Below are 72,089 nucleotides of genomic sequence, written 5' to 3' on the forward strand. Positions count from 1 at the left end.
GGAATCAGAGGTAGAACTTGATTCCCTTGGTTCATTTTTCATGCACCTTATTGACAATGATCATTATCAGGATGATGCAGAAGCCAGCCGCACTGATCATGTAGAGGTAATTCCCCTTTCTTCCAATTTAGATCATGTTCCAGTACAAAAACTCTGTCGCACAGTCCGAAAAGTAAAACATTCACATCCTCTCGCTTATTTGGATTCGCACTTTTCTTTGAAGACACGGCAACCTGAAGCTCGTTGCACAACCCGGCATAGCGGCCAACAAGTTACCTCCTTCGGTTTACCGGACACACCAGTTCGAAAACGCCATCCAGAGGTCTCTTGTACTTCTAATAAATCTTATCCCAAGGCGGGTTACTTCTGATACCGTCTTAATCCGTCTGATTCCAATTATCAGGGTACTTCCAACTCATCCTCTGTCGAATCATCAGCCACACAGATGCCTCCCCTCAAGACTGTTCCTGGGTAAACATGTTTATACTTTAACTTTTATGCCTTGCACCGGTTTACTATACTGACTTCTGCATCTACTTTCTTCAGTGCCAAAGCCAGACTTAGCAAGAAAGCTAAGTTGAGTAAACCAACTGACGATAATCCGGCCACTGAACCAGAGAGGGCCTCAGAGACTGCTGATCAAACTGCTGATATTGATCTGGATGACCCAGCACCTTAGGACCAGGACACCTTTGCTGATCCACCAGAGGCAAATCCTCCAAGCCCACGCGCTAATCTGCCAAGCCCTGTCGCTGATCCGCCAAGCCCAGCAAAGGCCTCCGATAAACCGCCGAGCCCAAATAAGACAGCTGAAGGCACAACAGATGATGTTGTGATTACTGGTGTTGGTCACACCACTCCAGGCAACCCTATCGCTTTATCAAAGCACAGTGCCAAAGAAGAATTTGCTATTGTGGAGAAAGGCAAGTGGAAGACTGATTTGTCAAGCTATGCTCATCTCAATGCTCAGGACATCCATTCTGGATATTTGAACCGGCTGTATACAAGTCGTGATTATGAGGTCGGTTTGATAAACCTGATGAAAGAGCGATATGAGGTAAACACTTGTTCCTTTGAATAACTTCCTTGTTTCCTTATATCCTGCTTCAATGATCAAGTCTAGTAGCCCCCAAGGGCCGGTTCAGCAATATGAATGTGAACCGGGACTTATAGTAGGAGAATATTTGAACATTGCTTGCTTAGCCCTTGTAGACCGGTTTATACCTTTAGGATGAACCGGTATATATTTTGTAATGTAGCTTCCAAAATTCATTCCGGTTATTAATATAATCCGGTTTATTGTTAAAACCTGGATGACCTTGAATTGAACTGATATGCATTAGCCCCCAAGTGCCAAGTATATAACTTGTTGTACACTTGGGACTTAAAATACCAGTTGATAAAAGCAATCCGCATTACCCCCAAGTGCCAAGTGTATAACTTGTTATGTGCTTGGGACTTTGAGAGAGTATTAACAACTTTATTATCTATCTTTTGCAGCCTGACTTGAATAGCAAGGATTCCCAAATCGCTGATCTTCAAGAAAATATCAAGTCCCAGCAAGCAGAAACTTCCAAAGCCAAAGATGAGTTGAAGGGCGCTTTAACCGCCATGGAGCAGTTGAAGGATGGCTTCAAAGGCGAGCGGGCAGATTGGGAGACTGAGAAGGACACTCTATTAAAATGGGCGGAGAATGCTAAAGCGGCCCTTAAACCGGTGGCAGAAGAGCTAACTAGTTTAAAGCGACAAATCAATGCCATGACTTCGGCTATCTTTGGTAAGTAGCTTTGTAATGAACCGTACTTCATCAGCCTTGAAGCTGCCAGTTTAACAATATCATTGTAACCATTGCAGGCAACCACGTCCCCCATCTTGGCTTAGATATGCGCAAAAAACTGAAGGCTGCTTATACCTTAATTGAGCAGCTATATACCGGCGCTCAATGAGTTACCTACACTACTTCATACAACAAACAGGCGCCAACATTAATCAAAGACACATTGGCCAAGCTCTCCATGACACCGGCCCAACTAGAAGAAATGAAGAGATCTACTGCAAGGGCTGGCGCTTTATCTGCACTGACTCGGGCTAAAGCTTGGATAGCTAACCTTGATCCGGAGGATATTGGAAATGGCTATCCGAGTCAAAAAGAAGATGGGTCTGATTTTGACGAGGATGCCCTTAAAGCTTTGACAAAGGAAATGCGCCCACTAGCTAGCAAACTGGCCGAAGAAACTGATCTGTCTTACCACCGGTTCGTCTACGATTCAGACAACAGACGGATTGCTACGTCGGTTTATGAATCCCAAAATCTAATCCCGCCAACTCGTAAGCACACTTATGCTCCTGACCTTGAACCGTCAGATCTTATAAGTGATGAAGCTGTCTTCCGAGCTTTGTGTGGAATTGACTGGGCCACCATTGACTTCCAGCTAGTGGATGGGGAGGCGGAGGCTGAACCGGCGCAAGGTGATCCACAAAATTCTCATCAAGCCAAAGAGGAATCATAATTCGAAAGCCGGTTTACCATTTGTTCACCATCCTCTATAGAAAACAATTATCTTTTTGGGCGGTTAAAGCAGCTTGTAATAGGCTAGCTTAAAACACTTGGTCTGCTATGCCATCGTGCATAGCTTGAAAGACTTGGTCTGTTATGCCGTCGCGCATAATCACTTTCCTAAGACTGCCACTTTGTCATAAGATGCAATGTCTGCTTATGAATTTTATCAGTTTTATGCAATCATGTTCTCTGTATGTCATAAACTGAAAACTTATCCTGGCGGTTTACCGTCGGACGGGTTATGATGCCCAATATGAAGCTAGAGTTTATAACCAAGGCTGTAAAGATAATGAAATATGAAAATACCTCATACCTGTGATTTAAATCACATCATTGGTTTACCAATCGTTTTTGTAGTAAGGGTGATAACCCAAATCCTGAGTGTTGATAACTCTCACCATGTTGTGCTGGTATATAATAAACCACGTCGGGTTATGATAAACACCGGATGATCATCCTGGCGACTTATAGTCAATGCCATACTGGGCTAAGAAACACCGGTTTATAATTGATTTTGTACTAACAACTGATAGTTGAAAGCTGCACCAGGTTAAGAAACACCAGGCTGATGAAATGACTTATAGTCAGGCCGGGTCAATAGACGCCGGTTTACCTTAAAAACCATATCAAAGGAAAGAAAAACTTGCAAAAAACAAAATCAAATAAAAACTTGTAGTCGAGGCTTTTCAAGGGCTACCCGGCCCAAATTCGAGGCTTTTCATGGGCTGCCAGGCCGCTGAGTTAAACCATTTGACAAAGCCTTTTAATATGGGCCTCCAATTAACCAATCGTCGTTTTAACTTTGACAAGTTCAGGGTCTGTATAAGATTGACTTGTCAAACATTCGGCGGGTCATACCAGGATTACATGGATGGAGTGGCTTACTTGATGAAGGAAGGTTAACCCGGGGTTTTAGGTGAATACACCTGGCTTCCAAGCCTAGCTTGATAGCCTATTACAAGGGTCCTTTCAAACTCTTTGTTGCTGTGCACAAAGAGCCCCCAAGTAACATTGTGAGCTGTGCTCAATGGGTACCTATGTTTGAGCTGTGCGTGGCAACAGGCTCTCTTTGGTCCCTTGGGTGTGAAGCTCCCAAGCTATGTTGTGGCTTTATAAGCCGGTTTACTGGAAAACTCTGCTTTGAAAGCATGAGCCCCCATGCAACCAAGGAGACATATAAGACGAAAATGGCAGAGGCCCCGCTTTAGCAAGGATGCCGGTTTATTTATTGATCATAATATGTACATTGTCAAAAATATATACATAGTAGGAGCCTATGGCTCAGGTGTAGTAAGGCCGAAGATGAGCGATATTCCAAGGCCGGCGAGTCTCCTCCTCTGATTTGCATGAGTCTTTGTGCTCTCGAACATCGATGAGGTAGTATGACCCGTTGTTCAAATTCTTGCTGACCACAAAGTGTCCTTCCCAAGGTGGAGAAAACTTATGCATGTCAGTCTGATCTTGGATGATCCGGAGCACCAAGTCGCCTTCTTGGAAAGTCCTGGTTTTAACCCGGCGGCTGTGATAACGCCACAGGTCTTGCTGATAAATCGTTGAGCAAGCTGTCACAATATCCCGTTATTCATCTAACAGGTCCAATGCATCCTGGCGTGCTCTCTCATTATCCACTTCAACGTAGGCTGCCACTCGGGGCGATTCATGACGCATATCATTTGGGAGAACTGCTTCTGCTCCATAAACCATTAAGAAGGGTGTGTAACCCGTAGATCTATTGGGGGTGGTATTAATACTCCATAGAACGGAAGGCAACTCCACCACCCAAAAACCCGGCGTCCGCTTCAAAGGGACCATTAATCGCGGCCTGATACCCTTTAGGATTTCCTGATTAGCTCTCTCCGCTTGATCATTAGATTGGGGGTGAGCTACCGATGACACATCAAGCCGAATGTGCTCCCGTTGACAGAACTCTTCCATAGCTCCCTTGGAGAGATTTGTGCCTTTATCTGTTATAATGTTGTGTGGAAAGCCAAACCAGAAGATCACCTTTTTCATGAACTGAACCGCCGTGGCCGCATCACACTTGCTCACTGGCTCTGCCTCCACCCACTTGGTGAATTTATCAACCGCCACCAGGAGGTGTGTCTTCTTATCCTGACCTCTTAAAAGGCCCAACCATATCCAGCCCCCAAGTTGTGAACGGCCAGGTAATTGGAATCATCCTCAACTCTTGAGCCGAAACATGAGCTCGACGTGCAAACTTCTGACAGTCGTCACACCTTCGGACCAGATCTTCCGCATCAGCATGAACTGTTAACCAGTAAAAACCGTGCCCGAAAGCCTTAGCCACCAAAGATTTTGAACCGGCATGATGACCACAATCTCCTTCGTGAATTTCACGCAAGATCTCACAGCCTTCTTCAGAAGAAACACAACGCTAAAATGCCCCTGAGACACTGCAGTGGTGTAACTCGCCATTGAGAATAGTCATGGACTTAGACCGCCGGATTATCTGTTTGGCAAAAATCTCGTCCTGTGGTAACTCGCCCCGGTTCATATACGCCAGGTACGGCAATGTCCAATCAGGGATAGCATGAAGAACCTCCACCAATTGAGCTTCCGGGTCAGGAATCACCAGATCCTCCTCCGTCGGTACCTTAACCGATGGATTATGCAGAACATCCAGAAAAACATTAGGCAGTACCGGTTTACGCTGGGATCCGGGCCGGCTTAAAGTGCTGCCTCTTCATTTTTACGCCGATCAATGTGCTCGACCTGATAACCCTTGAAATATCCAGCAATGACGTCCACCTCCCGTCGATAAGCCGCCATGAGTGGGTCCTTGGAATCCCATGTACCGGATACTTGCTGAGCCACTAAATCGGAGTCACCAAAGCAACGTACCCGGATTAAGTTCATCTCCTTAGCCATCCGTAGACCATGGAGTAAGGCCTCATACTCAGCTGCATTGTTAGTACAAGGAAACATTAAGCGGAGAACATAACAAATTTTGTCACCTCGAGGGGAAGTAAGAACAACTCCAGCCCCCGAGCCCTCCAATTGTCTGGATCCATCAAAGTGAATAGTCCAGTATGTGTTATCCGGTTTATCCTCCGGTGCCTGCAACTCTATCCAGTCGTTGATGAAGTCTACGAGCGCTTGGGACTTGATAGCAGTGCGAGGCATGTATTTCAACCCGTGAGGCCCAAGCTCAATAGCCCACTTAGCAACCCGGCCCGTTGCCTCCTTGTTTTGAATGATGTCTCCCAATGGAGCAGAATTGACCATAGTGATGGGATGGCCATGAAAGTATTGCTTAAGCTTCCGGCTTGCCATAAACACTCCATACACTAGCTTCTGCCAATGGGGATATCTCTGTTTGGACTCGATAAGCACCTCACTGATATAATAAACCAGCCGTTGAACCGGATATTCCTTACCAGCCTCCTTGCGCTCCACCACAATAGCCACGCTGACAGCCCGGGCATTAGCAGCCACGTATAACAGTAGTGGTTCATTATCAATGGGGGCAGCAAGTACGAGCGGTTCGGCCAACTGCTTCTTCAGATCCTCAAACGCTGCATCAGCAGCATCACTCCAAACAAAGTTATCTGTTTTCTTCATCATCTGGTAAAGCGGGATCGCCTTCTCCCCCAACCGGCTGATAAACTGGCTCAGTGCTGCAATCCAACCTGCCAGTCTTTGAACGGTACATGCCGGTTTAGCCAGGGATGTGATAGCCTTGATCTTTTCCGGATTAGCCTCAATGCCCCTGTTGGACACCAGAAAACCCAAGAGCTTGCCAGCCGGTACACCAAAAACACACTTAGCCGAATTAAGCATCATCTTATAAACCCTCAGATTATCAAAAGTTTCCTGCAAGTCAGTTATGAGCGTCTATGCTTTCCTGGATTTCACCATGATATCATCCACATAAGCATGAACATTGCGCCCAACCTGATTATGAAGGCAATTCCGCACACACCGCTGATTAGTCGTCTGAGCACTCTTGAGCCCAAAAGGCATAGATACATAACAGAAGGCTCCAAAAGGAGTTATAAAAGATGTCTTCTCCTGGTCCTTAACTGCCATTTTGATCTGATGGTAACCCGAATAAGCATCCAGAAAACTCAAACGCTTACAACCCGCCATAGCATCAATGATTTGATCAATACGAGGGAGGGAAAAGGGATCAGCTGGGCAAGCTTTGTTCAAATCTGTGTAATCCACGCACATACGCCAAGTGTCGTTCTTCTTAAGTACCAACACCGGGTTAGCCAACCACTCAGGGTGAAACACCTCCACAATAAACCCTGCCGCTAATAGCCGGGCTACCTCTTCACTAATGGCCTTGCGCCTCTCTTCATTAAAGCGGCGAAGAAATTGTTTGACTTGTTTAAACTTCGGATCAATATTAAGAGTGTGCTCAGCGAGTTCCCTCGGTACACCTGGCATGTCAGAAGGTTTCCATGCAAAGATGTCCCGGTTCTCACGGATGAACTCAGTGAGCATGCTTTCCTATTTCGGATCCAAGTTAACATTGACGCTGAACTGCTTGGATGAATCGCCAGGAACAAAATCAACCAACTTAGTCTCATCAGCTGATTTAAACTTCAAAGCCGGATCATGCTTTGTAGTGGGCTTCTTCAGAGATGTCATATCTGCCGGATCAACATTGTCCTTATAGAACTTCAACTCTTCCATCACGCAAAATGACTCAGCATAAGCCGCATCACCTTCCTCGCACTCCAGAGCAATCTTGCGGCTATCATGAACCGTGATGGTCCCCTTATGACCCGGCATCTTGAGCTGCAGATAAACATAACACGGCCTTGCCATGAATTTAGCATAAACCGGCCGTTCAAACAGGGCATGGTACGGACTTCTGATTTTAACCACTTCAAAGGTCAATGTCTCGGACCTTGAATCATGATCATCTCCAAAAACCACCTCCAGAGCTATCTTACCGACCGGGTAAACCGATTTCCCAGGTACCACACCGTGAAAAATGGTGTTTGACTGTTGAAGATTCTTATCTGTTAACCCCATACGCCGGAAGGTTTCATAATACAAGATGTTGATACTGCTCCCTCCATCCATGAGCACCTTTGTGGACTTATAACCTCCAACTTGCGGTGCAACCACCAATGTTAGATGACCAGGATTATCAACCCGGGGCGGATGATCCTCCCGACTCCACACAATAGGCTGTTTAAACCAGTGCAGATAACAGGGCACTGTCGGTTCAATGGAGTTTAGTGCCCTTTTATGGAGCTTCTGATCGTGCTTGCACAGACTAGTCATGAAGACATGATATTGTCCACCATTAAACTGTTTCGGGTTGCTTTGATAACCCGACCGCTGCTGTTGCTGATTCCCTTGCTGATTATAACCACCTTGGTTGCCATGATTGCCTTGATTGACCTGTCCACCTTGGTTACCCTGAAAACCTGAACCGGAATTACCTCCACCATAACCCGGTCCGTGAAACCCGGGTCCTGAACCACCGGACGGTCCATGATCATACCGGAAGAGATCTGAATTTTTGAACTCTCGCATAATGAAGCAATCCTTCCATAAATGAGTAGCCGGTTTGTCTTGCGTCCCGTGCTTTAGGCAAGGCTGGTTCAACAGACGCTCCAGATTCATCCCCGATCCTCCACCCCGCGGGGGCGGTTTACCCTTACGGCACTGATTATCACCATGAACATCGATGTTAGCCACAAAATCAGAATTATTGTCTTCCTTGCGCTTACCGTTATTCCCATGGCCAGCCTGGTTATGCTGTCCTTTTGTGCCGGCATTCTTCTTTCCCTTCTCTGGCTTCTCTTCGTCAGACTCGGGATCCTTAGTATTATCAGAATTGGCATACTTAACCAAAGCTGCCATGAGCGTTCCCATGTCATTGCAGTGATGCTTGAGCCGTCCCAATTTCATCTTCAGTGACTTAAACCGGCAATTGCCCTCCAATGTTATAATTGCTGAATCAGCATTGATGCGGTCTGACGAATGCAGGATTTCTGAAACCTGGCGCACCCAATGAGTCGTTGATTCTTTTTCTCCTTGGACACAAGCAGCCAGATCCACGATCGACATGGGTTGTTTGCACATATCCTTGAAGTTTGCTATAAATTGGGCCTTCAACTCGTCCCATGAACTGATCGAGTTAACGGGCAGAATTTTTAACCAGGTGCAAGCCGTTTCGTCTAACATCATGGTGAAATATTTTGCACACGCCGCTTCATCCACATCCAGCATCTCCATTGCCATCTCATAACTCTCAACCCATGACTCGGGGGGTAAATCGGTGGTGTAATTAGGCACTTTACGCAGACCCTTGAAATTCTTGAGTAGCTGCACATTACGCAGAGCTGGGGTGAGGCACGGTACTCCCCAAGAGCTAAAATTCAATCCATGTTCAACTGATGCCGCCGGTTGAACCGGAGCGGGTTGATGATTCGGGTACTGCGCTCCCAACAGCACCGCTAACTCTGCCTCTCGTCGTGCTCTGCCATTGTTTACCACATTCTGAGCATTCATACCACCGCGCACCGGATTAGGCCCTCGAGGGGCGTCACGGTGCCGCGCACTGCTTGACACAGCCGGTTCGTCAATGTGCCTGTTGTAACTCTTGCTCGGACGAGGGGTTGAATGTATTCTGTCTCGACTATATGGATAAGCCTGTTGTTGCACCATGGCGGTTTGAAGAAGATCCCTGGCCCGTCGTGTTTCAACCACCGCTGGTGATTCGCCCTCCATCGGAATAGCTGCCAAACGAGACGCTGCAGCAATCATGTTATCCAAAGGGCTAGAGAAATGACCCGGTGGCGTTGGTATGTATTGCGGCGGGTTATCCGTCCGTCGAGGCGGGGTCCATCACCCATGGCTGACCCCGAGTTCCGGTCCCCGGTGCCTCGGTCCGGTTCACTGCTGCCGGATCACTTGGCCCGGCCCCCAGCGTATTGAAGAGATTCATTCCGTCATAAACCGGCGGCAGGCGAGATTGGTGTCTCTTGCTCAGCACTTCGTTTGATGCGTTCTGATCCAACATAAGCCGGTAATTCTGCTCCTAGATATGCTGTGACTGGGCATCTAAAGCGGCCCGTTCTTCAGTCATCCTGGCTTCCTCAGTTGCCAAGTCCTCCTTGGCCTGAGTTATCTGATCCCTTAGCTTTGTAACCTCCGTGTTATGATGATCCTGAGTCTTTGGGGTAACTGTCGTGGTCAACAATGACGTACAAGCATCCAACAAATCGGAAAGAACTTGAGTCGGCCGGCGCGTAGGGCCTCCTGCCCTGGCTGCCGATCCAGAAATCATTGCTGCTGCAGTTGACGATTGCAATGTGGGCTGCATACCGGCCATGAAAACTGCAACCCGGTTCACCGGTTCAAGGGGGTCCGGAATACTGTTGCCATCAGAACAGCCCCTAAACCAGCCATCTTGCATCTGGTACAGCGACTCGGTCTCACCGGTGGATGACTCGACATCAAAATAAACGACCGTCTCACCATTGGACACCGGTTCAGATCCTGCACCATGAATGAACCCTACGAACGCACGCTTCATGGCAGGCTTAACCCAGGCAGGACTCGCACGCTGAGCCGTCTCGACGAGGTCGGTGCAGTTGTCCGGCTCAGGGCCCGATTCACCGATCTAGCCAATGAAAACGTGAATTCCGCCGAAGGGGACCCGGTACCCGTACTCAATTGAGCCGGCCTCGGGGCCCCAGCCTGCGTCGTCGATGTAGAGCTTGCCGCGACGACTCTTGGTCATCCGGCCAACCGCGTATCCCTTGAGTCCTACAAAATTGCCCTTTAAGAACTCGAAACCATCGTGTGATAGCCCCAAAATGGGCGCTAAATGTCATGGAATTAACACGCCAGATGTCCTAGTGAGAGGACTTAGTCGTGGAGCCATCGCAATGAGATTAGCAAAAAGGGGTTAAACCGGACAAAGGACACGGGGAGTTTATACTGGTTCGGCCCCTTGCGGTGAAGGTAAAACCCTGCGATCCAGTTGTGGTGGAATTGATGGGTCTCGATGAGCAGGGAGTGAATCCGCTTTACCTATCTCTCGAGTTGTTGTTTCTTGTCCCTGAACCGCCGTCGGGTCGTCCCTTTATATACACAGGTTGACACCCGGCGGTTTATAGAACACCAAGGTCGGCTCATACACGTGTCGGGCTTGGTTTCTACCTTTCCTAACTTACAATACAAGTTTACACATCTCATGCCGATTTACGTTTATGGGCTCTAAATCTCCTTTGGGCTCTGGGCCTCTAAGCTTCAATGATAGAACGCCATACTCCTTGTCTTCATGGGCTTGAATACGAATGAGCATAAACCGGCCCCTCGTGGGCAGTTTATACTCAGTAGTTATATCCCCAACAAAGCCTATTGAATAAAATACTTGAGTTGTAGAGTAATTTTGTGATGCCATGTTGTCTTTGCACATATCAAGCATATTGTGTGTATGTTATTGAAATTCTTGGTACGTGTGGGATCTGACTATCTAGTTGTTTATCCTTGGTAGCCTCTCTTACTGGGAAATGTCTCCTAGTGCTTCCACTGAGCCTTGGTAGTTGCTACCACTCCGAAACACTTAGGCTGGCCGGCATGTGTCCTTCTTCGATCATGTGTCTGTCCCTTCAGGGAAATGTCACACGGTGTCTACCGAAGTCCTATTAGCCTACTACAGCCCGGATTCTCCGGAGTCCTGCTAGCCCAGCTACTACAGCCCGGATTCACTCACTGATGACCGACACGTTCGTTGTTGGGTCATGTATGCTTGTCCTTGTAAGTTAGTGCCACTTTGGGTTCACGACTAGCCATGTCAGCCCGGGCTCCTTGTCATACGGATGCTAGCGACACTATCATATATGTGTGCCAAAAGGCGCAAACAGTCCCGGGCCTGGTAAGGCGACACCCGTGGGAATACCATGCGTGAGGCCGCAAAGTGATATGAGGTGTTACATGCTAGATCGGTGTGGCATTGAGTCGGGGTCCTGACATGTTCCTTCTTGACGATAAATCGCATGTCCAAAAGATTTTCAAGAACTTCGCCAGGAAGGCCCAAAACCAATTTGAAGTGAAGATCAATAAGGTTCAAAGCGACAACGGAACGGAGTTCAAGAACACCAATGTGGATACCTTTCTTGAAGAAGAAGGGATTTCACATGAGTTCTCGACTACGTACGCACCTCAACAAAATGGAGTTGTTGAGAGGAAGAACCGGACACTTATTGAGATGGCAAGAACGATGCTTGATGAATACAAGACACCAAGACACTTTTGGGCGGAAACGGTTGAGACAGCTTGTCATGCTACGAATCGACTATATCTTCACAAGCTTCTCAGCAAGATGGCATACGAGATTCTCACCGATGACAAACCCCAAGTTGAATACTTTCGAGTTTTTGTCTCAAAGTGTTACATTCTTGTTAAGCATCGTCGCTCGAAATTTTCCCCTAAATCTCATGAAGGTTTCCTACTCGGTTATGGCTCAAACTCTCACACTTACCATGTCTACAACAATTTCACCCGAAAGGTTGAAGAGACGGTAGATGTGAAGTTTGATGAATCTAACGGCTCGCAAGTAGAGCAATTGCCAAATGATTTAGGAGATAAAGATCCTTTAGAAGCAATTCAAAAATTGTCATTGGCAAGATTCACCCAACGGAGATGAAGGAGAGTACTTTGTCCATTCAAGTGGAAGCCTCAACTTCACGACAAGGTGAACCACAAGTTGACTTGGAGGCATCCACAAGTTCAACACGTCAAACGAGGAAGTACAACACAATGAACCTCATCGATCTCCTTCTCCACATCCACAAGAGAACGACAACACCAACAACAATGAAGAAGAAGAAGAAGATGTTCCACCCCGACCCAAACAAAACCTCTCACGAGTTAGAGCAAGAGTCACAAGAGCCCATCCTATTGAACAAATCTTTGATGACATTCAAACCAGGAGAATTACTCGCTCTAAAACTCGTTTGGCTAACTTTTGTGAACATTACTCATTCATTTCTAGTATTGAATGTATGAAGGTTGAAGAATCTCTTGAGGATCTAGATTGGGTGAATGCCATGCATGAAGAGCTACACAACTTCGAGAGGAATCAAGTGTGGACTTTGGTTGAAAAGTCGGACGACAACCACAATGTCATTGGAACCAAGTGGGTGTCTCGGAATATGCAAGATGAGGATGGACTGTATGAAACAAGGCATGTCTCGTCGCTCAAGGCTACACCCAAGTCGAAGGTATGGACTATGGTGAGCCATATGCCCCCGTTTCTAGACTTGAGTCCATATGCATCTTACTTGCTTATGCCAATCACCATGATAGCACCTTATACCAAATGGACATTAAAAATGCTTTTCTAAATGGTGAAATTGAGGAGAAAGTTTATGTTAAACAACCATGTCTACAAACTTCACTAAGCTCTTTATGGTCTTAAACAAGCTCCTACAGTATGGTATAAATGCTTGACCAAGTTTCTTATTGAAAAAGGCTTTGAAATTGGGAAGATTGATTCTACACTTTTTACTAAAAGGGTTAATGGTAAACTATTTGTGTGCCAAATTTATGTGGATGATATCATATTTGGTTCGACTAACCCTCATTTTAGTGAAAAGTTTGGAAGGCTAATGTCAGAGAAGTTTGAGATGTTTATGATGAGTGAACTCAAATTCTTTATTGGTTTGCAAATCAAGCAAACTAAGAAAGGTACCTTTGTTTCTCAAACGAAGTATACCAAGGACCTTTTCAAGAAGTTCAACATGCAAGAAAGCAAAGGTATGAAAACACCTATGCCTACTAGTGGACATCTTGACTTGACTAAGGATGGCAAACTGGTTGACCAAAAGGTTTACCGCTCTATGATTGGTTCATTGTTACATCTATGCGCCTCCCGTCTTGATATTATGCTAAGTGTGTGCATGTGTGCATGATATCAAGCAGCCCCCAAACAATGTCATCTTAAGGCTGTGAAAAGGATAGTGATATACTTAATTCATACACCAAACTTTGGCATTTGGTATCCTAAGAGGTCTTCTTTTGATCTTGTTGGCTACTCTGATTCGGACTACGCCAGTGAAAAGGTTGATAGGAAGTCCACTTTGGGAACTTGTCGATTTCTTGGTAGATCCCTTGTGTCTTGGTCTTCCAAGAAACAAAACTCGGTATCCTTATCCACCGCCGAAGCTGAATACATTGTCTACGGTTCATGTTGTGCTCAATTACTTTGGATGACCCAAACCCTTAAGGATTATGGGATACATGTGAAACATGTTCCATTGCTTTGTGATAATGATAGTGCTATTAAGATTGCTCACAATCCCGTGCAACATTCTAGAACTAAGCATATCGAAGTTCGCCACCATTTCATTCGAGATCATGTTGCTAAAGGAGACATCAATCTTAAGCATGTTCGTACCAATAAGCAATTGGTGGATATATTCACCAAACCGCTTGCTGAGAAAGTATTTTTCCATTTGAGAGGTGAATTGAACATCATTGATGCCTCAAACTTGGAGTAGAAATTCCATTTGGATACATGCAAGGCATGAGCCTTTTATGCCTAATCCTTGATATCTCTCTTATGATGATGACCATATGTCTTGGATATATACTTGTACCCTTGCATGTTATCTAACCCTTATAGGTACTTGGATGAGCCCAAATCTATGAGATTTCAAGTCACTCACATTTTGAGCAATCTCTACATCACCAAGTTCCGACCATATGGTTGTTGAATACAACGAAGCATGAACTTACTCAACATATCCTTTGACAATTTCTATATATCAAATTGCATTTGTTACAAAGTCTCATGATTGTAATTTTGGATACACAAGTGCTTTTCCTTGCAAGACTAACCCATGTAGAAAGATGAACTAAAATTACTAGTGGTGCTCCCAACTCATGATGGACAACATCAACCTTGAGCATCCTACACAAGTTCGACTACATGATCAAGATCAACACCACAACCCAAGGTATGTCATTCCATCTTAGAGAAGCTTTGACCCAAGTCATGAGTCAAAGCAACTAAATGAGATGTGAACACAACAAATTGCTTTAGCGAAAAATGGTAACCCCATTTTGAGCTTCAAACGATGAGTATGACCTATGATCAAGTGATCTCACTTGACTCCTAAGTCAATATACTCTAACATAGATGACTTGTCGTCGACCATATCTAGATGAAGTTCTCTAGTGTTCTTGTGCCCTCTCTATTTTCTTTGCATGATTTCTTGGTAGAGTATTACCCTTCTTATTCAAAAAAGACTTCATCTAGTTCTCCTTTATATGTTTCTATTGCTAATTCATTGCAAATCCTTCAGTTAATTCCTTGCAAATCTTTGAGAGATTTAATTTGCCAAGTGAGCTGAGTTGACAAAATTTCTCCTCTGCATTGAACTCTGACTCACCGATCCAAGTCTATCGGCTAGACCAAACTACAAGGATATCTTGTAGATAGTTCATCGGTACAACTGACATGGACTAACCCGGCCTATCCAATATGCATCATCCATGACACAACCAACTCGGCGTCACCGATAGAAATAGATCGGCATTACCGATTTCACTGCCGAGAAAACTTTTTTCCATCGCATTCTACACATTTTCTTTCAGCTCCACTCAATGATTCTTATCCTCTACTCGCATCTTAAGCTACATGCTGCTTTGTAGTGTATCTCAAGGACCAAACCTATTTGACTCATGCTCTAGAAGTGCCCTTCTTAGGAATTGATGTCAAAGGGGGGAGGGAGCACATCAAAGCTTATCATATGAGCACAGCTAAGTTCTTCCAGATGCTAGTAAAACAGAGAGAAGAGAAGTCAGATGTCTTTTGGAGGGGAAAGACATGTCAATATGTTTGATCTTAGTTATCTCTCTTGCACATTATTGTTGCTCTGACTATGGTTATTACCCGTTCTTGCTCTGATTTTGTATCACCCCATCTTCTCCCATTATCCAATATCAGATTCAGGGGGAGAAAGATTTCATATCTTGGGGAAGAAATTTTTTGGAATTCATTGCATATCTTTAAAATCTTTGGGGAGATGTCAGTATCTAAATGGAGTGCCTAGTACTCACTCATTACATGCCATCCCAGTCTTGGTACAATTGTGGTCTCCTAAAATTGCTTTACCTAGAGTGTTCATGTGTTATCTAACCGTGTTTTCTCAAGTCTACTCCTTCTAAAGCCAGCCCAAGACCACAAGGTAAGTATATGCATCACCCTCATGTACATGATCATCTCTTGTTGATGTACATATTGTTGCAAGAAGGATTCATGAACATGGAGGTACATTTCCTATACACATCATTTACTCTGATGCATATAGCCAAGATGCATGTAACTCATTTCTTGCTCTGTCATGCTTATGCATTCACATGTTCTCATATTCCAACCTCACGTGATTCCATACATGTAGGGGGAGCCTATGCATGTTACATGTCTCTCCAAAGCTTTACGTATTACCATGTATATCTATAATCTAAAGCTGTGATGTATGTTGCCATCAATTACCAAAAAGGGGAAGATTGAAAGCACAAGTGCTCCCTGGGTGATTTTGGTAATTAATGACAACATATCTCTTGTTCGACTAATAATTTTATCTAGTATATTTCAGATCAGTTCAACAATGGCGTGGCAAGGACAAGAGGATGTGGAACCCCTTCAAGGTGTCAAGAAACATGTTGGCAAAAGCTCAAGACTCTTCATTTACATTTTAGTGATCCAAGATCACATTGAGTCCATAGGAAAGCCAATACTATTAAAAGTGGATGGGGTGTTGCTTAATGGTCTACTTGCTCAAAGTGCTTCATGATATTTCTCCAAAGCCCTCAACCACTTTCTCATTTCCAAATATGTCCAAAACTCAAAGTCAAAGTCGTCATAAACAAAATGATCCATCCGGTGCCACCGAGTTCACTTGACATAGCCACTGCCAGAAACCCTAACACTTCGGTCACACTGATACGGATCTCGGTCGCACTGAGACGGCCTTGCAACTCTCTGTTTCCCTTTCTAACATTTCGGTCTCATCAAAATGAGGAATCGGTCCCACCGAGTTCGCTTGACCAACTCTCTGTTTGCTCTTTGCTGAAATTGGTCTCACGGAGTTCAAGCAATCGGCTTCCCCGAGATGAGGTTTTGCCCTAGCCCTAGCACATAGGTCCCACCAAGTAGTTCCAGTCGGTCCCAGCGAGATTCCTAACTTTCACATTTTGAACTAAATCGGTCTCACCAAGTTCTTCTATTCGGTCTGACCGAGTTGGGTCAAATGTGTGTAACGGTTGGATTTTGTGTGGAGGCTATATATACCCCTCCACCCCCTTCTCCATATGTGAGAGAGCCATCCGAACGTGCCTACACTTCCACTACTCATTTTCTGAGAGAGAACCACCTACTCATGTGGTGAGGCCAAGATATGCCAATCCTGCCACAAGAATCTTGATCTCTAGCCTTCCCCAAGTTGCTTTCCACTCAAATCATCTTTCGACCATAGCCAAATCTGTGAGAGAGAGTTGAGTGTTGGCGAGACTATCACTTGAAGCACAAGAGCAAGGATTTCATCATCAACACACCATCTATTACATTTTGGAGAGTGGTGTCTCCTAGATTGGTTAGGTGTCGCTTGGGATCCTCTGGCAATATTGTGGAGTTGAACCAAGAAGTTTGTACAGGCAAGGAGATCGCCTACTTCATGAAGATCTACCCAAGTGATGCAAGTCCTTCGTGGGCGATGGCCATGGTGGGATAGACAAGGTTGCTTCTTCGTGGACCCTTCGTAGGTGGAGCCCTCCATGGACTCACGCAACCATTACCCTTCGTGGGTTGAAGTCTCCATCAACGTGGATGTACGATAGCACCACCTATCGGAACCACGCCAAAAATCTCCATGTATTCATTGCGTTTGCACACTCCAATCCAATCCCTTTACTTTCTTGCAATTAGTATGCTTTAGTCTTTCCGCTGCCCATGCTCTTTCCATGCTTGCTTGAAATGAATTGTGAATGCTTAAACTTGTCTTAAAACTCCTCCTCAACTTGAAGAACTTAAAAATTGCCAGATTTGCTTGTCAAGGGTCTAATCACCTCCCCCCTCTAGACCGCTCTTCTCGATCCTTTCAGGTGGGCCCCGCATGGGTTATTGCCACTAACGCCTCACCAAACCTTCAGTGACGCATGGGTGCCATTGTTTTTAATTAGGTTAGTTTATAACTAAACATGTTAATTAATCTGACGCTCACAGAGCGGGCCCACAACCTAGTTAAATTAGTTAGACTAACCTAAGCGTTGTTAAACTAACCTGAGGCTGACAGCTGTGTCCCCTTGGGCCCAGTTGACCTTATCAACCTGCTAACTGGGCCAGTCCAGTCACTCGCAGGTGGGCCCAGTGGGCCCTTTTGACCAATCAGTGTGGTTAAAGTTGACTACTGAGTCAGCTTTGACCCGGCCCCACCTGTCATCCAATGTGGCTAGCTCACAGTGGGTGTAAATAGTTATTTACTATTTATTTTCAAAATTAAAAATAATTCCAGTAATTAAAGAAAATGTTTAAAACTTTGAAAAACATATAAAATAATCTATAACTCGGATGAAAATACTTTATATATGAAAATTGCTCAGAAAAATAAGATGAAACCGAATATTCTATCCACATACATGTCACATGCCTCCAACACTACAAACATAGAACCTTCCCCTCTGGTTCATGTGTTCGAAAACTGCTAAAGCCGAGAAAACATCCCCAGATGTTTTCCCGTTTCTTCTGCAACATGTAGCACTGCAATAGGTCACCCCTAGCACAGCATATTGCCATGTCATGCATCATGATGCATTTGTTTGCTTTGTATTTACTGTTTCTTCCCCCTCGTCTCTCCGGTAGACCCCGAGACCGACGCTGCTCCCAAGTTCGACTACACTCCTGATGACCAGCCCCTTTCAGCAGAGCTTCCAAGCAAGAAAAAACCCCTTGATCATTCCTATATTGCCCATTCTTTCTCTCTCATGCTTGCATTAGATTTTGTTGTTGTTCTTTGATAGCTATTATTCTGATGCATAGCCTGCTTTTGTAACCTGATGTTGTAACCTTACCTGTTATCCTATATGCTTAGTATAGGTTGGTTAGTGATCCATCAGTGACCCCTCATCCTTGTCCTTGTTGCCCCGCTTTGCTACTCGTGACTCGATCAATGTGATCTATGTGTATACACCGACACATCACCGCACACCCTCCTTAGTTGTACGACTATGGAGAACTACTATTGAGTGTCGAGGGTGGTAACTCCTACCTCACTCATGTAGCATAGCTAGTCGGTTGTGGGTTACCGAGGGTGATTCCTCTTTCACCATATCCAATGATGCCTCTATCGTGCAGCCCCTCAAGTGTGAACCTATCGAGGGTGATTCCTCTAAGTCCACCTTGATGGTTACATCGAGTGGGAATCCATCGAGGGTGTTTCCTCGGATTTCCCCCTTGATGTTATGGACACACGGATACCTAGAATTTACCTCGGTTCCTTGTTGAAGTCAGGTCGGCCCCGTGGGGTACCCGTGAGAGTTACCGAAGTCGGGTTGACCAGGAGGGTACCTGCGAGTTAATTGCGAGGCACGGCGGGGCACGTAGACCCGCCCTAGAGAGAGATAGGTCTGACCCTTACTGTAAGTCCTCGAGACGGGGCGACAGGATCACTGATCGTCTCCGTGTGCTCCCAAGACACTAACAGGTTTGGATATGTGATCTGAGTAGGCCTCTGGCCTGTTTACACTAACCACCATGCGGGAATAAGTATGGGCACTCGGCATCGTATGATTCTTCCAAAATCTCATTGACGTCAGCAGTTTAGCAGACCGCGCCAGGGTGGCCCGCATAAGCACGTGCTTTGTATAAAGAGGTAGTCAGGACTGATCCCGGCCATCATTGTAATGCGCAAAATTGCAAAGGACGATTGGCCCATGACCCCTTTGCATTTAGGATGTAGACCGGTGTGCTGGCCTCTCTGTTGAGCCTAGGTAGGCTTACAGTGTGTCGATCAGCTGAGGCCGGGCATGACCCAGAAAAGTCTGTCCGTACAGAGTTAATCGAGTGTGTTGGGTAAGTTGGTGCACCCCTGCACAGAACTATATCTATTTGAATAGTCGTGTCCAAAGTAACGGACGCTCGAAGTTGTATCCCGATCTATTACAACTAGAACTGGATACTTGAGACATTAAATGGATATGATGGTTCCGGGATCACTTTCTCGCAGGGAGCCGAGGAAGGATCTCTGGGCATTACTACAACATATTTTACTTATGTTATGCTAATCTGCACTCTTCTAATGCTGCAAGGCACTGCAAGATGCTAGTCTTCCATAGGCTAGGCCTTCCCCTCTATTCTGGCATTTCTGCAGTCTAGTCCAAAGATATAGCCCCATTCCTTTGATACCGATGCATAGTTAGTTTAGATCCAATGTAAGTCTTGCGAGTACTTTGGATGAGTACTCGCGGTTGCTTTGGTACCTCTTTCCCCATCTACCTGATTGTTCTGATCAGATGACAGAGCCTAGGAGCCAGCTGATCCCGGTGATGACTACTACTACCCCGACAGAGCCTACTACTACAAGGAGACCGCCGACGACCAGGAGTAGTTAGGAGGCTCCCAGGCAGGAGACCTGAGCATTTTCGATCCAGTTATCATTTTTAGGCTATCCTTCTTAAGGCAGACTTGTTTATCTTATGTTTGTACTCAGATGTTTTTGCTTCACTGACTTATGTATTCGAGCCTTCGTGGCCCAGGCTTGTAATATAAAGTTGTATGACTTGAAATTGTGTCTAGATTTGTGTTGTGATATCTTCCCGTTAGTCTCTAATCTTGATCGTGTGCATTTGTGATGTCTACTACACAACCTTCTTCTTGTAGACGTTCTTGGGCCTGCAAATGCACAGGTTTGTAGGACAGTAGCAAATTTCCCTCAAGTGGATGACCTAAGGTTTATCAATCTGTGCGAGGCGTAGGATGAAGATGGTCTCTCTCAAGCAACCCTGCAACCAAATAACAAAGAGTCTCTTGTGTCCCCAACACACCCAATACAATGGTAAATAGTATAGGTGCACTAGTTCGGCGAAGATATGGTGATACAAGTGCAATATGGATGGTAGATATAGGTTTTTGTAATATGAAAATATAAAAACAGCAAGGTAACAAGTAGTAAAAGTGAGCGTAAATGGTATTGCAATGATAGGAAACAAGGCCTAGGGTTCATACTTTCACTAGTGAAAGTTCTCTCAACAATAATAACATAGATAGATCATATAACAATCCCTCAACATGCAACAAAGAGTCACTCCAAAGCCACCAATAGCGGAGAACAAATGTAGAGATTATGATAGGGTACGAAACCACCTCAAAGTTATTATTTCGGATCAATCTATTCAAGAGTTCGTACTAGAATAACACCTTAAGACACAAATCAACCAAAACTAATGTCACCTAGATACTCCATTGTCACCTCAAGTATCCGTGGGCATGATTATACGATATGCAGCACACAAGCTCAGATTCATCCAACCAACACAAAGTACTTCAAAGAGAGCCCCAAAGTTTCTACCGGAGAGTCAATAAAACGTGTGCCAACCCCTATGCATAGGTTCATGGGCGGAACCCGCAAGTTGGTCACCAAAACATACATCAAGTGGCACGTGATATCCCATTATCACCATAGATAAACACGGCAAGACATACATCAAGTGTTCTCAACTCAAAGACTCAATCCGATAAGATAACTTCAAGAGGGAAACTCAATTCATCACAAGAGAGTAGAGGGGGAGAAACATCATAAGATCCAACTATAATAACAAAGCTCGCGATACATCAAGATCATGCCATTGAGAGAACACGAGAGAGAGAGAGAGAGATCAAACACATAGCTACTGGTACATACCCTCAGCACCGAGGGTGAACTACTCCCTCCTCGTCATGAAGAGCGCCGGGATGATGAAGATGGCCACCGGTGATGGATTCCCCCTCCGGCAGGGTGCCTGAACAGGCTCCCGAGAGGTTTTTGGTGGCTACAAAGGCATGCGGCGGTGGAACTCCCGATCTATCTTCTCCGTGAATGTTTTTAGGGTACGTGGGACTATATAGGCAAAAGAAGTCGGTCGGGAGGTGCTCGAGGGGGCCACGAGACAGGGGGGCACGCCCAGTAGGGGAGGGTGCTGCCCCTATCTCCTGGCCTCCTCGAGGATCTTCTGACGTGAACTCCAAGTCTCCAGGATGATATTCTTCCAAAAAAATCACGCTGCCAGAGGTTTCATTCCGTTTGGACTCCGTTTGATATTCCTTTTCTTCGAAATACTGAAACGGCAATAAAACAGCAATATGGGCTGGGCCTCCGGTTAATAGGTTAGTCCCGAAAGTAATATAGAAGTGTATAATAAAGCTCGTAATCATTCAGAACAGATAATAAAATAGCATGAATGCTTCATAAATTATAGATACGTTGGAGACGCATCAGCATCCCCAAGCTTAATTCCTACTCGTCCTCGAGTAGGTAAATGATAAAAGAAAGAATATATGAAGTGTGAATGCTAGAGGGTGCACAAGTTTGATCAATGATAATTTCAATCACCTTTTCTAGCATGATAATATGTCATAACAGTAGTTCATCCCATAAAACTTCTCACGATAAAGTAACAAGCAATTCACATGTCAAAGCATAGACCATAAACTTTCTTGAAAACCAGCAAACTTAATTCTCAGTCATCAAACAATTGCAATTCATCTTATTTTCAGGAATAACAAACTCCACATACTCAACTATCATATAGTCTTCTACAATTGCTAACACTCACGCAATACTAATGGTTATGGAGTTTTAATCGGACATTGAGAAAGATAGGGGCTTATAGTGTTGCCTCACAACGTATTCACCTTTGGGTGATGTCAACAATAATAGTTCATGCTAACTTACATCCAACTGGATATATATATCAGGATCTTCCCAACACGAGGTGCTTGCCAAAGGATAAAATGAAAAAGGGAAAGGTGAAGATCACCTTGACTCTTGCATAAAGTAAAAGACATAAAGTAAAAGATAGGCCCTTCGCAGAGGGAAGCAGAGGTTGTCATGCGCTTTTAGGGTTGGATGCACAAAATCTTAATGCGAATGAACATAACTTTATATTGCCACTTGTATATGGACCTTTATTATGCAGTCCGTCTCTTCTATTGCTTCCATAACAAGATTGTATAAAGCTATTTTCTTCACACCAAAAGATCATACATATTTAGAGAGCAATTTTTATTGCTTGCACCAATGACATCTTACTTGAAAGATCTTACTCAATCCATAGGTAGGTATGGTGGACTCTCATGGCAAAACTGGGTTTAAGTATATTTGGAAGCACAAGTAGTATCTCTACTTAGTGCAAGGAATTTTGGCTAGCATGAGGGGGAAAGGCAAGCTCAACATGTTTGAATGATCCATGACAATATACTTTAACTAAGATGTCAAAAAACATAACCCATTATGTTGTCTTCCTTGTCCAACATCAACTCTTTAGCATGTCATACTTGATGAGTGCTCCGAATTATAAAAGATGTCTACGATAGTATATTTATATGTGAAATCTCTTTTCCTTCAATATTCTTTCATGAATTGTTCAGATGACCAATACAACGCTTGCTAACCTTCAATAAATTTACAGCCTCTACTTCTTAGATGTGAAGTCATTACTCCCCATGGAATAAGCAAATGAGACATATATAATTTCAGCTTTATGACAATCAACTCATTCAACCATTTACTCATAGGATATAAGTGAAGCACATGAGTAAATGACAAACTACTCCAAAAAGATATAAGTGAAGATCAATGAGTAGCTAAATAATTATATAACAACGTGAAGACTCTCTCTCATCTAAGAATTTCAGATCTTGGTATTGTATTCAAACAGCAAGCAAAACAAAATAAAATGCCTTTTCAAGGATAGTACAACTCATGTGAAGAAGCAAAAACTTAGGCTCAACCGATACAAATCGATAATTGTTGAAGAAGAAAGGTGGGATGCCTACTGGGGCATCCCCAAGCTTAGATGCTTGAGACTTCTTGAAATATTATCTTGGGGTTCCTTGGGCATCCCCAATCTTGAACTTTTGTGTCTCCTTAATTCCTCTCATATCATGGTTTCTCTTTTTAACAAAAGCTTCATCCACACCAAACTCAACAAGAACTCGTGAGATAGGTTAGTATAAACCAATGCAAAACCTTATCATTTTCTACTGTAACAAATCACTAAAATTATTATTCCACATTGCATACTAAATGCCTCTGAATATTTAATACTCCTATCCTCAAATATAATAATTAAACAAGCAAACATATGCAAACAATGGAAACATAACAGCAATCTGTCAAAACAGTACAGTCTGTAAAGAATGCAAGATTCATCATACTTCCAAAACTCCAAAAATTATGAAATAAAATTCCCACTGTAGCAAATTTATCAGATCTCATTATTCAAAAAGTTTCAACATTATACCATTCTCTGACTTTTCTAGGGAATTTTTTCAACAGCAGTAAACTTTCTGTTTTCAAACAGCAACATGTATACTAGCAAAATAAGCATGGCAAGGGCTATCCTTGACATTTTTATTGAAAATAAATATGCAAAACATTATTATAAATAGCATCAAGCAAATAATAACAAAATAAAATGACGCCCAAGCAAAACACATATCATGTGGTGAATATAAATGTAGCTCCAAGTAAAGTTACCGATGAACGAAGACGAAAGAGGGGATGCCTTCCGGCGCATCCCCAAGCTTAGGCTCTTGGTTGTCCTTGAATATTACCTTGGGGTGCCTTGGGCATCCCCAAGCTTAGGCTCTTGCCACTCCTTATTCCATAGTACATCGAATCGTTACCCAAAACTTGAAAACTTCACAACACAAAACTCAATAGAAAACTCGTAGGCTCCGTTAGTATAAGAAAATAAAACCGCCACTTAGGTACTGTAATGAACTCATTCTAAATTAATATTGGTGTAATATCTACTGTATTCTAACTTCTCTATGGTTCATACATTCCGATACTACTCATAGATTCATCAAAATAAGTAAACAACATATAGAAAACAGAATCTGTCAAAAACAGAACAGTCTATAATAATCTGTATCAAACGTATACTTCTGGAACTCCAAAACTCCTACCAAATTAGGAAGTCCTAAGCAATTTGTGTACCAATCCAGCGCAAAAAGAATCAGATCAGAAGAACGTCTCTGTGAATTAAACAAACTAATTTACTGGGTGCAAAAGTTTCTGATTCTCAGCAGGATCAACACAACTATCACCGTAAGCTATCCTAAAGGTCTTACTTGGCACTTTATTGAAAGAAAAGCTATAAAACATGATTACTACAGTAGCATAATCGTGTTGAAACACAAAAACAGTAAGGGTAAATATTGGGTTGTCTCCCAACAAGCGCTTTTTTAATGCCTTTCTAGCTAGGCATGAAGATGACAATGATGCTCACATAAAAGATAAGAATTGAAACATAACGGGAGCATCATGAAGCATATGAGTAGCACATTTAAGTCTAACCCACTTTCTATGCATAGGGATTTTGTGAGAAAACAACTTATGGGAACAATAATCAACTAGCATAGGAAGGCAAAACAAGCATAGCTTCAAGACTTTAAGCACATAGAGCGGAAACTTGACATTATTGCAATTCCTACAAGCATATATTCCTCCCTCATAATAATTTTCAGTAGCATCATGAATGAAGTCAACAATATAACCAGCACCTAAAGCATTCTTTTCATGATCTACAAGCATAGAAAATTTACTACTCTCCACATAAGCAAAATTCTTCTCATTCGAAATAGTGGGAGTATCATAAGAGACTTGAACACTAAAAATTGTTTCCACATTAAAAGAGTAATGTTCAAAAAAAGGGTAATAATAATCATGACAAGATTTATAAATATAATCATCACTACTTTTTATAGCATAAGTTTCATCACAATAATCATCATAAGTAGCAACTTCGTTATCATCATAATCGATTGACACCTCTCCCGAGATAGTGGAATCACTAAATAAAGTTGACACTCTTCCAAATCCACTTTCGTATTCATCACAATAAAATTCAACATCCTCCAAAATAGTGGGATCACTACTTCCTAAAGTTGACACTCTTCCAAACCCACTTTCATCAATATAATCATCATAAGTAGGAGGCATGCTATCATCATAACAACTTTGCATATCAAAACTTGGGATGCTAAAAATATCATCTTCATCAAACATAGCATCCCCAAGCTTGGGACAAACATTAATTTCAGCAAATATATTCTCAAATATTTCATTTTCAGCAAACATAGCTTCCCCAAGCTTGGGCCTTTTCATATCATAAGCATAATCACTCTCATCATTAATAGTATGGATAGCACCAATAGTATAGCAATTATCATCATCACAATGAGTAGTAGGAGCAACATCATTTGGGAGGGATACCTTTTACCTTTGTTGCCCCTTCTTTTCCTTTTCTTCTTCACATTATGTGTGGGTTTAACCTTCCTCTTTGAGCTCCTTATTGACGAGATTGGTTGAATAGAAAGCTCCTCCCCGTTACCTGATTCATCATAAGAAATAATAGGAGGACATTGGGAAGTCTCTTCCCTTTCATTAGTATTCTCATCCTCTTCTATTTGCTTTCTTTTCTTTAGGTAATTGGCAATATAAGGATTTTCAATGCAATTCACCGCACAAAACATATAAATCTTTTCTAGATCAATATCAAGGAAATGCTCAAGATTAAATTCAGGAATATGCTTAGTTAAACGTTTCAACTCTTCATGACCCAAAAGCAATCTAAGTTCATTATAGTGTGCAAGGGAAATCAAATCATCACAATTTTTGGACACAATTCGATCATGAAACAGTTTGCATTGGAGATGTAAATGACCACGTTCATTGCAAAGTTCACAAGTACGGCAAAGGAAATTTAAATTTTCAGCACTCACATTTAGCCTTTCTTGCAACCATTTAGTTTCTAAATGCTTATGCCTCTTGCAATATATATCTTCTCTATTTGGTGTGTTCATGCAAACAAGAACTCCACAAAAGTTGACATGCTTATAAGAGATATTTTCATCATGACTAGAGCAATCATCATTAGTAATATGGATATTCAAGGAGTTTATACTAACAACATTGCAATCATGCTCATCATTCAAAGATTCAGTACCAAGCATTTTAATGCATTCTTCTTCTAGCACTTGAGCACAATTTTCCTTCCCATCATACTCACGAAAGATATTAAAAAGATAAAGAGTATGAGACAAACTTAACTCCATTTTCTTGTAATTTTTCTTTTATAAACTAAACTAGTGAAAAGAAACAAAAAGATTCGATTGCAATATATAAAGATATACCTTCAAGCACTCACCTCCCCGCGACGGCGCCAGAAAAGAGCTTGATGTCTACTACACAACCTTCTTCTTGTAGACGTTGTTGGGCCTGAAGTGCATAGGTTTGTAGGACAGTAGCAAATTTCCCTCAAGTGGATGACCTAAGGTTTATCAATCTGTGGGAGGCATAGGATGAAGATGGTCTCTCTCAAGCAACCCTGCAACCAAATAACAAAGAGTCTCTTGTGTCCCCAACACACCTAATACAATGGTAAATTGTACAGGTGCACTAGTTCGCCGAAGAGATGGTGATACAAGTGCAATATGGATGGTAGATATAGGTTTTTGTAATATGAAAATATAAAAACAGCAAGGTAAAAAGTAGTAAAAGTGAGCGTAAACGTTATTGCAATGATAGGAAACAAGGCCTAGGGTTCATATTTTCACTAGTGTAAGTTCTCTCAACAATAATAACATAGTAGATCATATAACAATCCCTCAACATGCAACAAAGAGTCACTCCAAAGCCACTAATAGCCGAGAACAAACGTAGAGATTATGGTAGGGTACGAAACCACCTCAAAGTTATTCTTTCGGATCAATCTATTCAAGAGTTCGTACTAGAATAACACCTTAAGACACAAATCAACCAAAACCCTAATGTCACCTAGATACTCCATTGTCACCTCAAGTATCCATGGGCATGATTATACGATATGCATCACACAATCTCAGATTCATCCAACCAACACAAAGCACTTCAAATAGTGCCCCAAAGTTTCTACCAGAGAGTCAAGAAAACGTGTGCCAACCCCTATGCATAGGTTCATGGGCGGAACCCACAAGTTGGTCACCAAAACATACATCAAGTGGCACGTGATATCCCATTGTCACCACAGATAAACATGGCAAGACATACATCAAGAGTTCTCAAATCAAAGACTCAATCCGATAAGATAACTTCAAGAGGGAAACTCAATTCATCACAAGAGAGTAGAGGAGGAGATACATCATAAGATCAAACTATAATAACAAAGCTCGTGATACATCAAGATCGTGCCATAGAGAGAACACGAGAGAGAGAGAGAGAGAGATCAAACACATAGCTACTGGTACATACCCTCAGCCCCGAGGGTGAACTACTCCCTCCTCGTCATGGCGAGCGCTGGGATGATGAAGATGGCCACCGGTGATGGATTCCCCCTCCGGCAGGGTGCCGGAACGGGCTCCCGAGAGTTTTTTGTTGGTTACAGAGGATTGCAGCAGCGGTACTCCCGGTCTATCTTCTCCGTGAATGTTTGTAGGGTACGTGGGACTATATAGGCGAAAGAAGTCGGTCGGGAGGTGCTCGAGGGGCCCACGAGACAGGGGGGAGCGCCCAGTAGGGGGGCGCGCCCCCCTATCTCCTGGCCTCCTCGAGGATCTTCTGACGTGAACTCCATGTCTCCAGGATGATATTCTTCCAAAAAATCACGTTGCCGAAGGTTTCATTCCGTTTGGACTCCGTTTGATATTCCTTTTCTTCGAAATACTGAAACAGGCAATAAAACAGCAATATGGGCTGGGCCTCCAGTTAATAGGTTAGTCCCAAAAGTAATATAAAAGTGTATAATAAAGCCCGTAATCATTCAAAACAGATAATAAAATAGCATGAATGCTTCATAAATTATAGATACGTTGGAGACGTATCAATTTGCGCGTATGATTAGTGCACGATTAAGTCAGGGGCATCAGACCCTGGCCCACCAAAAAACCCTCTCCCTCCCGCGCGCGCTCTCGCTCGGCGCCAGCTGCCCTCATTCATGCCACTGTAGAGTGCACCGCTCCGCATTGAAGATAGCTCAGGGCAGACGCGACCTATCACTACCTCCACCATTGAAGCAGCGTGTCGGGCACTGCCCGCTACACGCCTGGTTGAACACGCCTCCTCGCCACATTTATATGCCTCCATTAAACCCGCATGGAATCCGAGAAACCTACTCCGTCCACACGTCAGCTCATGAGCGGGCCGGCATTAAATGGAACGTCGGCCGAGCTCCTCCCGTCCACCGTCTGTTTATACAAGGCCGGATGCCAGGCAAGAGTCGCACCCCTCCGCCACTCCCATCTCCTCCTTCACCATTTTCTCCACTTTTGCAATGGCTTCCAAAGAGCAGTTCTCCATGATATAAGCCGGCTAGGTGGCCCGCCAAGCCCGCGGGATACGAGCGGAGTAGCTCGCTACTCCATCTCCCGTGCCTGACCCGATGGAGCAAGTTGTCACCCCAAGCCACCGTGTGGTTCAGCAACTCATTGCTCTAGGACAACTCGATGAGGAGTGGTGAGTTGCTCCACACCGGAACGATGGGGAGCACGGCGGCATGAGCATCCCTACATCCAGTGTCTGCGATCGCGCCGTCCGCCCTCGACGCGCGTGTAGATGCGCCACGCAGATAAAGAAGTCGGTTGCGCGAACGTGGGCGAGGTGGCGGCCTGCATGTCTGCACTCGCTGCCATCATCGAAGAGAAGTAGAACACGGGAGGCCGTCATCCCTTGGGTCCTAGGAAGGCCACCGTCGGACACCCGGTTTGTTCTCCTTTATCTCAGGCCATCTTCGGCACCCGCCTGAGCTTCACGGAAGCATCCTTCCCTTCGGATGAAGAACCCTCTTTGTCGTTCCGATGAGCGGCATAGCCCGACGTAGGGAAGATACGGGGGAAGAACAAGCCTCCGGGGCTCCCGTCAGTCCGGTTATTCCGGGCTACCAGACAAGGGGAAGACAAGCCGCTGCCGGCCATAGACTACTATAGTGTATCAGCGTCATAGGAATGGAGCTCCGTGCGACCGTGCGTGCACATAGTTTCACCTTTTTAGTTGAAAATATGTCAAAAATGTAACCGTTCTTGTCTGGTTTGTATGAAATTCGGCCATGATTGTACGAAATCCGGTCGTGTTTGCATGAATTCACTACAAAAAAGACACATCCGTGACATTTTGGGCCAAACAAAAAAAATCCTGTCATACTTATGACACTTCTATGACGATAATTGTGACAAACCGCGGTATCATCATAGACGTGGTGGGCTCCTACTTCTATGACAAAAAATCATGACAGAAAATGGGCTTTTCATCCTGGGCGGGCCGGAGACGCAGCTGCATGACATTCTTTGGGTCGTCCATGACGGAAAAAACCGTGGTAGAAGCGAGGGTGAGGAAAATTTCGGAGAGTTCCTGGTTATGGTGGGTAGTCGGGGGCCGAGCGATGCATGTTTCTCTCGTACATGTACGCGCGTGTGTGTGAGGCATTGGGCTCTAACTGAACCCGAGCGAGGCGTTGGGCTCTAACTGGCCCAAGCGATTGCACTAGCTACGTTACTGAACCCGAGTGATTCCTTTGCTACTACTGCTAACTGAAGCCGATCGAACCCTGCTGCCTCCTTCCCTTGATGAACAGTGAGCATTGTTGGGGGGTGGATGAACAGTTCCCGGTGGGGGTGGATGAACAGGACCCCATGGTGTTGCCTCTGGATGAACAGGACCCCGATCGAGACGGTTGGGGTTGGATGAACGGGACCCCGATCGAGCCGGTTGGGGCTGGATGAACAGGACCCCGTGGAGGACTGGATGAACAGGACGACCCCGTGGAGGGCTTGTTGAATAGTAGCCGGTGAAGGGCTAGATGAACAGTAGCCCATGGAGGGGTGGTTGAACAGTAGCCCGTGGAGAGGGCTGGTTGAATAGTAGCTGGTGGAGTAGCGCACGGTGGAGGCTGGATGAACAGGAGCCCGTGGATGAACAGTCGCAGGTGGAGGCTGGAGGAGATCGACGGTGGATGAACAGTAGCCCGTGGAGGCTGGAGGAGGTCGACGGTGGAGATGAACTGTATCCCGTGGAGTCCCGTTTTGTAGTACGCCACACCCCTCCCGATGAACAGGACCCCCGTTTCGACCGTAGCGCTCCAACACAAGTCAGTTTCCTCCCTTTAGTGATACGCCACACCCCTCCTGATCAACAGGACCTCGTTTCAACCATAGGAGGTCCAACAGAAGTCCGTTTCCTCCGTTTTGCGGTACACCAGACCCCTCCCATTGAACAGGATCCTGTTTCAAACGTGGCCGGTCAAACACAAGGCCGTTTCCTTCGTTCTACGGTACACCCGGTCTCGTTTCCATGGCTGTTCCGTCCAAGCCGGTTGGCTCCCACACGTTCCGTTGCCTCCTAATGAACACGACACATTTCGTTGCCTCCCCATGAACACGACGACGACACAGTTTCTCGGTTCCGACCCCGCCCGTACGTATGCGCGAGTAGGCATTCGAGACCCCGCCCGTATGTACATACGTGGTCGTATATACTTTCTTGCACCCTGGCCGCTGTACGTATGTGTACATGCTATGTGTGTGCCTCTACTACGACACATGCGCGTCTACATCGACCAGTATGTACGTACACATTCACGACCAGAATAAAAACGCTATGTACGCTTCGACCAGGTTGGTCCTGACTGTAAGGCACTTCCTTGCGTGCGAAGATGTAGCTGGTGGGTCCCAGCAGTCAGGGTGGCGAACAATTTTTTTTGCCCGTAATATGGACGCACTTCCTTGCGTGCGAAGATGTAGCTGGTGGGTCCCAGCAGTCAGGGGGAACTTTTTTGCAAAATACGGTGGCTCGTCCGGTGGGTCCCTGCTGTCAGGTGGAGGAATAATTATTTTGCACGTAATAAGGAGGCACTTCCTTGCGGCCGCCGTGGACCCATCTGCCAGCCTGTCCACATACGGTACTCTTCCGATGGAAGTCGTTCCTTGACCACGTTGACCACGCCGCGCCGAGAGCACCAGGGCGGTGGACAATGGCGAGGCCTAGGAAGGGGACGACACGAAGCCGAGGAAGATGCGGCAGTGGAAGCCCGCGCGGAGAGGAGTACGAGGGTTCACTGGTTCGGCTGCGGTGTGAGGCTGCCGTCGCCGCAGGGCCTGGCCAGCAGTGGGAATAGTAGGGGCAGTGAGGCCTCCGCGGCAGCACAGCCGGCCATGGGAGGCAGGAGCATGCGGCAGGACCAGCGCTGCTTTGGGCGGCTGCAGCAAGAAGACCAGAGGTTGAAGAAACACTACGGCCGTTGGATGGACATCATATAGTCACTGGAGCTAGAATCGTTCATATTGACTAAGTTGACAAAGCCCTCCATCCCCGTCAACTTAGTAGGCCCACAAGTCAGCCTCCCACCAAGGTGGGTCCCAACTAGCAGGGGAGTATTCATTTTTTTGCGCGTAATAAGGAGGAACTTCCTTACGTGCAAAGATATAGCTAGTGTGTCCGAGCTGACAGCGGGGGAACATTTTTTTCACGAAATACAGAGGCCCTTTCGGTGGGTCCCAGCTGTCAGGTGGAGGAATCATTATTTTGCACCCTCCGTCCGAAAATTCTTGTCTTAGATTTGTCTAGATATGGATGTATCTAATACTAAAACGTGACTTGATACATCCGTATTTAGAGGAATCTAAGACAAGAATTTTAGGACGGAGGGAGTAATAAGGAGGCATTTTCTTGTGTAGGCCCCTACTGTCAACCTCTTCCGATGGTTGTTGTTTGTTGACAATGTTGACCTCGCCGCACCGAGAGCACAGACACGATGGAGGGTGAGGCCCAGGAAGGGAACGACCCAGAGCCGATGAAGCAACCGCAGCGGATGCCCACGCTAGGGGGAGTGCGAGCGCTGCCTGCTCAACTGCGGGGTGAGGCTGGCGTCGCTGGAAAATAACAGGATGTGTGGGTGGGTAGAGGAATGTCCTAGCGGTAGCACAACCAGCCACGGGAGGAGGGAGCAGGCAGTCCCACTAGCACTGGTTTGGGTGGGTGGAGTAGGAAGATCAGAGATTGAAGAAGCACGACGGCCGTTGGATGGACATCCAACAGTCACTGCTCTGTGTTGACTAAGTTGACAAAGCCTTGCGTACGCGTCAAAAACAAATTTAGGACAGCGTCATCGTGAACCTAGTAGGCCCAGAAGTCAGCCTCCAAATTTGTGGAAAACAGCATACAGCCCATTAGCCATTATTTTCAATAATTTACAGCCCATTTGCTAATTCTTAAGGATATTTGAAGCCCATATTCTTTTTATTAGCATTACAGACCATATATTCAGGGCACTGCTAAAAAATTCAATGAAATTTTGCATATTTCGGTGGGGTCTGAACTCTTTTAATCACAAAATTTCGATTCACATTAAAAATAGTTTTTAAAAAATTATATCAAAAAACAATTCTCTGCAAAAAATGAATGAAATTTAGAATCTTAACTAGCAAGATGCCCGTTCGTTGCACGGAACATGAAGATGCATTTGTATGAGTAGTTTATCTTGTGGGCGAAAAGATGATATTTTAATGTAATTTCCAGTTGGCTTTGGTTTTTATCAGAGTAGAAAGTAGACAAATCCTGAAAAAATGATATTTTAATGCAATTGCCGGTTGGCTTAGGTTTAAAAATTTACAACCCATTTCTTACAACTTATAGCCCATTTTCTGGGGAAGCCCATTTCTTACTACTTACATCCCTCCTCGTCTTGAAAGATTTGCAGCCCAGCAGGGCTGAGAAAAGCAAGTAGGCCTTGGTTTTGGTATTCTTCAAAAAAAGAACTGGGCTAGCCATTTTCAGAAAGAAAAAATATATCAACTGGGCTCATCATGTGCTTAAATAAAAGCGTAAATGTGGGCTAGACGGGCCACAGCCCCGCATAGCGCGCAGCTGAGTTCCGTCTCTTAAACTAAAAAACAACTGGGTGAGCTACTGGGTCCTCGTGTTATCCACTCGTTGTGTAATTTTCTCATTTATTGACTACATTGACAATGATGTGGGACCTAGTTGTCAAACAATTAGGACGAAGTATTTTTTTAGCTTGTAATAATGAGGCACCTGCTTGCGAAATGCAATGACCCTAGTGGGTCCCTACTGTCAACCTCTCCACGTACAGTCATCTCCTAATTCCTCTTGGTTGTTGACCATGTTCACAATGCCAGACGGCGGTGGGCACAGCAAGCGAACCAAGGCATAGCGAGGCCTAGGACGGGAACAAACAGCAGCCGTGGAAGATGCGGCAGTGTAGTGGCAGGTGGAGGGGAGTACGAGGGCTTCTCCTCGCAAGAAACAAAAACAAATGGGCTTTAAGATGGACATGTCGGTTGCCCATGTTTCATACTGGAGGGCCTTGTGCTAGAGGCAGCCCTAGACACTCTCCAGCTTATTGCCCATTCAAAAAAAAAAAGACGCCTCCAGCTTATGGCTACTCATCGGTAACCTTTTTCAACTTGGCATCCACCAAATTAGAGGATGCGGTACTAGATGCAGACACTCACATTAAACTAAGCTTCAGAAGATACGGTATGCATACTAACATTTAGAAGAACAAAAGTTCAGCATGTTTATGCATCTCAATGATTCACCATACTATAACCAATACAAAGCTGTGAGAAGGAGTGGAAATAAAGAAAATCAGTCGATGCTTCTCTGAGCAAAGGGCCTCCCTGCGCATGCATTAATTTCCTAGGCATGCTTGTTTCTTATCAATGTTGCGAGCACTTTGAGCATGTTGGCAACTCCACAGCTAGCTAGCTGCCTCATCTTGCAATTGATGCTGACACATTTGCAGCAAACACATGAGGCAATAGGGATGACTCAACATGAGTCCATATTGTGCAGTTCCCCTGAAATTGTCTTCATTGTCCTGAATCTGGAAAGATAGGAAAACAATAGCTATACTTAAACAGTGTTGCAAAATAGTAGCACGTATCAATAGCTCGGCATGACAAAACACGATCATCTGGATGAAGGGGATACTGACCTGCCTGAGGAAGATTATAATTTGATAAGTCCTTGGTTGATTTCCACCTTCGGCTGCACTGCTTGTTTGCTCCTCCACACATGACAGGATCGTTCCGCACTGCCATCAGCAAGTCAATGTATGAATAAGCTTATTTCATCTTGCGGTGGTCAGTGTACCTAGTTACGAAAGTAGGAATACCTGGAGCACCATGAGGTTAGCTGACAGCAGGTAGATGCAGCCATATAAATTTTGTGTGGTGCTACCAAAATTGAGGTTTGTATCCCTTCCCGTTATGAGAATTCTTCTTGAAGTTGGTAGAATGTGGCGGCTTGTTCTTTGCATCAAACTTTCCTTTCCCCTGAGATTTGTTCTTATTGTTTTGGGGCTGGTTGGGCTGGAAGTGCTTCTCGTGTACCATGTGGGCAATAGAAGCTCCCTCAGTGACCCGAGCACGTGTGTCTTTTGCTCTCGCCTTCTCTTCACAATCAAGAGTGCTAATGAGATCCAAAACAGAAAACTCATGTCTTTTTCAGAGAAGTAGCAAAATCGTTCCACGAAGGAGGAAGCTTGGCAATGATGGTCCCAGCAAAAAATTTGTCCGGCAACACACACTTAAAGTACTCAAGTTCCATAGAGAGTGATTGTATCTCATGAGTCTGCTGAACAACAGAGCGCTCATCAGTCATCTTGTAGTCAAAGAATTGCTCCATGATGTACAACTCGTTGCCAATGCCCGAGGCCCCAAACGTGGCTTAGAGCGCAGCCCACATGTCTTTGCCGCTGTCAAACGACATATATGAATCCACAATGGAATCGTCAAGTACACTCAGCAGGGCGTCTTTGAAGAGGGTATCCATGTTCTCGAAAGCTTCCTGTTGTATAGGATTAAGATTGCCGTCAGGCTTACCCTTAGTGGCGTCATAGCAGTACATGATCTGAAACCAATATACTGCTCTTGTGCGCCGCCTTTTATATTATACCCCCTTAAAAGTAGGCGGCTTCAAAAGCGCAGCAAAACCACTCGGAGTAACTTGCCTATAATCAAGTTTTTGAATTGGATTGTTGAATATATGAGCAATTTACTATGAGATTTAATCTGAATCAATAGTAAATAGATCATGACAACAATTGCAAAGATCAAAGTAATGATGCAGACTAAACCAGGAGGACAGAATCACATATTGTACAGCGGGAGCAGAACCGCTGTGGTTGATGTTGTCACTCATGTCGTTGATGAAGAGGTTACCGAGGTCGGGGAAGAAGGCTGTCGTTGAGGAAGTCATCACTGGCAGCTGCCACAAGAGTGTGCTCCCCAAAAACCTGATCGCCCCTCTCCCGTACAAGATCACGAAAGGCACGGTTCGGAGGACTACTGTCCCTTCTCGCGGGGCTCGCCGGAAGGAGGGCTGGAGAAGAATTGTGTGGCGGCGCTAAGATCTGGAACGGTGTGAAACCATATGATACAGCGGCGGCTAGGTTAGAGCATGTCAGGTCGGTCGTGCGAGTAAGACCAAGTATAATAGTAGGCCTTTGGCCCCCAAACCCCATGTCCAAGTCAATAATAGCCCCACCAAGGTTTGTCTAAAAAAACTAAGCAATTAAGGCGTCCGTTAATTATTAATTAATGACTTAAAATAAATTTTCCGACCAACAAAAATATGGACCACATGGATAGCTTTTGTCCTTAGATAGGCTCATTCCCGAAGAGCGCGCGTGTAGGTTTCCTATTATCATGCTCATGCAAATGCTAGAATAGATCACATTATAAAGTGGTGCAACTCACACCCACCTAGCAGTATGGGACTAAACTTTAGTCCCACTCACACCACACTTAGAGCATGGTTAATAGTATAGTCAGCATCCAGCTATATGAAGTTGACACATCATCCAGAACCAACCTAATAGCCTGCTAGTACAATAGTTAGTCCCTTTAGTATAATACTATATCATTAATAATGGCCCCACCTTTTGTCTCACAAAGTATGTTGGGGCTCCTGCTACAACCGGCTACAAGTTTACAACCCGCTTCTCCTCTCTCTCCTCTTCTCTCTCCTTCAACTAAGCACAAATACTTTATTTAAATCCTTATAGCCTGCTTATGTCATCTATTTGTAGTACTTGCTCTAAAGTTACTCTCCACATTGTAGTCTGAAATGTCGGGCGTGCAGCGGGCAGTGCCCTCGGTCGGCACCGCTTCAACGGCGGAAGCAGTGAGACGTCGCGTCGCCCTGACTTGCCATCAATGTGGAGCGGCGAGCTCAGCTGGCACCAGGTGGGAAGCGCGCGCGGGAGGGGGAGGGGTTTTTGTTGGGCCAAGAAGGTGAGAAGCCAACTTGGGATCGGTCTGGATGGAGAAATATCATGTGCTCCCATACTCACTAGTAGTTTCATGCATATGACACTAGTCTATGTTACTACTCCCTCCTTTCCGGTTTATAGAGATGTTTAGAGTAACATAGTAATATGTTATAGTATAAGTTACTCCCCACTATGACCAGACTTGGCCTCTCCCAGTGCTCCACCATGTATAGCTGCTAAGCCTGCCATGTAGGCATAAAATATGATGTGGAAAGTTAATTAATAAGAGAGAGACTAGTTTGGTGACCGCAGGAAGAAATGATGGAAAGACAGTTTTGAGTCTATAGCTAATTAAATGAAGCAAGCTTAGCAACAACAAACTAAGCACCTATGCATTGGAGACTTGAGTTGCTAAGCCATTTAATGCACTTAGCACCTCATCTAAGCACATCTAAGCACTTAGTAGCACTTAGCACCCCCTTGACCGTGGACCTTGACGGTGTACGTCACCTTGTGTCCAGATCTGAGATGCCACATGGACCAGATGAATGACTCCAAGCCCGACCACCATGATGCAAGAGGTGCGAGCTGAGGAACACTATTGGAGACACCCCCTCAGACTAGCCACAATGGGTAGTAACATAGACTAGTAACATGCTCATGTTACTAGTCTATGTCACTACTAGTCTATGTTACTACCTCTATAGTAACATATATGTGGTAACATGCAACACTTCATTTATTAGGCTATAGACACGTCTTGCCTTTATATGTGTGATGTTTCTACTTTCCTCTCTTTCTTCATTTATTGCTTGCCACATCATCTACTTTATCTAGACATGTGTGATGTTACTACCTATGTTACTCCCACCGTCGGTACTCTCATAATTTTCCTCATCATCATCTGAGTCCTAGAAGATCTCACCCACATCATCATTAGGCATGCAGCCGCCTTGATAGACAATGTGCGCAGAAGGAGTAGAGGCGACTAGGGATGCATCACGTCGTGGGCACTCTATACGTGCTTGTGTGCGTGCAGCGTGTGTGTTTTTCCATCGGTGCTAGATCTAAGGCCGAGGTTGCGGTCGTCTTTGTCTCCGACTAGTCGTTGAGCAACGACGGCAAAGAGGTGTTGCAAGAGATGCGTAGGCGCCGTTGTGTGTGAGCTTCGTCGTAGCACGATGAACCGAACGTCATCGCAGAAGACGCATGCCTCCATGCAGTCGAGTGTGTGCGCATGCATGTGTTATTCACGTGCATTCTACGGCTGAGTGTGTGTCCATGCACGTGTTGTGTACGTGCGTTGTGTGCTCCATGTTGTGTGCGTACGTGCATGAGTTGGATCGGATGGAGTTAGTGCGTTGGCGTGTGTACATGCGTGGCTGCATGCGTCCTGTACATGCGTGGCTTGTTGCATGGTTATCAATATAAACTATAAAACATCTTCAACTTAGCATCCTGATGAATCATCTCTAGTGGTTAGCGAAGAGTTCATGTTCTTTTATTTGTTTATAGGTGGGTAGGTGGCAAAAAATAGGGGAAAATGCACCAGGTTCCTTGCAGACACTCCACCGCGAGGTTCCTTGCTCCTTCTCGGTCGTCAGGAATCTATGCTCTTCAACTCTCTTTTTTTACGTGGGCTTTTGTTCATCCTTTTGCCAACACGCGAGACATCTAGTATCAAGGTGCACGTGTCATGCAAGAAAATGGAGATGATCAGATAAGCAGTGCGTAAGTGAGTCATGCATCGATGGCACGTACTACGCAATCTTTTTTTCTCCTCGATGGCATGTGAATAGTGCACATACTCAACGACGGAGCACGGGATGGTAGCCATGACATGGTCAGCCCTTTTTGGAGAGAATACGTACTAAAAAACTTTGATGTGTCCTGTCAACTTGCAGAACAACGAGAAGCTTGCTTACTACACCTTCTGCCTTGCCAATGCATGTGCGGTGGTGGGAAGGGGTTGATGCCTTCCCACCCACCCAGGTTCAAGGCATGGTACTTGCAATTTGGGTTTGTTGCACCAATTATACTGTAGGGGGTTCCCTTACACTCTTTCTGTCAGAAAAAAAATGCATGCGCGGTGGCTCGCAGCACGAGGAGAAACTTTTGCTTACAAGAGGTGGACGTGCAGCAGTTCATTTGGTGTCAGATTGCCAAAAGTACTACTGTAGAACCATCGACTTCCGGAAGAGGTGAAGAGCCAAGCACAAGGTCACCTACTAACCTTAGGCTAGGCGTAGTGGGAGTAACATAAGTAGGGGTACCTCCCTTTTTTATTCTAGAAACAACGACACGCAAATATTGAACGGTAGCAGCACAACAATTGAATCAAAAATCGAAACCTACCAATGAACTACTACTACTACTAGTGAGTGTTTGCTTGTACGTATCATGTACTCCATCTGTCCACGTATATAGGGCTTAATGTGTTTTCTGAGACTAACTTTGGCCATGTTTGGATCCATGGGTTAGAGTTAGTTTGAGCTAGTTGGGGCTCAAATAGCCCTAAAGTATCCAAGCATGAGGGTTAAATTGGAGCAAGTTGCACCGAACCCACCAAAAAAACTATCCCACCCAAGAGGTGCTAATTGGAGATAGTTCTCATTGGGCCCACTAAAAAATCACGTTTCTCTCTCCATCAAGTGCATTTATTGTCAATCTAACCCAGTCACCCAAACACCTCTTTGGCTACAGTTAGTTTACGATTAGTCATGAGTTAGTCTAACCTCTAGCTAAGTTAGAGTATCCAAACAGGAGCACTATAGGACATGCAAGTTGCTCAAGGCGTACAGTAAAATTCATACGTGAAAGGATCTTTTTTTCTTGAAAATGGAACGTGAAAGGATCTTTGAATGATATAATTTTCAAATTATATAAAATCTTATCAATAGTCAATGTCATCCTCGAAGAATACATTAGGCCCTATATAAAATCTTATCAATAGTCAAAACCAAGTGTTCTAAATGAGTTCAAAACGAGAAACTGGACCCACTCACGACACGGCACGCCTGTCTCATTTGGTCCGTTGGTCAAAGCGCTTCCTCTTCTTGGCATAACAATAGAGTATAGTACTATATTTTTTAGAATGCTCTTGGCATGTCTCTAACATGTGATGAGTTAACCGACCTCAATAGATGGCAAAAACGCCAGCTTGCCGCACTTTTAGAGAGGCGAGGAGCGAGAAGCGATACGGGCTGCTGGATTACTAGAGCTAGGTGTCTCATGGAAGCCAAGAAATATGGTGATAGCGTGGGTTAGCCATGTACTAGTATGATGTAACTACACTGGGCTGCCGTGTTTCATACTCTTCCAGTCCACTTTGGAGATGATTGGTTGATTTTATATCGCTGAATAATATAAAATATTATCAGTGCAGATGCTCCACCACGAGGTTCCTTGCTCCTTCTCGGTCGTCGGGAATCTATGTTCTTCCACTCTTTTTTTACGTGAACTTTGTTCATCCTTTTTCCAACACGCGAGAGATCTAGCATCAAGGTGCACATGTAATGCAAGAAAATGGAGATAATCAGATAAGCCGTGCATAAGTGAGTCGTGTACTTTGATGGCACCTAGTACTACGCAATATTTTTTCTCCTCGATGGCATGTGAATAGTGCACGTACTCAACGACGGAGCACGGGATGGTAGCCATGACATGGTCAGCCCTTTTTTGGAGAGAGTACGTACTAAATAACTTTGATGTGTCCGATCAACTCACAGAACAACAAGAAGTTTGCTTACTATGCCTTCTCACTCGCCAACGCGTGCGCGATGGCTCGCAGCACGAGGAGAAACTTTTGCTTACAAGCCGCGTGCCCACCTATAGAACCGCCTTGCGCTGGCCAATTCCTCTCCAAACACCTAGGGAGGCGGTTGAATGGAACAAGTCTAACTTGCTCCAATTTAACCCTCAGGTTTGGATACTTTAGGGCTATTTGAGCCGCAACTAGCTCAAACTAACTCTAACCCATGGATCTGAACAGGGCCAAAGTTAGTCTCGGAAAATGCATTAAGCCCTATATACATGGACAGACGGAGTACAGGATACGTACTAGCAAACGCTCACCATTGGTAGTAGTTCATTGGTTGGTTTCGATTTTTGATTCAGTTGATGTGCTGCTACCACCAATATTCGCGTGTGGTTGTTTCTAGAGTACTCCCTCCATCCAAATTACTCGTCACTTAAATGAATGTATCTAGAACTAAATACATCTAGATACATCCATACGTGCGACAAGTAATTCAGAACAGAGGGAGTAAAAAAAGGAGGTACTAGTACTTACTATGGGAAAGGTGAACTGATGGTTACTTTGCCCGAGCAACTTATTACTCTGGGAATATGGGAGTACCAGCGGATTCAAGGAACAGAGAAATGATGGTTGCTTCGTCCGAGCAACTTACTGTGGCGAAGGTGGGGCTCTGTGATTTGACTACTCACTAGTCATTACTACTGCGGCGCAACGACCGAGGTGAATCTTTCCCTGCAGTTGTGCACTCAATATTGCTGCATGGCAGGTGGAGCCGGATGAAGGATGTCCCACATGTCGGCGAAACAAAGTTGAATTGTTTCTGGCATTGCTATGAATCCTTCAGGATTTATTTATATGTATGCATAATTTTAATGAAATTGTACTGTGATGCTATGAAGGTTTCAACTTTGGTTCCTGCAGGAAAAAAAGGTTTCAACTTAGGATTCATGTGTCTTGCCTCAAGATTATCTCGTTACAACATTCCATCAAATACAAAAGAAACTACCATGGCTGCTAATGCATCTCAATGGTTCGCAGATCATCGCCAATATTCACATCACAACTGAAGACAAAGTTGTGAGAAGGTGTACAAATAAAGAAAAATATATAATTGATCGATGTTGTTCGTAGGCATGGCTCCATTTCCTTGGCACAGTGTTCATTGCTGGGCAGCTAGTTTTTCCCAGCTCTGTAGCGAAAAAGGGGTGTATGGAGGACACCACAATCTGATCATTTTGTGCAGCTCCACTAAAATCGAGCGGACCATCCATGTTTGCAAAGATATCCAGTCAGTGTGATTACAATAATAGTGGAACTAGATGATGAAATATAGCACACACAAATAGAAGCCGACCACCTCTATGATCTCTCTTTAGGACTAACTACTTGTTGGAGAAGATTAGGCATGGAGTTGGATGAGGAGGATAGCAAAACCAATCTCCCTTTCTGTAGTCCCACAGAAATGTAAAAACATTGCCCGTGTGACATTTTGGCGGAACTGCACAAAACACTCTTAAGAAAAAAAAGTGATTTGTGCAGTTCACCAAAAGGTTGCGATAGCAACAAGGTGAAAATGGATAGCCCTGTTTGGAAAAGGAGGTAGAAAGGAAACAATTACTGCCCAATAACACGAGTTGAAGGCACATACGCCAACAAAAAAGAAGCATATTCCATGTAATAAGGGAAAGATAGAACATGGTGGTTTATCAAAAATGGTTTGACGACAAGATTGCAAGATGGAAAGTACGTCAGCCAAGATACGTTTTAAGCAAACAACTAAAGAAGATCCACATGCAGCAACGTGGGAAGATGGGCAATGGAGAAAGGCCAGAGGAAGCTGTATCTGAGGGTCGTCGGGGTGTTACTAGGAGGGCGCCGACGGCCGGATCTGCCCATATTGCGACAGCGAGCAAGTGGCGAAGGCCCTACCGCCCCGGAGCTTGGTTAGAGAGAACGCGGGTATCGCAGATCGGGACATGCTACCTCAACACCGTCGAACGAAGAGACGATGCACATCCTCCCATTCCGCCGGTGGACGGGATGCGGACGGATCACTGACCAACACTGAGACAGAGAGGCAATTGCCGCCTTGTGTGAGATGGTGTGACGAGAGACAAACCCATTTTTCCATTTTCCCCACGGCAATCATTTTATATTCTGTACGTGCCATTGAGGAATATATATAACTTTATTTAATACTAACGCATCAAGTCGAACTTTGTTCCCTCTAGGCATGGTACCCGACCCTCCTTCGAGTAAACAACCACTACACGCATCAAATTATCACGTGGGCTGCCTTTTCGTACAGAAACAAACTCCACGGTGTACCCGCGCGGGTATGGCCGGGAACGAGACGTGAGTACGTGCGTCCTGCGTGCACCTCTTCCTTAGGTGCAGGTACGTACGTAGGTGGGTGTGAGAGAGATGGTTTGTGCGAAATAGAGGCAATATGTCGATGATATCTCAATCAAAAAAATGTAACATATGCAATGTGTGTGAAACAGAGTCATTGACGTGAGATATCGATAGAATTGAAAACATGGATGAAGTGTGTGGATGCGCGATCGATAAAGAGTGCCATCAAATTTGTGTGTGCCCACGTCAAAGATACAGGGCGGCTGGCCTACTGGAATTTGAGAGGGCAAAGGTGCAGTTTTTCTCTGTGGCATGGATACCTACCTACAACGTTCGACTATCGGTGTGGGGGGGGCAGAGGCCGATAGACTAGTATATGTGTGGGGAAGGAGAGATGCCTAGCTATGTATTGAGGGAGATCGACCGGCATCCATGGATATGTGTAGCAAAGGAATAAGGTTGGGAGAAAGACAATGGTAGAGTGTCGGAGGGTTGGTGGTGGAGTGGCGTCTCACAAATGGTGGGAGAGGCCTGCTAGACAAACGGAGGGTAAGAGTGCAATATCAATAAGAGAGGGCGGGGGATGTCTGTCTGTCTATGCACGTGCTTGTGAGAGACGAGTCGGGAGGTATGCAAGGATGATGAGGGGAGACGATATAGTTGTGGTAAGCGTACATAACTACATAGGAAGATCAACCATCGTGTGTCCGAGAAAGGGAGAGACATAACTAGCGAGGTAAGTGTATCGGTGCATGGGGAAAATGAATTATAGTCAACCTAGCTATATGTAGGGAGATCGGTACGTATACATGCATCCATGTGTTAGAAGCAAATAAGGTCCGGAGAGACAGACAGGGGTAGAGGGGTGCGACTAGGAGGTGGTGCGAGAGGCCTACCATGTCGAGGGGGGAGGAGTGTGCGAGTATGAGATCAATGAAAAGAGGGGCGGGAGTGTGCACCTACGTGGAACCGTATTGGACATAGGGGGGCATGGACGGTTAGAAGAGAAGAGGGGAAGTATATATGTGTTTGTGGTAGGCACACTTGGCTAGAGAGCTATATCGACCGGTGTGTGCTGGAAAGAAGGAGCTGGGGGGCCTACACACTCCACGGGTGAACGACCTAAAGAGAAATAACGAATGTGCGCGATGGAGGGGACGCTGAGGGAGGGTGAGAGGGGGCGGGCGTGTGCATGCATGATAGAAAGTTAGCGCTAGCTAGCTACAAATAGAAGAGGATCGTGAAAGTTAAAAGACGAACAAAGATCATAATTCATTGTAAAAAAGTGGATACAGATACTTGAAGAAAATATCATAATGTAGAACACTGATTATAATTTGGGCTAATGTGTGGCTTTTGCAGCTCAGGGCTAAATATTTGTCATAATGTAGGGGGCACTATACTTTGTGTGATAAACACGGTGTACGTTGATACGTCTCCAACGTATCTATAATTTTTGATTGCTCCATGCTACTTTATCTACTATTTTAGGCAATATTGGGCTTTATTATCCACTTTTATATCATTTTTGGGACTAACCTATTAACCGGAGACCCAGCCCAGATTTGTTGTTTTATGCCTATTTCAGTGTTTCGAGAAAAAGGAATATCAGACGAAGTCAAAACGGAACGAAATCAACTGGAGAAGTTATTTTAGGAAGGAAAGCCGCCCAATGGACTTGGAGTGCACGTCAGGAGATACGGGAGGTGCTCACAAGGGTGGCGGGAGCGCCCACCCCACCCCCCCTCCCCCCCCCGGGGCGTGCCCCCTGCCTCGTGGGGCCCCCGTATCTCCTCCGACGTACCCCCTGCACCCATATATACTCTCGTACCCTAAAACTTCCAGAACAGAAGATAGATCGGGAGTTCCGCCTCCGCAAGCCTCTATAGCCACCAAAAACCTCTCTGGAGCCCTTTCCGGCACCCTGCCGGAGGGGGGATCCATCACCGGTGGCCATCTTCATCATCCATGCGCTATCCATGACGAGGAGGGAGTAGTTCACCCTCGGGGCTGAGGGTATGTACCAGTAGCTATGTGTTTGATCTCTCTCTCGTGTTCCCTCTATGGCACGATCTTGATGTATCCCGAGCTTTGCTATTGTAGTTGGATCTTATGATGTTTCTCTCCCTCTACTCTCTTGTGATGAATTGAGTTTCCCCTTTGAAGTTATATTATCGGATTGAGTCTTTTATGATAACACTGGATGTATGTCATGCCGTGATTATCTGTGGTGACAATGGGATATCATGTGCCACTTGACGTATGTTTTGGTGATCAACTTGCGGGTTTCGTGACAATGGGAACCTATGCGTAGGGGTTGGCACACGTTCTTGACTCTCCGGTAGAAACTTTAGGGCACTCTTTGAAGTACTTTTATGTTGGTTGGATGAATCTGAGATTTTGTGATGCATATCGTATAATCATGCCCATGGATACTTGAGGTGACAATGGAGTATCTAGGTGACATTAGGGTTTTGGTTGATTTGTGTCTTAAGGTGTTATTCTAGTACGAACTCTTGAATAGATTGATCCAAAAGAATAACTTTGAGGTGGTTTCGTACCCTACCATAATCTCTACGTTTGTTCTCCGCTATTAGTGGCTTCGGAGTGACTCTTTGTTGCATTTTGAGGGCTTGTTATATTATCTATCTATGTTATTATTGTTGAGAGAACTTGCACTAGTGAAAGTATGAACCCTAGGCCTTGTTTCCTATCATTGCAATACCGTTTACGCTCACTTTTATCTTTAGTTACCTTGCTGTTTTTATTATTTCAGATTACAAAAACCTATATCTACCATCCATATTGCACTTGTATCACCATCTCTTCGCCGAACTAGTGCACCTATACAATTTGCCATTGTATTGGGTGTGTTGGGGACACAAGAGACTCTTTCTTATTTGGTTGCAGGGTTGCTTGAGAGAGACCATCTTCATCCTACACCTCCCACGGATTGATAAACCTTAGGTCATCCACCTGAGGGAAATTTGCTACTGTCCTACAAACCTGTGCACTTGCAGGCCCAACAACGTCTACAAGAAGAAGGTTGTGTAGTAGACATCAAGCTCTTTTCTGGCGCCGTTGCCGGGGAGGCTAGGTAAGTGAAGGTATATCTTTAGATCTTGCAATCGAATCTTTTTGTTTCTTGTTTTAGTACTAGTCTAGTTTATAAAAGAAAACTACAAAAAAAATGGAGTTAAGTTTGTCTCATACGCTTCGTCTTTTTAATATCTTTCGTGAGTTTGATGGAAAGGATAATTGTGCTCAAGTGCTAGAAGAAGAAATCTCTAAATTGTTTGGCACTAAATATTTGAATGATGAGCATGATTGCAATGTTGTTAGTATGAATTCTTTGAATATCCAAGATGCTAATGACAATTTGCACTAGTTATGATGAAAATGTCTCCTATAAACATGTCAAATTTTGCAGAGTGCATTGGATTTGTAAGTACACATAGTATAGGGAAGATAGATATTGCAAGAGGCATAAGTACTTAGAAACCAAATTGTTGCAAGAAGAGCTAGATGAATGTGCTAAAAGATTCAATATTTATAGCGCTCCTTGTGAACTTTGCAATGAACATGGTCATTTAAAGCTCCAATGCTATTTGTTTCATGATCAAGTCGTTTCCAAATATTGTGATAATTTGATTACCCTTGAGCATCATAAAGAGCTTTGTTGGGGAACGTTGCAGAAAATTAAAAACTTTCCTACGGTTTCACCAAGATCCATCTATGAGTTCATCTAAGCAACGAGTGATAGGAGTGCATCTACATACCCTTGTAGATCGCGAGCGGAAGCGTTCAAGAGAATGGGGATGATGGAGTCGTACTCGCCGTGATCCAAATCACCGATGACCAAGTGCCGAACGGACAGCACCTCCGCGTTCAACACAAGTACAGAGCGGATGACATCTCCTCCTTCTTGATCCAGCAAGGGGGAAGGAGAGGTTGAGGAAGAAGGCTCTAGCAGCAGCACGACGGCGTGGTGGTGGTGGAGAGGCAGTACTCCGGCAGGGCTTCGCCAAGCTCTTAATGGAGGAGGAGAGGTGTTGGGGAGGGGAGGGGCTGCGCCTTGGATGTTGTGTGCAGCCCTCCCCTCGCCCCTCTATTTATAGGGGAAGGGGGAAGGGGGCCGGCCCCCTCTAGATGAGATCTAGAGGGGGGGGCACCGGCCAAGGGAGGGGGCTTGCCCCCCAAGCAAGGGGGGCGCCCCCACTAGGGTTTCCCCCCCAACCCTAGGCGCATGGGCCCAAGGGGGGCAGACCTCCAGGGGCTGGTTCCCTGCCCACTACGGCCCATGAGGCCCTCCAAGAGAGGTGGCCCCTCCCGGTGGACCCCCGGAACCCCTCCGGTGGCCCCGGTACAATACGATATGCCCCCGAAACTTTCCGGTGACCGTATGACAACTTCCCATATATAAATCTTCACCTCCGGACCATTCCGGAACTCCTCGTGACGTCCAGGATCTCATTCAGGACTCCGAACAACATTCGGTACTCACATACAAGTCTTCCTAATAACCCTAGCGTCACCGAACCTTAAGTGTGTAGACCCTACGGGTTCGGGAGACACGCAGACATGACCGAGACGGCTCTCCGATCAATAACCAAAAGCGGGATCTAGATACCCATGTTGGCTCCCACATGCTCCTCGATGATCTCATCGGATGAACCACGATGTCGAGGATTCAATCAACCCCGTATACAATTCCCTTTGTCAATCGGTATGTTACTTGCCCGGGACTCGATCGTCGGTATCCCAATACCTCGTTCAGTCTCGTTACCGGCAAGTCACTTTACTCGTACCGCAATGCATGATCCCGTGACCAAACATTTGGTCACTTTGAGCTCATAATGATGATGCATTACCGAGTGGGCCCAGAGATACCTCTCCATCATACGGAGTGACAAATCCCACTCTCGATCCGTGTCAACCCAACAGACACTTTCGGAGATACCTGTAGTGCACCTTTATAGTCACCCAGTTACGTTGTGACGTTTGGTACACCCAAAGCACTCATACGGTATCCGGGAGTTACACGATCTCATGGTCTAAGGAAAAGATACTTGACATTGGAAAAGCTCTAGCAAAACGAACTACACGATCTTGTGCTATGCTTAGGATTGGGTCTTGTCCATCACATCATTCTTCTAATGATGTGATCCCGTTATCAATGACATCTAATGTCCATAGTCAGGAAACCATGACTATCTGTTGATTAACGAGCTAGTCAACTAGAGGCTCACTAGGGACATATTGTGGTCTATGTATTCACACGTGTATTATGATTTCCGGATAATACAATTATAGCATGAATAAAGACAATTATCATGAACAAGGAAATATAATAATAATCCTTTTATTATTGCCTCTAGGGCATATTTCCAACAGTCTCCCACTTGCACTAGAGTCAATAATCTAGTTACATTGTGATGAATCGAACACCCATAGAGTCTCCCACTTTGTGTTGATCTTGTTTTGCTCGCGAAAGAGGTTTAGTCAACGGATCTGCGACATTCAGATCCGTATGTACTTTGCAAATATCTATGTCTCGATCTTGAACATTTTCACGGATGGAGTTGAAACGACGCTTGATGTGCCTAGTCTTCTTGTGAAAGCTGGGCTCCTTGGCAAGGGCAATAGCTCCAGTGTTGTCACAGAAGAGTTTGATCGGCCCCGACGCATTGGGTATGACTCCTAGTTCGGTGATGAACTCCTTCACCCAGATAGCTTCATGCGCTGCCTCCGAGGCTGCCATTTACTCCGCTTCACATGTAGATCCCGCCACGACGCTCTGCTTGCAGCTGCACCAGCTTACTGCTCCACCATTCAACATATACACATATCTGGTTTGTGACTTAGAGTCATCCAGATCTGTGTCGAAGCTAGCATCAACGTAACCCTTTACGACGAGCTCTTCGTCACCTCCATAAACGAGAAACATGTCCTTTGTCCTTTTCAGGTACTTCAGGATATTCTTGACCGCTGTCCAGTGTTCCTTGCCGGGATTACTTTGGTACCTTCCTACCAAACTTACGGCAAGGTTTACATGAGGTCTGGTACACAGCATGGCATAGATAATAGATCCTATGGCTGAAGCATAGGGGATGACACTCATCTCTTCTTTATCTTTTGCCGTGGTCGGGCATTGAGCCGAGCTCAATCTCACACCTTGCAATACAGGCAAGAAACCTTTCTTGGACTGATCCATTTTGAACTTCTTCAAAATCTTATCAAGGTATGTGCTTTGTGAAAGACCTATGAGGCGTCTCGATCTATCCCTATAGATCTTGATGCCTAATATGTAAGCAGCTTCTCCAAGGTCCTTCATTGAAAAACACTTATTCAAGTAGGCCTTAATGCTATCCAAAAGTTCTATATCATTTCCCATCAAGAGTATGTCATCTACATATAATATGAGAAATGCTACAGAGCTCCCACTCACTTTCTTGTAAACGCAGGCTTCTCCATAAGTCTGCATAAACCCAAACGCTTTGATCGTCTCATCAAAGCGAATGTTCCAACTCCGAGATGCTTGCACCAGCCCATAAATGGATCGCTGGAGCTTGCATACTTTGTTAGCATTCTTAGGATCGACAAAACCTTCCGGATGCATCATATACAGTTCTTTCTTAAGATGTCCATTAAGGAATGCCGTTTTGACGTCCATCCGCCATATCTCATAATCATAGTATGCGGCAATTGCTAACATGATTCGGACGGACTTCAGCTTTGCTACGGGAGAGAATGTCTCATCGTAGTCAACCCCTTGAACTTGTCGATAACCCTTAGCGACAAGTCGAGCTTTATAGATGGTAACATTACCATCCGCGTCCGTCTTCTTCTTAAAGATCCATTTGTTTTCTATCGCTCGCCAATCATCGGGCAAGTCTGTCAAAGTCCATACTTTGTTTTCATACATGGATTATATCTCGGATTGCATGGCTTCAAGCCATTTGTTGGAATCTGGGCCCACCATCGCTTCTTCATACTTCGAAGGTTCACCGTTGTCTAACAACATGATTTCCAAGACAGGGTTGCCATACCACTCTGGTGCGGAATGTGTCCTTGTGGACCTACGAAGTTCAGTAGCAACTTGATCCGAAGTACCTTGATCATCATCATTAATTTTCTCTCCAGTTGGTGTAGGCACTATAGGAACATTTTCCTGAGCAGCACTACTTTCCGGTTCAAGAGGTAGTACTTCATCGAGTTCTACTTTCCTCCCACTTACTTCTTTCGAGAGAAACTCTTTTTCCAGAAAGGATCCGTTCTTGGCAACAAAGATCTTGCCCTCGGATCTTAAGTAGAAGGTATACCCAATGGTTTCCTTAGGGTATCCTATGAAGACGCATTTTTCCGACATGGGTTCGAGCTTTTCAGGTTGAAGTTTCTTGACATAAGCGTCGCATTCCCAAACTTTTAGAAACGACAGCTTAGGTTTCTTCCCAAACCATAATTCATACGGTGTCGTCTCAACGGATTTAGACGGAGCCCTGTTTAAAGTGAATGTAGTTGTCTCTGGAGCGTATCCCCAAAATGATAGCGGTAAATCGGTAAGAGACATCATAGACCGCACCATATCCAATAGAGTGTGATTACGACGTTCGGACACACCGTTACGCTGAGGTGTTCCAGGCGGCGTGAGTTGTGAAACGATTCCACATTTCCTTAAGTGCGTACCAAATTCGTGACTTAAATATTCTCCTCCACAATCTGATCGTAGGAACTTTATCTTTTGGTCACGTTGATTCTCTACCTCATTCTGAAATTCCTTGAACTTTTCAAAGGTCTCAGACTTGTGTTTCATTAAGTAGACATACCCATATCTACTCAAGTTATCAATGAGAGTGAGAACATAACGATATCCTCCGCGAGCCTCAACGCTCATTGGACCGCACACATCAGTATGTATGATTTCCAACAAGTTGGTTGCTCGCTCCATTGTTCCGGAGAACGGAGTCTTGGTCATCTTGCCCATGAGGCATTGCTCGCATGTGTCAAACGATTCATAATCTAGAGACTCTAAAAGTCCATCAGCATGGAGCTTCTTCATGCGCTTGACACCAATGTGACCAAGGCGGCAGTGCCACAAGTATGTGGGACTATCGTTATCAACTTTACATCTTTTGGTATTCACACTATGAATATGTGTAACATTACGCTCGAGATTCATTAAGAATAAACCATTGACCATCGGGGCATGACCATAAAACATATCTCTCATATAAATAGAACAACCATTATTCTCGGATTTAAATGAGTAGCCATCTCATATCAAACGAGATCCAGATACAATGTTCATGCTCAAACTTGGCACTAAATAACAATTATTGAGGTTTAAAACTAATCCCGTAGGTAAATGTAGAGGTAGCGTGCCGACGGTGATCACATCGACCTTGGAACCATTCCCGACGCGCATCGTCACCTCGTCCTTCGCCAGTCTCCGCTTATTCCGCAGCTCCTACTGTGAGTTACAAATATGAGCAACGACACCGGTATCAAATACCCAGGAGTTACTACGAGTACTGGTAAGGTACACATCAATTACATGTATATCACATATACCTTTAGTGTTGCCGGCCTTCTTGTCTTCTAAGTATTTGGGGCAGTTCCGCTTCCAGTGACCCTTCCCTTTGCAATAAAAGCACTCAGTCTCAGGCTTGGGTCCATTCTTTGACTTCTTCCCGGTAACTGGCTTACCAGGCGCGGCAACATCCTTGCCGTCCTTCTTGAAGTTCTTCGTACCCTTGCCCTTCTTGAACTTGGTGGTTTTATTGACCATCAACACTTGATGTTCTTTCTTGATTTCTACCTCTGCTGACTTCAGCATTGAAAATACTTCAGGAATAGTTTTCACCATCCCCTGCATATTGTAGTTCATCACAAAGCTCTTGTAGCTCGGTGGGAGCGACTGAAGGATTCTGTCAATGGCCGCCTCGTCCGGGAGGTTAATGTCCAGCTGGGACAGGCGGTTGTGCAACCCAGACATTTTGAGTATGTGCTCACTGACAGAACTATTTTCCTCCATCTTACAACTGTAGAACTTGTCGGAGACTTCATATCTCTCGACCCGGGCATGTCATATCTCTCGACCCGGGCATGAGCTTGGAAAACCATTTTCAGCTCCTCGAACATCTCATATGCTCCGTCTTGCTCAAAACGCTTTTGGAGCCCCGGTTCTAAGCTGTAAAGCATGCCGCACTGAATGAGGGAGTAATCATCAGCACGTGACTGCCAAGCGTTCATAACGTCTTGGTTCTCTGGGATGGGTGCTTCACCTAGCGGTCCATCTAGGACATATGCTTTCTTGGCAGCTATGAGGATGATCCTCAGGTTCCGGACCCAGTCCGTATAGTTGCTACCATCATCTTTCAGCTTGGTTTTCTCTAGGAACGCGTTGAAGTTCATGTTGACATGAGCGTTGGCCATTTGATCTACAAGACATATTTGCAAAGGTTTTAGACTAAAGTTCATGATAATTAAGTTATCTAATCAAATTATTTAATGAACTCCCACTCAGATTACACATCCCTCTAGTCATCTAAGTTTTACACGATCCGAGTCGACTAGGCCGTGTCCGATCATCACGTGAGACGGACTAGTCATCATCATTGAACATCTCCATGTTGATCGTATCTTCCATACGACTCATGTTCGACCTTTCGGTCTCTGTGTTCCGAGGCCATGTCTGTACATGCTAGGCTCGTCAAGTTAACCCTAAGTGTTTTTGCATGTGTAAAATTGTCTTACACCCGTGGTATGTGAACGTAAGAATCTATCACACCCGATCATCACGTGGTGCTTCGAAACGACGAACTTTAGCAACGGCGCACAGTTAGGGGAGAACACTTTCTTGAAATTGTTATAAGGGATCATCTTATTTACTACCGTCGTTCTAAGTAAACAAGATGCATAAACATAATAAACATCACATGCAATTATATAGTAGTGACATGATATGGCCAATATCATATAGCTCCTTTGATCTCCATCTTCGGGGCTCCATGATCATCTTCGTCACCGGCATGACACCATGATCTCCATCATCGTGATCTCCATCATCGTGTCTCCATGAAGTTGCTCGCCAACTATTACTTCTACTACTATGGCTAACATTTTAGCAATAAAGTAAAGTAATTACATGGCGTTAAATTATTGACACGCAGGTCATACAATAATTAAGACAACTCCTATGGCTCCTGCCGGTTGTCATACTCATCGACATGCAAGTCGTGATTCCTATTACAAGAACATGATCTCATACATCACAATATATCATTCATCATTCATCACAACTTTTGGCCATATCACATCACAAGGCAATTGCTGCAAAAACAAGTTAGACGTCCTCTAATTGTTGTTGCATCTTTTACGTGGCTGCAATAGGGTTCTAGCAAGAACATTTTCTTAACTACGAAAAAGCCACAACGTGATTTGTCGACTTCTATTTACCCTTCATAAGGACCCTTTTCATCGAATCCGCTCCAACTAAAGTGGGAGAGACAGACACCCGCTGGTCACCTTATGCAACTAGTGCATGTCAGTCGGTGGAATCTGTCTCACGTAAGCGTACGTGTAAGGTCGGTCTGGGCCACTTCATCCCGCAATACTGTTGAAGCAAAATAAGACTAGTAGCGGCAAGAAAGTTGACAACATCTACGCCCACAACAAATTTGTGTTCTACTCGTGCAATAGAGAACTACGCATAGATCTAGCTCTGATACCACTGTTGGGGAATGTTGCAGAAAATTGAAAAAATTCCTACGGTTTCACCAAGATCCATCTATGAGTTCATCTAAGCAATGAGTGATAGGAGTGCATCTACATACCCTTGTAGATCGCGAGCAGAAGCATTCAAGAGAACGGGGATGATGGAGTCGTACTCGCCGTGGTCCAAATCACCGATGACCAAGTGCCGAACGGACAGCACCTCCACGTTCAACACACGTACAGAGCGGACGACGTCTCCTCCTTCTTGATCCAGCAAGGGGGAAGGAGAGATTGAGGAAGAAGGCTCCAGCAGTAGCACGACGGCGTGGTGGTGGTGGAGAGGCAGTACTCCGGCAGGGCTTTGCCAAGCTCTTAACGGAGGAGGAGAGGTGTTGGGGAGGGGAGGGGCTGCACCTTGGATGTTGTATGCAGCCCTCCCCTCACCCCTCTATTTATAGGGGAAGGGGGAAGGGGTCCGGCCCCCTCTAGATGAGATCTAGAGGGGGGGCGGCGGCCAAGGGAGGGGGCTTGCCCCCCAAGCAAGGGGGGCACCCCCACTAGGGTTTCCCCACCAACCCTAGGCGCATGGGCCCAAGGGGTTAGCGCCCAGCCCTCCAGGGGCTGGTTCCCTGCCCACTACGGCCCATGAGGCCCTCCGAGAGAGGTGGCCCCTCCCGGTGGACCTCCGGAACCCCTCTGGTGGCCCCGGTACAATACCGATATGCCCCCGAAACTTTCCGGTGACCGTATGACAACTTCCCATATATAAATCTTCACCTCCGGACCATTCCGGAACTCCTCGTGACGTCCGGGATCTCATTCGGGACTCCGAACAACATTCGGTACTCACATACAAGTCTTCCTAATAACCCTAGCGTCACCGAACCTTAAGTGTGTAGACCCTACGGGTTCGGGAGACACGCAGACATGACCGAGACGGCTCTCCGATCAATAACCAATAGCGGGATCTGGATACCCATGTAAGCTCCCACATGCTCCTCGATGATCTCATCGGATGAACCACGATGTCGAGGATTCAATCAACCCCGTATACAATTCCCTTTGTCAATCGGTACGTTACTTGCCCGGGACTCGATCGTCGGTATCCCAATACCTCGTTCAGTCTCGTTACTGGCAAGTCACTTTACTCGTACCGCGATGCATGATCCCGTGACCAAACACTTGGTCACTTTGAGCTCATAATGATGATGCATTACTGAGTGGGCCCAGAGATACCTCTCCGTCATACGGAGTGACAAATCCCAGTCTCAATCCATGTCAACCCAACAAACACTTTCGGAGATACCTGTAGTGCACCTTTATAGTCACCCAGTTACGTTGTGACGTTTGGTACACCCAAAGCACTCATACGGTATCCGGGAGTTACACGATCTCATGGTCTAAGGAAAAGATACTTAACATTGGAAAAGCTCTAGCAAAACGAACTACACGATCTTGTGTTATGCTTAGGATTGGGTCTTGTCCATCACATCATTCTCCTAATGATGTGATCCCGTTATCAATGACATCTAATGTCCATAGTCAGGAAACCATGACTATCTGTTGATCAACGAGCTAGTCAACTAGAGGCTCACTAGGGACATATTGTGGTCTATGTATTCACACGTGTATTACGATTTCCGGATAATACAACTATAGCATGAATAAAGACAATTATCATGAACAAGGAAATATAATAATAATCCTTTTATTATTGCCTCTAGGGCATATTTCCAACAAGCTTAGCCTTCTTTTGGGTTATGAAAAAATGAAACGTATAACTAAGGATATTCCAAAATTTGCCCTTGATAAAGTTCTTGATTTTGATCTAGAGAAGATTTATATGTATTGTGCGGTGAATTGCATTGAAAATCCTTATATTACCAATTACATAAAGAAAATAAAACAAATAGAGGATGATGAGAATACTAATGAAAGGCAAGAGACTTCCCAATCTCCTCCTATTATTTCTTATGATGAATCAGGTAACGAGGAGGAGCTTTCTATTCAATCAATCTCATCAATAAGGAGCTCAAAGAGGAAGGTTGAACCTACACATAATGTGAAGAAGAAAAAGAAAAGAAGGAGCAACAAAGGTAAAAGGGTATCCCTCCCAAATGATGTTGCTCCTACTACTCATTGTGATGATGATAATTGCTATACTATTGGTTCTATCAATATTTTTAATGATGAGAGTGATTATGCTTATGATATGAAAAGGCCCAAGCTTGGGGAAGCTATGTTTGATGAGGATGACATACTTGAGAATATATTTGCTGTAATTAATGTTTGTCCCAAGCTTGGGGATCCTATGCTTAATAATGATAATATTTTTAGCCTCTCAAGTTTTGATATGCAAAGTAGTTATGATGATAGCATGCCTTCTACCTATGATGATTATATTTATGAAACTGGGTTTGGAAGAGTGTCAACTTTAGGAAGTAGTGATCCCACAATATTGGAGGATGTTGAATCTTATAATATTTATGAAAGTGTATTTGCAGAGGTCATGACTTTATTTAGTGATGTATCCACTATTTCGGAAGAGGTTTCAATCGATTATGATGAGAACAAAGTTGCTACTTATGATGATTATTGTGATAAAATCTATGCTATAAAGAGTAGTGATGATTATATTTATAAAACTTGTCATGATTATGAGTACCCTTTCTCTGAACATTACTCTTTTAATGTGGAAACAATTTATTGTATTCAAGTCTCTTATGATACTCCCACTATTCCGAATGAGAAGAATTTTGCTTATGTGGTGAGTAATAAAATTTCTATGCTAGTATATCATGAAAAGAATTTTTTAGGTACGGGTTATATTGTTGAATTCATTCATGATGCTACTGAAAATTATTATGAGAGAGGAACATATGCTTGTAGGAATTGCAATAATGTCAAGTTTCCTCCCTATGTGCTTTAATTCTTGAAGCTATGCTTGTGTTACCTTCCTATGCTAGATGATTATTGTTCTCATAAGTTGTTTGCTCACAAAATCCCTATGCATAGGAAGAGGGTTAGACTTAAAAGTGCTAGTCATATGCTTCATGATGCTCCCGTTATGTTTCAATTCTTATCCTTTATTTGAGCATCATTGTCGTCATCATGCCTAGCTAGAAAGGCATTAAAGAAAAGCGCTTGTTGAGAGACAACCCAATATTTATCCTTACTGTTTTTGTGTGTTCACATGATTATGATACTGTAGTAATCATGTTTTATAGCTTTTGTTTCAATAAAGTGCCAAGTAAGACCTTTAGGATAGCTTACGGTGATAGTTGTGTTGATCCTGCTGAAAATCAGAAACTTTTGCACCCTATAATTTAGTTTTGTTAATTCACATAAACGTGGTCTTGATCTGCTTCTTTTTTCTCTGGATTGGTACATAAATTTCTTAGGACTTCCTAATTTGGTAGGATTTTTGGAGTTCCAAAAGTATACGTTTGATACAGAGTACTACAGATTGTTCTGTTTTTGACAGATTCTGTTTTCTATGTGTTGTTTGCTTCTTTTGATGCATCTATGGCTAGTATTGAGGGTACGAACCATAGATAAGTTGGAATACAGTAGATATTACACCAATATGAATTTAGAATGAGTTCATTATAGTACCTTGAAGTGGTGTTTGTTTTCTTTAGCTAACGGAGCTTACAAGTTTTCTGTTAAGTTTTGTGTTGTGAAGTTTTCAAGTTTTGGGTAAAGATTCGATGGACTATGGAATAAGGAGTGGCAAGAGCCTAAGCTTGGCGATGCCCAAGGCACCCCAAGGTAATATTCCAGGACAACCAAGAGCCTAAGCTTGGGGATGCCCCGGAAGGCATCCCCTCTTTCGTCTTTGTTCATCGGTAACTTTACTTGGAGCTATATTTTTATTCACCACATGATATGTGTTTTGCTTGGAGTGTCATTTTCTCTTGTTAGTATTTGCTTGATGCTATTTAGAATAATGTTTTGCATCTTTAGTTTCAATAAAAAAGTCAAGGATAGCCTTTGCATGCTTATTTTGCTAGTATACATGTTGCTGTTTGAAAACCGAAAGTTTACCCTGTTGCAAAAATTCCCTAGAAACCTTTTGCATAATGAGATCTGATAAATTTACTACAGTGGGAATTTTATTTCATAATTTTTGGAGTTAGGGAAGTATTGATACTCTTGCATTCTTTACAGACTGTACTGTTTTGGCAGATTGTTGTTATGTTTGCATTGTTTGCATATGTTTGCTTGTTTAATGATCTATTTGAAGATAGGAGTATTAAATATGCAGGGGCATTTAGTATTCAATGTTGAATAATAATTTTAGTGATTTGTTACGGTAGGAAATGATAAGGTTTTGCATTGGTTTATACTAACCTATCTCATGAGTTCTTGTTGAGTTTGTTGTGAATGAAGCTTTTGATAAAAAAGAGAAACCATGATATGAGAGGAATTAAGGAGACACAAAAGTTCAAGCTTGGGGATGCCCAAGGCACCCCAAGATAATATTTCAAGAAGTCTCAAGCATCTAAGCTTGGGGATGCCCCGGTAGGCATCCCACCTTTCTTCTTCAACAACTATCGATTAGTATCGGTTGAGCCTAAGTTTTTGCTTCTTCACATGAGTTGTGCTATCCTTGCAATGTAGTTTTCTTTAGCTTTGCTTGTTGTTTGAATAAAGTATCAAGATCTGAAATTATTAAATGAGAGAGATTATTTGCATAGTTGCATAATTATTTAGCTACTCATTGATCTTCACTTATATCTTTCGGAGTAGTTTGTCATTTGCTCTAGTACTTCACTTATATTATTTTGAGAGTCTTAAATAGCATGGTAGTTTGTTTAAATAATCCCAATATGCTTGGTATTCAAGATTTGTAAAACTTCCTTATGGGTGTGTTGAATACTAAAGAAAAGTTTGATGCTTGATGATTGTTTTGAGATATGAAGATGGTGATATTAGAGTCATGCTAGTTGAGTAGTTGTGAATTTAAAGAATACTTGTGTTGAAGTTTGTGATTCCCGTAGCATGCACGTATGGTGAACCGTTATGTGATGAACTCGGAGCATGATTTATTTATTGATTGTCTTCCTTATGAGTGGCGGTCGGGGACGAGCGATGGTCTTTTCCTACCAATCTATCCCCCTAGGAGCATGCGATAATACTTTGCTTTGATAACTTCTAGATTTTTGCAATAAGTATATGAGTTCTTTATGACTAATGTTGAGTCCATGGATTATACGCAATTTTCCCATCCTTCCACCATTGCTAGCCTCTCTAATACCGCGCACTTTTCGCCGGTATCATACAGCCACCATATACCTTCCTTAAAACAGCCACCATACCTACCTATCATGGCATTTCCATAGCCATTCCGAGATATATTGCCATGTGACTTTCCACTGTTCCGTTTATTATGACACGCTCCATCATTGTCATATTGCTAGCATGATCATGTAGTTGACATCGTATTTGTGGCAAAGCCACCGTTCATAATTCTTTCATACATGTCACTCATGATTCATTGCATATCCTGGTACACCGCCGGAGGCATTAGAGTCATACTTTGTTATAAATATCGAGTTGTAATTGTTGAGTTGTAAGAAAAATAAAAGTGTGATGATCATCATTATTAGAGCATTGTCCCAAGTGAGGAAAGGATGATGGAGACTATGATTCCCCCACAAGTCGGGATGAGACTCCGGACGAAAAAAATATAAAAGAGGCCAAAGAAGCCCAAAAAAAGAGGCCATAAAAAAAGAGAAAAGGCCCAAATAAAAAAATGAGAGAAAAAGAGAGAAGGGACAATGCTACTATCCTTTTACCACACTTGTGCTTCAAAGTAGCACCAAGATCTTCATGATAGAGAGTCTCTCATTTTGTCACTTTCATATACTAGTGGGAATCTTTCATTATAGAACTTGGCTTGTATATTCCAATTATGGGCTTCCTCAAAATGCCCTAGGTCTTCGTGAGCAAGCAAGTTAGATGCACACCCACTTAGTTTCTTTTGTAGAGCTTTCATATACTTATAGCTCTAGTGCATCCGTTGCATGGCAATCCCTACTCACCCACATTGATATCTATTGATGGGCATCTCCATAGCCCGTTGATACGCGTAGTTGATGTGAGACTATCTTCCCTTTCTTTGTCTTCTCCACAACCACCATTATATTCCACATATAGTGCTATATCCATGGCTCACGCTCATGTATTGCGTGAAGATTGAAAAAGTTTTGAAAATGTCATAAGTATGAAACAATTGCTTGGCCTGTCATCGGGGTTGTGCATGATTTAAATATTTTGTGTGAGGAAGATGGAGCATAGCCAGACTATATGATTTTGTAGCGATAACTTTCTTTGGCCATGTTATTTTGAGAAGACATAATTGCTTAGTTAGTATGCTTGAAGTATTATTATTTTTATGTCAATATGAACTTTTGTCTTGAATCTTTCGGTTCTGAATATTCATACCACAAGTAAGAAGAATTACGTTGAAATTATGCCAAAGTATCACTCCGCATAAAAAATTCTTTTTTATCATTTACCTACTCGAGGACGAGCAGGAATTAAGCTTGGGGATGCTTGATACGTCTCCAACGTATCTATAATTTTTGATTGCTCCATGCTACTTTATCTACTGTTTTAGGAAATATTAGGCTTTATTATCCACTTTTATATTATTTTTGGGACTAACCTATTAACCGGAGGCCCAGCCCAGATTTGCTGTTTTATGCCTATTCAGTGTTTCGAGGAAAAGGAATATCAGACGAAGTCAAAAAGGAACGAAATCAACTGGAGAAGTTATTTTTGGAAGGAAAGCCACCCGATGGACTTGGAGTGCACGTCAGGAGATATGGGAGGTGCTCATGAGGGTGGGGGGCGTGCACACCCCCCCCCCTCGGGCGCGCCCCCCTGCCTCGTGGGGCCCCCGTAGCTCCTCCAACGTACCGCCTACACCCATATATACTCTCGTACCCTAAAACTTCTAGAACAGAAGATCGATCGGGAGTTCCGCCTCCGCAAGCCTTTGTAGCCACCAAAAACCTCTCGGGAGCCCTTTCCGGCACCCTGCCAGAGGGGATCCATCACCGGTGGCCATCTTCATCATCCCGGCGCTATCCATGACGAGGAGGGAGTAGTTCACCCTCGGGGCTGAGGGTATGTACCAGTAGCTATGTGTTTGATCTCTCTCTCTCTCATGTTCCCTCTATGGCACGATCTTGATGTATCCCGAGCTTTGCTATTGTAGTTGGATCTTATGATGTTTCTCTCCCTCTACTCTCTTGTGATGAATTGAGTTTCCCCTTCGAAGTTATCTTATCGGATTGAGTCTTTTATGAGAACACTTGATGTATGTCTTGCCGTGATTATCTGTGGTGACAATGGGATATCATGTGCCACTTGATGTATGTTTTGGTGATCAACTTGCGGGTTTCGTGACATGGGGAACCTATGCATAGGGGTTGGCACACGTTCTTGACTCTCCGGTAGAAACTTTGGGGCACTCTTTGAAGTACTTTTATGTTTGTTGGATGAATCTGAGATTGTGTGATGCATATCGTATAATCATGCCCATGGATACTTAAGGTGACAATGGAGTATCTAGCTGACATTAGGGTTTTGGTTGATTTGTGTCTTAAGGTGTTATTCTAGTACGAACTCTTTTATAGATTGATCCGAAAGAATAATTTTGAGGTGGTTTCATACCCTACCATAATCTCTACGTTTGTTCTCTGCTATTAGTGGCTTCGGAGTGACTCTTTGTTGCATGTTGAGGGCTTGTTATATTATCTATCTATGTTATTATTGTTGAGAGAACTTGCACTAGTGAAAGTATGAACCCTAGGCCTTGTTTCCTATCATTGCAATACCGTTTACGCTCACTTTTATCTTTAGTTACCTTGCTGTTTTTATTATTTCAGATTACAAAAACCTATATCTACCATCCATATTGCACTTGTATCACCATCTCTTCGCCGAACTAGTGCACCTATACAACTTGCCATTGTATTGGTGTGTTGGGGACACAAGAGACTCCTTGTTATTTGGTTGCAGGATTGCTTGAGAGAGACCATCTTCATCCTACGCCTCCAACGGATTGTTAAACCTTAGGTCATCCACTTGAGGGAAATTTGCTACTGTCCTACAAACCTGTGCACTTGCAGGCCCAACAACGTCTACAAGAAGAAGGTTGTGTAGTAGACATCATACGTATGGAACATGGTTTAGATTATGAATATATAGTTAGTACATCAAATGTACTATTATTTGGAATCAACATCAAGTGTATTCAAAAAATAGAATTCGAGTTCATATAGTACACATTGTTCATATCTATCTCTATAGTAATCATGTGGTGTGTTATTAAGGTAATACACGAATGATGGTTGAAGTTGGCAACAATCATGATTGTAGATTCTTATTGAAATAGAGAAACAAATTCAAATTCAGTTTGAATTGCAGTGGTAGTAAAGACATTTGGAATGCACTAAAATGTTGGTATGAGTAGGTTACATGCATTATACAGCCAGCGAAAAAAATTAATTGGACATACCATGGATTCATACTCCCTCCTTCCATCTATATAGGGCGTAATGCGTTCTTAAGACCGCCTTTGACTATTGACAAGATTAATAGTACATGACATGCACAATGTGAAAATTATATCATTGAAAGCTCCTTTCACACACGAATTTAATGGTGAGCTTTGCGTAAGTTGCATGTCATATATTATTGCTCTAATATTTGGTCAAAGTTAGCGTCGAAAAATGCATTAGGCCCTATATACATGGAAGGAGGGAGTAGCTTTGAATAGCTTTGTATAGTAAAATGGGACAAGACTCTCTCTTTATGTGGTGTGAATAGTTTTATTTTTTTCATTTTTTTTGGTTGAGGGAAGTGCGAATTGATTTGGTACGTACAAGTAAAATATTACACGTTAGGCTTGTCCCTAAAATTCAACCCGCTCCTTGTTATATCCCGAAAATTCAGATATCGTGCTCCCAAAACTAGTGCCTTCACAACCCGCACCTTGCTATCCCGAAATTACAATGCACGCGGAAACTCCCTCCAGCTGCCAAATACTGACACGCAAAATCCCCCTTCTAACCCTAAGCCGAAAGGGCCGCTAGTTCAAATCGGTGGGGGTACTTTTGTAACACACCCTACATTTTGGACAAGCGCGTCCCTAAGTCATGGTTCACCCCCTCCCATCGCCTCGTTTTCGCCATTTGAAATCCCAGGCTGCCATAACCTCTCTGCTCCAGCCGCGAAACCCCACCCTCCTCCGTCCGCCACCTCACCGCTGCCTAGCCGGAGCCACTTCCCTGACGATGTTGTCCACCGCAACAGCTCGACGTCCCTCGTCCACCTCCCCGAATGAGGATCCGTCGTCCATCCCGTCGTCCCGCTGGTTCAGCCGCCCCGTCCTCCACCTCCAAGGAGCTGCTCCGACGATCGATGCTGCTCCAAACCCACAGCGCCGCCTTAACCTACTCCACCGGAACTGCAGCATCCTCACCGACTCATCGGACGAAGCCGAGGCCTACTCGGCGCAACCAAAGAGGTTGTACACTCATCGCATCGCACCTTCTCCTTAACTCGACCTCCCGGCGCCGACGGTGCTCCATGCCACACCCAGCGGCTACCTTGATGCCAGCGCCACAGGCGACATCTCCACGGTGGCTCTTCCCCAGTGTGAGGCCCCTTCAGCGGTTGCGGCCATACCAGTCGGATCTGTTGCTGCTGCTCTGGCTCTCGCTCACTCGCTCGCGCTATTGTTGCTGCTCTCCCCCTTGCTCATGCTGCTGCTCTGCTCTGATTTAGCTACACTTCAGACGACTGAATTGACTTTTGGGTCAGTCGATTTCCATGGGGTGAGGGGGCTCACCGGAGTTAAAGAAGAACCACCCGCAGCGGGGAGGGGGATTCACCGGAGAGGTACCCTACTATCTATCTTAGGGTTCAGGGTGGAGGTGGGGGGCTAGAGGGCTGGCCGGGGCGGCGGGGCGGTGGCAGACCGGCGGTGGGGAGTTGTTTCGGGGCGGCGAGGCGGCACTGGGGCCGGCGGTTCGTCCGGTGGTGGCTGGCGGCTCAACGGGGTGCAGGTTGAAGATGAACTGCAGGCCCTCCCTAAACTACATGTCAAGTGCCTCTCTGCTACCATTGTGTTCAGTTTCAACAGTAACATTCAGATTCCATAGTAAATTTCAGTTTCACAGTTAAGTTCAAAGTCAACAGTTTTTACCTCATCCATTGTAGTCAGGTGGTTTTTGGTGATGTAAATTTTACATATATTTTACATCATCTATTGGAGATGCTATTAGAATCTCACTTGAGATTAACGATGTCTGTCTTGTGCTGCTTCAGCCTTGACGTCTTATGGCTCACCGGAGCTGCTCCAACGACGGAACGATCCATCACAACAAAGCAGTGCCCTGGACGCCGTCTACAGATTCCTCAGATCTTCCTCCACACCTCCGACATTCACCTCTGCCTCAACTTCTTCAGCGACCAACCCAATGATGCTGAGGTCGACACCGCTACGGCAAAGAGGTTGTACATTGGTTGCATCACTTATTACTCTACATTCATGTCGATCCGTTAGGGCTATTTTGGTTCAACGGAAAAACATAGCAATAGGGAATTTTCCTATGGCACTCTACTATTCAATTATTCATGCATTTTGTTGAAAGGAATGGAGAAAAACATCCACCTGGACCTACATTTCAAAATCCTATGCATGAAAACAAGACCAAGTGCATTAGTGGCAGAATAACATTCTAACTGTACACGCTTTCATATGGTTTCACTTTATTTTGGCCATGTTTCTTTGCATTCCTCTGCTCTTCCAATTCCTGTGAACCAAACACCCAAGTTGACCGAGATCCTGTGTTTACAAATGCTCTGTTTACCATGTGCATTCCTATCCTATTCTGGTGTTTTTACTATCCCTGCGCTTTTAGAATCATACAAGCCAAATGAGCCCTTACAGAATTACTTCAGTTACACGTAGGTGTCGAAGGGAACTTTGTGTGGTTTGTCCTGCTCCTGCCGCGACGTCGTCCACCTCACTTAAGTTGCTCCATCGACAGAAGCATCTACCAAACCAGACATCACGACTCCTGACCGTCTTTCGCCGCCTCAGATCTCCTTCCCTGCCGCCGGCACCCACCGCAACGGCATCACCATCATCGACTCAGCAGATGAACCTGAGGAGTACACGGGTCCACAAGAGAGGTCGCACTCTTTTGTTTCTGCTTATGTTATGCATTGCTTAAAATTACCTGCTACTTTATCGTCTTGTTCACCTCTTAGACTCCAAGTCAGGTCCAAACTAATGTTCAAACTTGAGTTCTAAATTAGTTGTGGGGCACATATTGAGGCAGCAACGAATAGTATCTCTGTCTAATATCTGGTTCACCTAGGGTATGCCTATGTTGTTCATCTTGGGTGGAAAACAAATAGTAAAGCAATCATCATCTGTCTTTTTTATTAAATTAAAGCAATTACCAGCATGCTATCATTATTTTTGGATCCATCCGCTGGTTCTTACCATCACTCTAAATTTCTCCATGCTCTCCTTACATAATCTCACCATATTTTTTTGTATGCATGTCTGATATTGTACACAGTCATGCTGAACATGTAGAGAAAAAGAGGATAGTTTTGCGCGGAAATACAATGTCATGCAGACATCGCTCCATGGTGGGTTCAATGGCAAACCCTCCCCCCTCTCCAGATTGTAATCCAGAGGAAGATATCTGTTCTGAGGCGGATTCCAATGCAGCTGACCACTCCTATTTACCCCCCAAGGTGTTTGCTCTACCTTGGCATGATGATGTTAGTCATATCATGCATATGTTGCCTTGCAGTGCCTACTTTTTACATCATATATGTCATCTGCTTAGTTTAGATATGTTCTGTAATGCCACCTGTTTAGTTTCTATATCATATATCGGAATTATGCAGTCTCATGTCTTTTAGCCAGCCATAATATATGTGAAATGTGCAATGCCATCCTGTTTAACCAGGCATCATATATTTGAATGATATCTTGCTCGTCCTTTTCTTCATTACATTTCCATCTATCGACAATGTTTGTACATTAAACTGCATACTCTTCCTGTGAATCAGCCATATGGGTGGGAGATGGAAAAATCTGGAGTGAAAACAAGGCCTTCGGAGAAGACAGTGCTACTTGTCAAAGCAGATCTCTTGTTGGGTCCCGATAGCTCCTCAGAGATGGATTCAGAGACAGATGACCAATCCTATTCCCCCACCGAGGTGTATGCTCTAACTTGGCATGGTTATACTGCTCATATCATGCATATGGTGTCTTGCATTGCATAGTTTAGACATCATATACACAGTATTCAACACCATGTTCTTAGTTCAGACATCATATTGAATGCCCTCTGTTTAGCATATAAATCACATACGTGAATTAAATCATGCGATCCTGATTACTTAGATAACATGTACGTGAGTTATGCCATGTGATCCAGTTTAGTTATTCATCGTATCTTTGAATTATGGTATGCTATTCTATCTAGTTTAGATAGACATCATATATGTGAAATTATGTCATGCTATCCATTTTAGTTAAACAATATGCATGTCAACTATTTCATGCCCTCTTTTTTCCACACTATCTATTGCATCTGTCTCTTATACAATGTCTGTACATTCAACTATGTTTCCTGTTTATCAACCATTTGAATTGGAGCGGGTGACGCCAGTATCTAGCAGAGTAAAAACACGGTCTTCAAATAAAACAGTGCTAGTTCTTGGTGGAGATAGCACCCCGGTTGTACATGCACGAGAACCAGCCCTACCACACATAACCCAAACTCTCGCAGATTGTACCCCTGCTGCGATGGACAGGGAACTAGCTTCACCCAGCCTAACCCCAATCCCAGCAGATAGTAACCCAGTTCCTGTTGACACAGCACCATCTCCACCGTAGAGCTCCCAAACAAGAGCAGTTAGTAAGGCAGCTCCAGTGCCCAAAGGGCCATTACTACCATGACGAACCCCAACTCCACCAGTTAGTATGCCTATTCCTGTGGAGGAAGCACAACCAGCTAGTCTTAGTTTAGCATCTATTGCATTTGATGTTGTTACATCCTATGTGCGTATCTTCCCATCTTGGAAAATTTATACTGAAGATGAACACAAATGCCAGTTGCAGGTGTTTGTCCAGGAGTTATGTGTAAGTAATGTTATTCATGGCAATTACTTTGCTTTGTCCCATACATACTACCTCCATGATGGTTATAATACAGCAAATTTTCCAATTTTTCTCTATAGAGAAGGACCGATTTGGAAACTCGGGATGAGGTAACCTGTGCTAATACCTCTGCTATCTTCAAGAATGCTTGGTGGCAGTATCGGAATTACCTGAAGAAAACATACTTCACCGGCAAAGAAACTCATCAAATTCCCTTACGTTCTCCTGAGACACATTTATTGGACGATGACTGGGAACGCCTTGTTCTGTACTGGTCCCGAACCAAGAATGTGGTAAGGTCTATGAGCTCATTTTCTATTTTAAGTACTATATTCTTGCGTCTTACTGTACTCTGTTCATGTGGAACAAGTGCCTAAACCTAAAGAACAACTGTTCAAATTTAAGATTCCATTGCTATCGTGCATACTGCTTTGCTCTTGTATCACTGTATTTACTCATACAAACTTATTTTTAAATTGAAGGATCCAATCGAAACTCCAATGGCACAACAGGTATGTTCACGCATGTTTCTTTAACAGGTTTGCTCTTAACAATAGCTCCGTTGATTTCAATTTCAATTGTGTATACAGTTGACTTCTCATATCATGCACATTACTAGCATCACAATAGAGCGAATGGTGTTGTTGTACATGTAGACCCGTGGTACCCATCTGAAATCTTGTTGTGTCGTGTAGTTTCAAACGCTTTGTATTCTTTCACTACTGCTTTGTCTTGAACTGATATGATTTGAACTATGTCTCTATTTTAATTTGGCAAGACAATGCAATGACCATAGGACATACATATATGTTTGTTTGATGCTTTTATTATGTACTAGTACTTAGCAATAGAAGGCTTGGTAGTTTAATATAGTCCACCTTACTAATGAACTCGTTCATCGAAATGAGTTTCATATAGTAGTACATGCTAAACCTGTTATGTGTCTGCTTGTTTCTTCTTTTAGAATGCTGACAGAATATTGGGGAAGAGTGCCTTATTAAGCAATGGTAAAGGAAGTAATGTAGATAAGGTTCAGGATAGTGAGACATCCTTGTTGGTCTCCAACAAAGCTGATAAAACAGCTAAGGAAGACTATCTTGAAGATAGTGAGACAACCCCAAAGTCCTGTCTTGGTTTAGTGTTCGAGTTACTGGCCACTACCGCTTGCACAAGCTATTCAAACTCACTGTCTGAATCAATTCGGTTTCTTGAGTCTCAACTACAAGCTGAAAGACATCGATCAGCTGTGCTACGACAAGAAGCGGGAGGACTGCGGAAGTCCCTGGAGCATTTAGATGCATACTTTCTGGTGCAACAGCAAACGTTGGAGGATTTTATTGCCAAACAGGACAAAGCTAATAAGCTTGCTAAGCTTATTGCCAGCATGGTGAATACCTAGGATAATGTTTCTTGAGCTCTTTTGAAGTTGTTTCAATTATGCTCTTGTTTTGCTACCATTTTATTTGCACTGGTGGCCAATTTTGACGGCCAGGGTATGTAATATGCTGCTTTGCTCCCTATATTTGCACTGGTGGTGAACTTTGATGCCAAGTGGATGTAATATGTGTAATAGTGGTAATAGGCTAGCGTTAGTTGCCTGCTTATTTATTTACTTATTGTCTTGTTTAGTTGTTTGCTTGTAGTCACTGCAGTTCTTTTTCCGTGTTTTTCTAGTGGCCACAATAACCTATTTTTGGTAACTAGGCCACAATAATCATGGCAACACACAAACTGTTGGAAATATGCCCTAGAGGCAATAATAAAAGTATTATTATATTTCAATGTTCATGATAAATGTCTTTTATTCATGCTATAACTGTATTATCCGGAAATTGTAATACACGTGTGAATACTTAGACCACAATATGTCCCTGGTGAGCCTCTAGTTGACTAGCTCGTTGTGATCAACAGATAGTCATGGTTTCCTGACTATGGACATTGGATGTCGTTGATAACGGGATCACATCATTAGGAGAATGATGTGATGGACAAGACCCAATCCTAAGCATAGCATAAAAGATCGTGTAGTTCGTTTTGCTAGAGCTTTGACAATGTCAAGTATCTCTTCCTTCGACCATGAGATCGTGTAACTCCCGGATACCGTAAGAGTGCCTTGGGTGTATCAAACATCACAACGTAACTGGGTGACTATAAAGGTGCATTACAGGTATCTCCGAAAGTATCTGTTGGGTTGACACGGATCGAGACTGGGGTTTGTCACTCCGTATGACGGAGAGGTATCTCTGGGCCCACTCGGTAATGCATCATCATAATGAGCTCAATGTGACCAAGGTGTTGGACACGGGATCATGCATTACGGTACGAGTAAAGTGACTTGCCGGTAACGAGACTGAACAAGGTATTGGGATACCGACGATCGAGTCTCGGACAAGTAACGTACCGATTGACAAAGGGAATTGTATACAGGGTTTGATCGAATCCTCGACATCGTGGTCCATCCGATGACAACATCGAGGAGCATGTGGGAGCCATCATGGGTATCCAGATCCCGCTGTTGGTTATTGACCTGAGAGCGTCTCGGTCATGTCTGCATGTCTCCCGAACCCGTAGGGTCTACACACTTAAGGTTCGGTGACGCTAGGGTTATTAGGAAGACTAGTATGTGACTACCGAATGTTGTTCGGAGTCCCGGATGGGATCCCGGACGTCACGAGGAGCTCCGGAAGGGTCCGGAGGTAAAGATTTATATATGGGAAGTTGTCAAACGGGCAACGGGAAGTTTCGGGGTCATACCGGTAGTGTACCGGGGCCACCGGAAGGGTTTTGGGGGTCCACCGGGAGGGGCCATCCCTCCCGGGGGGCCACATGGGCTGCGTGGGGCAGGGAGCCAGCCCCTTGTGGGCTGGGCGCACCCCCTCCCTTGGGCCCTTGCGCCTAGGGTTGAGGGGGGAACCCTAGAGGGGGCGCCCCCCTTGGCTTGGGGGGCAAGCCACCCTCTCCCCCTCTCCCCTTGGCCGCCGCCCCCCTCTAGATGGGTTCTAGAGGGGCCGGCCCCCTTCTCCCTTCTCCCTATAAATAGAGGGGTGAGGGGAGGGCAGCCGGACCACCCTCCAAGGCGCAGCCCTCCCCTCCCCAACACCTCTCCTCCTCCGTTGTGTGCTTGGCGAAGCCCTGTCGGAGTACTGCTTCTCCACCATCACCACGCCGTCGTGCTGCCGGTGGAGCTGTCTTCCTCAACCTCTCCTTCCCCCTTGCTAGATCAAGAAGGAGGAGACGTCTCCCATCCCGTACGTGTGTTGAACGCGGAGGTGCTGTCCGTTCAGCACTTGGTCATCGGTGATTCGAATCACGTCGAGTACGACTCCATCATCACCTTGCAAGCTTCCGCACGCGATCTACAAGTGGTATGTAGATGCAAACTCTCTCCCTTGACTCGTTGCTTAGATGAACTCATAGATGGATCTTGGTGAAACCGTAGGAAAAATTTTAATTTTCTGCAACGTTCCCCAACAGTGGCATCATGAGCTAGGTCTATGCGTAGTTCTCTTTGCACGAGTAGAACACAATTTTGTTGTGGGCGTGGATTTTGTCATCTTACTTGCCTCTACTAGTCTTTTCTTGCTTCGGCGGTATTTTGGGATGAAGCGGCCCGGACCAACCTTACACGTACGCTTACGTGAGACCGGTTCCACCGACTGACATGCACTAGTTGCATAAGGTGGCTGGCGGGTGTCTGTCTCTCCCACTTTAGTTGGAGCGGAATCGATGAACAGGGCCCTTATGAAGGGTAAATAGAAGTTGACAAAATCACGTTGTGGTGATTCGTAGGTAAGAAAACGTTCTTGCTAGAACCCAATTGCAGCCACGTAAAAGATGCAACAACAATTAGAGGACGTCTAACTTGTTTTTGCAGCGATTGATCATGTGATGTGATATGGCCAGAAGTTGTGATGAATGATGAATTGTGATGTATGAGATCATGTTCTTTGTAATAGGATTCACGACTTGCATGTCGATGAGTATGACAACCGGCAGGAGCCATAGGAGTTGTCTTTATTTTTGTATGACCTGCGTGTCATTGAATAACGCCATGTAAACTACTTTACTTTATTGCTAAACGTTAGTCATAGAAGTAGAAGTAGTCGTTGGCGTGACAACTTCATGAAGACACGATGATGGAGATCATGATGATGGAGATCATGGTGTCAAACCGGTGACAAGATGATCATGGAGCCCCGAAGATGAAGATCAATGGAGCTATATGATATTGGCCATATCATGTCACAACTATATAATTGCATGTGATGTTTATTATGTTTATGCATCTTGTTTACTTAGGACGACGGTAGTAAATAAGATGATCCCTTACAAAAATTTCAAGAAGTGTTCTCCCCTAACTGTGCACCGTTGCTACAGTTCGTCGCTTCTAAGCACCACGTGATGATCGGGTGTGATGGATTCTTACGTTCACATACAACGGGTGTAAGACAGTTTTACACAGCGAAAACACTTAGGGTTAACTTGACGAGCCTAACATGTGCAGACATGGCCTCGGAACACGGAGACCGAAAGGTCGAACACGAGTCGTATGGAAGATACGATCAACATGAGAATGTTCACCGACGATGACTAGTCCGTCTCACGTGATGATCGGACACGGCCTAGTCGACTCGGATCGTGTAACACTTAGATGACTAAAGGGATGTCTAATCTGAGTGGGAGTTCATAATTTGATTAGAACTTAATTATCATGAACTTAGTCTAAAACCTTTGCAAATATGTCTTGTAGATCAAATGGCCAACGCTCATGTCAACATGAACTTCAACGCGTTCCTAGAGAAAACCAAGCTGAAAGATGATGGAAGCAACTATACGGACTGGGTCCGGAACCTGAGGATCATCCTCATAGCTGCCAGGAAACAATATGTCCTAGAAGGACTGCTAGGTGACGCTCCCATCCCAGAGAACCAAGACATTATGAATGCTTGGCAAACTCGCGCTGATGATTACTCCCTCGTTCAGTGCGGCATGCTTTACAGCTTAGAACCGGGGCTCCAAAAGCG

The sequence above is a fragment of the Triticum dicoccoides genome, chromosome 6B (genome assembly GCF_002162155.2).
Source record: "Triticum dicoccoides isolate Atlit2015 ecotype Zavitan chromosome 6B, WEW_v2.0, whole genome shotgun sequence".
In the NCBI taxonomy this organism is placed as follows: domain Eukaryota; kingdom Viridiplantae; phylum Streptophyta; class Magnoliopsida; order Poales; family Poaceae; genus Triticum; species Triticum dicoccoides.